Source organism: Neltuma alba, unplaced genomic scaffold (genome assembly GCF_004799145.2).
Source record: "Neltuma alba isolate B1F8T4 unplaced genomic scaffold, ASM479914v2 tig00000619_pilon, whole genome shotgun sequence".
Taxonomy (NCBI): Eukaryota; Viridiplantae; Streptophyta; class Magnoliopsida; order Fabales; family Fabaceae; genus Neltuma; species Neltuma alba.
In genome coordinates, this window is record NW_021632117.1 from 144,166 (window position 1) to 199,087 (window position 54,922).

Genomic DNA, 54,922 nt, shown 5'->3' on the forward strand with positions numbered 1-54,922 from the left:
CCTAAAGAGTAGAGAGGTGCCTGGTTTGCAATGAGTGGAAGATAAGCCAAAATGAATCATGGGTGATGGCGAGAAGAAGATAAAAAAAATGAAGAATAGACATGGTCCATGGTGGAAGGTGACGGACAAGCACCCACGAGCCGAAAATAGAAGAGAAAAGTGTGAAAATGGTGGTGGGTTGTTGGAATGGAGTCATCGGACCATTAGGAAGAGAGCATAAAAGCAAACAGATACCAAATTTGGGAAGGAGAATGGATCATATTAGGAATTTATAACAAAATACTTGACAGTTTTTGTAACATCCCAGATTTTAGGCCTAAAAGTACCAGAATTAGTCTGAAATGGGCAGACGACCAGACTTGTTTTAGCAGGAGTTCCAGAAGTTTCCTAGAAGGGTGAGAGAATTCCTAAGGACTAAATCGTAAAATAAGAGTTTTCTAGAACCACGAGATAGGTAATTTAGAGACTTCGATAAAGTTTAAGGGTTTAAGCATGGGAATTAGAGATGATTAAGGCTAAAAGTTGTGTTGTGTCACACCAGCAAAATTTAACCCTGACAATAAGTATGAAAAATCTAGTCAAGGGCCAATATGAAAAGTAGATTGGCTAATGAAACCAGGCATGACATAAAATCCAGATGGGGTCCAGACTAATATTTTTGAAATTATCAATCTAGAAAGGGCAAAATGAAAAAATTTGAGAAAAATTCTAAAATTTTCTGAAAAATGATAAAAAGGTAAATTAGAGGTTTTGGAACCTTAATTGAGGTCCTGGAGGTAGAAAGGACATGAAAATAACTTATTACATAACCTCCTGAAAACAGAGATTTTTTGGAAAAAATAATAGAAATTTAGCAGAAATAATTATTTTAAATATGTAGAGGCCTCAATAATTCTAGATTAAATATGAGAAAATTATTTAAGAATTTATTTGAGTTTATAAAATTATTTTTAGCCCTTGAAAGTATAGGAATTAATTTTAGAATATTTACTAATGAAATCTTATCGGTAAAGCCTGATTTCAGAGAAAATTCAAAATAAATAGTTAGAGGTTGAAATAAATTCTAAAAATTTTCATGAAACTTTCCTATATTAAAAGGAAGTTTTTGATAGATAGAAATAAATTTTTGGAGGCCCAAAACTATTTTTGAAAATAGTAACTGAAATAGTGAGTTTTGGTTAGAAATTGATAATTGTGATTAGGCCACACTTCTTCTCCTTTTTCTAATTAGTTTTAGGCTTTATTTTGGGCTAAGGCTAAGAAATCTCAAAAATTTTGTGTAGCCATGGTCCATTATGTAAAGAGAGCTTAAGCCCAATTTAAGCCTAAAAATCCAAAAGAAAAATCAAGAAGGGACACTTAGCATAAGCTAAAATTTAGGAGTTAAGCAAAGGGACACATGGCCCCTTAGGGGGCAAAAAATGAGGCCATTTGGAGGGGGTTAAGGTTAGATTATGAGCTCTATAAATACCCATCCTACTATACATAATTCGGCCAAAAATAGGAAAAAGAGGGAAAATTCTATCCAACTAAAATTTCACTCTCAAACAGCACCTAAAACCTTCCAAATCAAAGGAAAATAATCAAACTTCAAGCAAGGATCCACTAAGGTGTGTCTAAGCTTGATTTTGGTTAGATTTAAGAGTTGTTTTGATGGAAATTTGATGACAAAACCTAAGCTATCATGCTACCAATTTTTGGTCAGTTCAAGAATGGTTTAGGGAATGATAGAAACCATAAATATGAGCTTGAAATAGCATGTTTAATTGATATTTGGATTGAATTTTGGAAGAAAACCAAAGTTAGGATTTTTAGGAGGTAATTCGGTCACTATGAGTTCTTGAGGTTAAAAGTTGTTTCAATGTGATTTGATGATTCTAACAGTGTTTATATGTAAGGAAATACCAAGTAAAAGTGTTTAAAATCATTGAAATCAAAAGTGAAAATTTTGGAATCCAAGGCCCTATTATTCGGCTAAATTAGTTTGAAAGGGAAGGAGTGTGATTTTGTTAAATTTGATTTGATATTTGGATTTGACATGAAAAATTGTGAAGTAATGGCCCAAGAGATTGATTGAAACAAAGAGGAAATAATTATGTCAAAAATCAAGGAAAAGCGGGTTTAATTGAGCTTAATGTTGAGCATTAGTGTTTATGCTTATATTACTGGTAATTTAGAATGTGTTTATACTTGAATTGATAGGCATTGTGCAAGAAAACAAAGAGCAGCATCAATTTTCTAAGGAGACCGAATTGCATAGTTAATCAAGAGGTAGCTTTGAACTCATAATTTGAATACTTTCTTGCTTGTTTAAATGTGTATGTGTTATTTGAATTATGTTGCCATGATGTGATTAAGCAACGCATGTGATTATGTGTGAAATGCTAAGTCCAATATGCCTTGGCATTATGTTATGTGGAATGATTTATGGCTTGATATGTGGCTCTCTTTCCATGGCAATGAAAGCTTGTAAAAGCTTGTATATGTTTATGCTACTTTCATGACAACATGTCACATTTTTACATAGCATAATTAACATGATAATTATGATTCATTGCTACTGAAATTTCTATGAAACATCATTCATTTATGTTCAATTATCCACCAACTAAGGGTTGGACTAAGCAAGGCTAAAAGAAAGGAGATCATCTTGGGAGATAATGAAGTTTAATGCCTATTGGAGTTATGTTTTGTAATTATTATGAATTGTTATGAACTATAGTGAATTATGTTGGATATTTGTATTAATGACCAAAGAGTGATATGCATGTGAATATTTGATCATAGGATCATGTTTGAATCTGTGATATGTGTATGGGATGATCCTAAGAAATTAAAAGAGAAGAAAAACTAAGAAATTGCGTGAAAAATGGATAAATAACCCTAAAAATACCTTAAAATGGCACCAATGAAATTCTGTGTAATTGGTTGAGCTTTGGGGTGAAATTTGGGATGCTTATAGATTATATTTTTGGCTTTCAAACAAGTAGTATTTCATCAAATTTGGAGTTTTGTGAAAAAAAGTTATACTTATCCAAATTTAGGCATAAATTTAAAAAAACTAAAAAAATGACCATATGAACAATACCATTTTGCATGAATTGTAGGATTAATTGGTGAAGTTTGGATACCAGTGAGTATTTTTTCTCTAAAGATCATATTAAGAGCTTTAAATAGAAATTGAAATCACCTCATTTTAATTTTTTTTTTAGAATTAGTTATGATTTTTCAAAATTTATCCTTAGTTAGGGTTATAATGAATAGTGACCCGAATTTATGAAATTTTAAAGTTCAAATTTTTCTAACTTGAGGCTATAACAAATGATTCCAAATGGTTTCAGTTGGGATAAAATTGGTCCAAAAGTAATGTGTGACATTTTTATATCAAAGCAAAGATTTTGAACTGTTGTTTGATGTACTGGACTGCTGATTTACTGTATGTTTAAGTTTGAATTGTGTGATATACGCGCGCGCGCGTGTGTGTGTGGATTATGTATTATGAAATGATTTAAGTATAAGAATAGAAATGGCATATTGTGAGGACAACAACTCAGGGGGTACAATTAACTAGAGAATGCTAGGAGAGAACTTCCCTGACCGGTAGTTCTTAAGGTGGTTAGTGCCAGAGGAGGACCCTACAACTCCTCCCAACTATTACGACAGGCTCAAGGACAGGGTGAAGCCTAGCATTGCCTCCAACAAGATAGGAGAAGGAGAGCTACAAGATGATACTTAGAGTGCAGTAGGACCTAGACCTAACCCTGATAAGGCAGGTCCTAGTGGGGTTAAGGCTTGACCCAGAAATGAAGCAGGTCCCCGTAATATCAAGGCAAAGGATCTACCAATCAAGAAAAGGCCACTGTTAGTTAAGAAGGAATTTAAGAGCTATGATGATCTATTCAAGGAACTGATAGAGCTAGGGAGACATATTGACAGGTTGCAGAACTAGTATGTCATGATTTATCTAAACTACTTCTACTATGTTAGACTGCTGCATAACAAGGTAGCTAAAGAGCCTAGAACACAAATGAGACCTTATAGGGATAGGCACTAATAGACTCACTACCCAGAACATGGACATGGCAGATTGAGGTCCAGAGGATTTGTGACAGTCCATATCTCTGTACCTTCGACCAACTACTGGACGACTTGGAGATTTTTGTTGTCTCTATATTTCCTTTTTCTTTTATGCCTTGATTGGATGATTGCATATTATGTGGTTATGACTGCTTGACTATAACTGTTGTGCTAACTATAACTAAACTATTGTAAATAGTTGAGTTAATATATAAAGTATCTTTTACATATCAATAATGATCCTGTTCCTTTTGTAGTTAAAGAAGATAAAGACAAATGGTAAGAACAAGATGTGGAGCTCACACAGGAGAAGCATCCACTAGACCCCATGCTAACCCTATTAAAGCATAATGAATAGGATATAGGAACAATAGTGGACCATGCAAGAGATACAAGCTTCACAAGTCTGCCAGGAATAGGAACGGGATGCTGTAGTAGCAACAGTAGTAGCACAGTTGCAACAACTCAGGCTAGGAGTAGCTGGGGTAGCCCAGTCCAACAACCTTGGCAACCTCAGGCAGGGATTGTTGAGTAGGCACAACCCACTGTAGAGCCTGATAGTATGCAGCAATGAATTGTGCATTTTGGTAAGTACCATCCCCTATCTTTTGAGGAAACTTTCAATGTACAAGTGGCTAAGGATTGGATAACTCAGCTTGAGAAGATTTTTAAAATCCTCAAATGCTCAACAAAGAGGAATCCCCAGATGGCCATATATAAGCTAGAGGGGTAAGTAGATTAATGATGAAGGAACACAGAGTTAGTCTTCTAGGCCAATGAATCTCCCGTCACCTGGGAGGTGTTTAAAGAATAGTTCTTTTTAAAATTATTTTTCTTGATCTGTGAGGGATGAAAAAGAAGCTGAATATGAATCGTTTAACAAGTACTTGGCTAGATACATTAAGCTGTCCTACTATTCTACATACCTCTAGCACATAAACGATGAGTGCTGGTTCACAGAGAAGATGATTAGGGGGCTGAGACCCGAGCTAAGAAAAAAGGGAGCCCCAACACAGCTTAAGGTGTTCAATAAGGTAGTGAAAGTCTGTCAGATCACAGAGAGCAGCTGAAATCACCATGAATTGGCTAGGGTAACCCTGAGAGTCGAGAAGCCTATAGTAAGGTCGGGTTAGGAAGGAACTTCCTATGGCAACAATAAGAAGCAAAGAAGGCCTAATTTCTTCGGGAGGCCTAGACAAGGAGGAGGAGCAAGGCGAGAAGGATTTGATAATGCTCACCGAGGAAAGGAATATGAAATCTATGGTAAGAATCACAGAGACCAGCTGTGTATAATGGGTCAAAACATGTGCTTCAGATGTGAAAAACTAGGACACTTTATCAAAGAGTATCCGCAAGGTATAGATAGTTCGAGGCCCCAGGCTCAGGTGTTCGCCCTCACTAAAGAAGAGGCAATTAAGTCACCTGAGATAATACAAGATATGATTAGTGTGATTGATTACCTTGTGCATGCATTATTTGATTCTGTTGCCAATCACTCCTTCATAACATATGATTGTGCTAGGCGCATAAGCGTCACTGTTGACATTTCTATATGATCTTTATGTTTCCATTCCTATTAGTGTTAAGGTTTTAACTTCCAATGCTTGTTTGAATTGTATTGTCCATTATGTTCATTGTTGCACTATATTAGACCTTATATGCATGCCTTTCTGTGATATTGATGTTATCCTTGGCTTGAACTCGTTATCCTTGCATAACATGCTCCTTGACTATAAGAATAAAATGTTAATCCTTCCTACCCAAGAGCCGACTCCTTGCACAAAAGAAAAGTTGAACTTGATTACGAAAGCTCAGGCGAGTAGATATTTGAGACAAGGTTACCAAGTGTATATAGTGTTTTTCTCTATGAAAACAAAAGTTAAAGAAGGGATTGTAGAAATTAAGGTCGTATGTGATTTTTTGGAAGTCTTTCCCACAGAGATTAGTGGATTACCACCAGAAAGAGAAGTGGAGTTTGCCATTGATCTAGTACTGAGAGCAGGACCAATCTCTGAAGCCCTGTATCGAATGGCTCCAAATGAAATGGTAGAGCTAAAGAAGTAGCTAGAAGAGTTACTAGAGAAGGGTTTTATTCGACCTAGTGTATCTCTATGGGGCACATTGGTATTGTTCATGAAAAAGAAGGATGTCTAATGATGCCTCTGTCGTTAAAGCACTCAATTAAACTAGATCCTAATTAATTTGTAGTTTAGGATCAACCTAGTTCATTACTTCCAAGGAGCAAGTTATGGGTTTCTCTAAGTAAAAATTTAGGTGATGAGAAATGCAATAAAATGAGCCAAAACTAAAATGTAAAATTCCAATCTTAATTGCAAGATGCAAATGTCCTAAAAATCTAAATAAAAATTAAAGTAAACTAAATGAATGCAAATGTAATTTGGGGGGGGTTTAGAAGGAAAACTTAAAGTGATAAGTAAAAAAAAAATTAACTAGAAAGCAAAGAAAATTAACAAGTAAAGGTAAGAGGTTTCTCTTCAGGTATGGTGGAGGGAACAACTTAGGATTCACATGGATTTAACTTTCATAATCTAAATCATCAATTAATTAGACCAAAAGGAAGTGATAAGAGAGTGAAATTAATAAGTTTAATTACCTAATTGAAACAAAAGGTGCCCTCAACTTCTAAAACCCTTAAACTATTAGAAAACTCATAATGATATAAGGTTGGTTAATTAAACTCATTAAAACCAATGAAAATAATTCAAATTAATTTTGGAAATTATGTTTAAAATTATCCAATCAAACAACTAGATAATTTACCAACTCAATTAAACAATCAAGAGGTAAAATAATCCAAATTTGCAATTCAAACTACATTGATAATTAAACCCATGATGAAAACTCAATTAATAATGCAAAGATTCATAAACATAAATTCTAGCAAGTGTCTCAACACAAATAGAATCCAAATATCAATCCAATCCAAAAATAAAAATGATAATCTAGAACTAAATTGTCTCACAAAAATACAAATCAAAATTATTTTAAACTAAATTTCAATTCCTTGAATTAAAAAGATGGATGGAATATCACTCCCTTGCAGTCTTCATGTGCTAGCCCAAGGCTCAAGCCTTCTCCATGCTCCTCCCAAGTTGCCTCCCAAACAAGCTCAAGCTGCCATGAAAATCATCTTCCCTCTAAGCTCTCTTGTCCAGATTATGCCAATTGAAGGAAAATTGATGAAAGGTGAAATGCTAATAGAATTGTCGCAGGTAGGTGGAAACAATATAATAATGGAATTGTAGAGAGTATGTGGTGAATGAAAAAAAAAAACAGAAAACAACTGGCTATGGTGGTATATGTTGGAATCATGAGGTAGAGCTTTTGTTGGCAAAAGGGAGCTTTTATAAGAAAGGTGGCAGCTAGCACATTTAATAAGAGGAGAGGGGATTTTTTTGGATACAAAACTCAAGCCCATTAGTAATTAATCAACCCATTTGATATTAGCCATTAGATTATGCTTAAATTCCAAGAAATAATCTTATACCATTGGATTTCTTATATGCTTTTTCTTGACCTACAAGAATTTAAGTGCACCCATTAATGTAGATTATATCCAAATATAATATAATCTATATCAAAATTAAATATTAGATATGCATAAAAATTAGGCAAGAAATTGTAAAACTTTCTAAAAATAATCTTTCTAAAAATATGAGACTTGTTTCCAAAGAAATAGGAAAAATTAATTCCAAGCTGAAAATAGGAAATCACATAATATTGATATTTGCAATCCAAAATCTCAATTTTTATGGGAAATCCAAAATCAACCAATTAATCCAATAATGCATAAAAATCCATTTAAGCTCAACATTATTATTTAAATCCCATATTAATGTAGGATAAAATGCATAAAAATTGGGCTTTATCAATGGCAATTTGTGATTATACATAGATTACAGAGAGTTGAATAAAGTGACAATCAAGAACAAATACCCGTCACCTTGGATTGATGATTTACTAGATCAACTAGATGGTGCCACCATGTTTTCTAAAATTGATCTAACATCAGGCTATCACCAACTGAGAATTAAAGGGGAAGATATATCAAAAACTGTTTTCTGAACTCGTTATAGACACTATGACTTTTTAGTGATGCCTTTTGGGTTGACAAATGCGCTTGCAATTTTCATGGATTATATGAATAGAATTTTTCGGCCATACTTGGATCAGTTTGTCATAGTCTTTATTGATGATATCCTTGTTAGTGGCAGTCTCACCCAAGAGGGGGTGAATTGGGTGAGTTATAAAAATTTATGAAATTAAAACAAAGAACTATCGGAAACAGAGAGTGTGAGTTTATAACGATTTCACCATAGAGAGGAAGACACAAGATTTATACTGGTTCGGTCTCAACCACTTGACCTACGTCCAATCCTCAGAACACCTCTGAGTATTTCACTATGTTCAAGATTGATCGGGCTCTTGGCTCCTCAGTACAGTAATTGAAGCTCTCAATCACTCCCCCTTACTTCCCGTAAGGTTACAGCCCCACTCAAGAGTCCATACCCTTGAGTATCACACAAACGTGATTAATGAGTAGTAAATGAACTCTCTTACAGAGTGAATAAATGATAATCACTGACGCTCAGGGTTATGAAAGAACAGAGTATTAAATGCAACAGTAAAAATCAACAGAGGGTAGCTCGCGTATTCAATCTGTTCATTGATGCTTCTTCGCGCCTTTTATAGTTGAGGTCATTTAGTAATCGTTAGACAGAAGAGCTTCTAGCCGTTGTAAGTGCGGTTGCGTGTTTTTCCAATTGAAACGGTTTCCGCTATTAATGCTTCTGACAAGGTAGGTTACAGAATATTTGGACAACCGTTAGAGTGCCGTTGGGATTTTCTTCGTAATCTGTAAAAGTACATTAATTCAATAAGTTTATTCTTCGTAGAATAAGATCAAGAGTAGATTCAACCAACTGATAATCGAATATTCATAGCTTATGATTAGAATCAATCAGTTGTCAGATGCACTGGGTAGTAACTGAACGTGCTTGATCGAAGTGTTATTTGATTATTACTTGATCGATTAGGTTATTTATTATTCTGAGTGAATACTTTGAACCAGAAAACTAAGATTATTGATCAAGTTATGGATCATTAGTTTATCGATTAGATGATCGATAAAGGGAAATAATGATATCATATTATGATGCATAGACAATAAAGATCAAGGTTGCTTTTGATTTTGACACTCTTTAAATAGTGAAACAAGACACTCATGAAGGCTGAGAAAAGCTCGAAAGAAATATATGATAAATTTTGAGAAACATCGAGACTTAAGATTTAAACTGAAATCACCTCATGGTCGAACAAGTAATCGAACACTTGTTGATCGATCAGGTTATCGATAAATAGAGTGTTATAGAAATGACTTTTGAAACACTGATTATCGAACACTTTATCGATAAATGGATGATAGATAACCTTATCGATAAACAGTAGACAAAAGTATATTTTGTGAAAACACAGACTATGTAAGTTGATCGAATCGATGATTGATAAAGGGTTGATCAATAATGTTATCAATAAAGAGGTCTTTTCTTGTAAAACAAAAGAGCTGATTTATCGATCAAGTTATATGAAAACAATGTAAACATGAAGGGTGGTTATCGATAAGATTATCGATAATCTAATTATTGATCCGGTGATCGAAGAGCCATGATGTGACAAAGATATGTTGAGTATCGATCATGTGATCGATAATGTTCTTATTGATCAGGTGATCGATAAGCCACTGAAATAAATTCCTGCACGAAGAGTTATAAGGCAATGTTCGACCATATTATCGATAATATGATCGATAAATGGCAATAAAAACAAAACATAGAATGAGTAAAGTACATTACCATTTATCTGTCTTCTCATCGATAATCGGTTTATCGATCATGTGATCGATAAACACCTATTAATTTTGTATTTCCGATTATCAATCAAGTGATTGATAATTTATCCTAGATTTTCATAAGCAACTAAGAATGATCGATCAACACATTATCTAACATGTTATCAATCAAAGTGTCTGCTGAGTTTGCTTAATTAGACAGAGTTATTATCTATCAGCTTATTGATAAAACCTTGATCGATCAACATGCTGAATCACAAATTACTCACTTTGTTATCATCAAAACCTTAAACCTAACATTCTCCCCCTTTTTGATGATGACAAAACATAGGTAAGAAATATTAATCAAATAACATCAGAAATAGTAAAATTAAGCAATAGATAGATCGAAGTAAAATCAACTGTCAAAATACATCAGTAAAACATAGTAAACTTAGAGCACATAGCTAAACATCAATAAAAACACATCAGAGTAAAAGTAAAAAGAGACTCTAAGCATCAGAATTTTTCTCCCCTTTTTTGTCAGCATCAGGTGGGGAAGAAGAAGGAGTAGAAACAGGTGGAATGGACAGGGGAATAGGAAGAGGGGGAAGGTGAGAAAGTGGAGAGAGTGATGGAATATGAAGAGAGGGAACTCGCTAGGGGACAGTGATCAGGGCTAAAGTAGGAGAGGGAGTGGGAGAGGTAGATAGTACAAATGGAGAAGCGGGTATAGTGGAGGTAGAAGGTCCAGGCTCATGGTGAGGAGGAGATGGGGGATGATGGAGTAAGTCCTCAAAGCTGAAGGTAATGTTGGGGGCAAAGAAGTTATTGTAGAGAGAGGCTACCATTCCTTTGAGCTCTCGAATTTCTCTCTCAACATAATCAAATCTTTGAGAAACCTTCTTTTCCAAAACCATCATTGCTTGTCTGTGAAGATCTAGGATTTTAGAAATGCCCTCAACTTTCTATCTGAGACTTCCCCATATTCTCGAGCAGTGACATAAACTCTCTTCTCAAACTCTTGAAGCTCGACCTGAAACATCTCCCTGAGAGATATCTCCATGAATGAGGGTCTAGGGGCATGAGAAGGAGCTGCAGTGGATTCGGCCTCATCTTGAGTCCTAGAGGTGCTGACAACTGGTTGCTTCCCCTTGTCTTTTGGAGGTACCTTCTGAGATGGTCTGAAAGGTAGAGGAATCCTCATCTTGTGCAGCTATGTAATCCTAAAAGCAGGAACCTTGGTCTTGGACTCTCCAGGCTCAAAAGGGGCAATGTTGTTTGCCTGTAGGATGTATGTGGCCAACTGAGGATAGGGGATCGGTGTAGACTTGGATTTGTTGAGAACAAAATCCTTCATCTCATTATAGATCAAAGCCCCTATATTAATCCTTTCTCCACTGATTATCCGGGCCAGTAACAAGTAATCATCTTGAGTTAAGTGTGAGAAGCTCCCGGATTTGTTGATCATACTTCTTGAATAGATATAGTGGATTATTCTATAATAATCACACTGTTTAGGTGGGAAATTTAGCTCACCGGGGTACTCATCACTTTGCATCAAAATCTTATAAGCCTTAATTTCATTCATATCTCCCCCTCTCACCGAATCTTGAAATCCCAGCAACTCATTAATCTTATCAGCAATAAGGTGGAAGGTTCTACCTCTAAGTTTGACCCTTAAATAGTCAATTACCAGATTGTCCTGCTCATCATATTCTTTTACTGATTCCATGTTACAGTAGAACCTTTTAATCACTTCAGGACAAAATTCTCCACCAATTATCAGCCAGTTTGAATAATATTCTAGGGGATCACTCAAGTCCAAATTAATCTGAGTATTTTTCTTTAAGCTTTCTATATCCACAGAAACAACAGGGCAAAATCTCTGGTTTGCAAAATCAGCCTTAAACTTAGCCAAATTCACTTCCTTATCAAGGTTTCCAACTAGTAATTCAGAGAAATCCAAGGTACTGAAAACCGGACCAGTAACTGAACGGTCAAGGCAGTGTGTTAAGTGTTAGTGGGTCAGCTTGGAGTTGACCCGGAGTCAGATCGGTGAGGAATTAAAAAAATTAAAAAATAATTAAAATTCTTATCACACCATCCAAAAATTCAATATCAATTTAATACCTTAAATTACCAAAAAAATAATCATATATTTACAATATATTTTCAAGTTTTAACTTTTTTTACATAACAAAATAACATCACATTGTCATACTGCCATCCCATGTCACCAAAATACTAAATATTCATCCTAGAAAACTATCAAAATAGATATATATATATATATATATTGGTACCTATAATGATTCAATCACTAAACCAACTAATAATTATCCACACCAAAGTTATCATTAACTTCATTTAAATCCATAGGCATTGAGACACTAAGAGGAGGAGGAGAAGCTACAGAAGGACCAGCACAAGCACTTGGAGTAATATCATCATCATTCAAAGGTGGAGACTCAGGAATATGCATGTCTTCATCACCTATACATGACAATAATTAAATTGTTAATGGTTATGTGAAAAAAATAGTTATACACTTTTGTATAAAAATAAAACTATAACAAAAGAGATTATTAATTTATTACAAACCTTCATCATGCCTCTCAATCTCAAAAGTTGATGTAGTTGCAATGTCTTTCATTATTGGCAACTCTTTCAAAATTTATTTCATCTAGATTATTGTAACATTTGAACTTTTGAGCTTAGAAGTACCAAAAATAGCCTGAATTGGATAGGCTACTAGACCCTTTTTGAGCAGAAGTCCCAAAGATGAGAAAGGAAGTCAAAGCAGTTTTAGGAACTAAACTGCAAAGTAAAAGTTTTAAGGGGCTAAAGTGTAATCAAAGTTAGAGGCTCCAGTAAAGTCTCGAAGGCCCAGAGAGAGAAAAGAGACTAGATAAAGGCCAAAGGTTAAGCTAGAAGCCTCAAAGAGAGGATTATATGAATCTAAGTCCAAATAGGGACTAAATCGTAAATTCAGAAAGTTATGACCAACAGGGATAAAAATGGAAGAGTACACAGAGAATTCCAAGAAAATCCCAAAAAATGGAAAATAATATTCTAAGGCTCTTCTGTGAAGAGAAAAGACAAAAATACCCCTGAGGTAGCTTCAATGGAATTTATGAGGTTATTGAGGTAATTATTTAAAATAGCAAGATACCTCAAAAATGTATACAAAAATTAGGTTAAATGTTTGAAAGGTTGTACTAATTTATAAAATTAGTCTCGCAACCAAAAGGCCAGTGGAGTGGCGTTAATAAATTAAAGAGCCGGTTTTGCCGATAAAAGGGCATTTTGGTAAATGAATTTTTATGCAAGGTTTAAAGGAAGTGTTATGACCTAAGAAAATTCATAGATATTCTCTAGAATTAAAATGAATTTATGAAGCAGACAAAAGAATTTTCTGAGCTCTAAAAGGCCATAAAGGAAGCCAGAGAAACGTGGGCCAAGTAAATTCGGAGAAATTAAGTTTGATCCAACGGCTAGGATCTAATCTCCCATCTCCTCCACCACTTTTATGACATTTGGCATCTTCTAGAAGGATGAGGTAAGCATGATGCAAGAAGATGATGCAATGATGATGTAAAAGTCAACTTGAAGTTCCAAAATTACACTTATCCTTTCTATTAGCCACCAAGGGTATTTTGGTCCATTCAAGTCAAATTTTTGGCTATAAATAGGCACTCCCTCCCCTCACATTTTCAGCCAAGCAAGGAAACATAGGGAAAACTCTGCCGCTCTTACATCTAGAGAGAGAAAGAGCTATTTCTAGTGAGAGAAGGTCCACCTAAGTTCAAGCTTCAAGATCAAGGTATGTGGTGGCTATAGCATCTGATTTGATACCTATTTTGAATAAGTTACTGTTCATATCTGATTCTGAAATTTTTCATGCTTAAATTGCACTCTGTGAGCTTTAAATCCATGGGTAGAACACTTTATTTGGATATGTGTATGATTTATGGTGATTTTTCAAAGTTAGGGTTTGAAATCTGGAAACAGTGTTGAACCTTTGAAAGAGTGTTGAGTTCCATACAATTTCGGTATTGTTATGAATAGAATTGGTTCCTGAAACTATTTTTTGTGTAAATTTAACTTAATTAGCTTTCAGTGAGACTTGTAACCACTCAGTTTCTATTTTTCTAGAATTAATTATGAATTTTCAAAGTTGAGAAAAAATTCTGGGTTTTCTGCGTGAACAGTACCCGCGAAGCATAATTTCCAGATTTGATATTCTTGAATCTAGGGCCATCTAAAGTTGTCCTAATTGACAAGAAATGGATCATAAGGATGGGAAATGATGAGATTTATGTTAGAAAAGCTAGAAAGAAAACCCTAAGACTAAGAGAAAGGGTTGAGGTTCAAGAGAGATAGTCTTGAACTTTATATAATCTAGTGGTCCTAATGGATTGTATGATCATTATGGTTATATTTAGGACTTTTGAAACATCCAAGAGGATGTTTGGTGATGTTAACCGAATGCCCACATGGTTGGAAAGTCAAGGGAGTCAAAGGAAAAGCAAGAGGAAAGCTTGAGATGCAAGGTAGTGAACTTACCTATTGTCATTGCTTGATGTTGTATGCTTGTGTGTTGCCGTGTACATGTTATTGAATGTTATTGTGACATGTTTTAACTACTGTAATTGCTATTCATGATGAGTAGATTATGTCTCCATGGCCATGCATCAAGAAGTTAGCTTTGAGCATGCTAATATGTCACTAATTAACAAGAGAATAAACAAGTTACGTGTAGTATATTAGCATCCATCTAGCATGATCATGTGGTATTGTTTGCTACTGAGATTCCCCCAAATCTCACCCCTCCCTAACCAACCATATAGGTCAATCATCAATGGGCAATAATGGCATGAGAAGCAAGGAGAAGAAAGTGGAGAATTATTAATGTCAATGAATGATATTATTATTCATTGTGTAATTCTCTTATTATGTAATTTATGTTATGGATGCATATGATGCCATGTAATTAATTATAATTCATGTATAGAAATGTATGAGCATGAATGGGAAAGAGTAAGCCCATGTCATGTATGCCAACGAAATAAAAAGAATTTAAGTAAAAGAGATGCTAAGAGATAAAACGTATGTCCTAGAGTAGTGAGTTTGTAGCTCTAGTTTGACCTATCAAATGAATAAATTAAATCACGATATTTGGAAGACTTATAGTACACATCCCAAGATTTAAAATGAGAGATAGATCATCTCAATTGGATGTGTACACAAGGAGATACGAATTTCCAAAGTTGAAGCACAGAATCTGGAAGTTTCAGATTTTTGAAATGAATAGTAATATCTATTGATTTAACTGTACGAATTGGGCAAGGAAAAGTCCAATTGGATATTTTTCCCTTAAATATCATCAAAATATCTTTCAATAGAATTTTAGATCACCTCAATACGATTTGTATGGAACTAGTTATGAATTTTTAAAGTTGGACCTGTAATCTGAAAATTTAACAGTGAATAGTAACCCGAGTAATTATGTTAAAAATTTAAATCCACGGGCTTGTGCCATGATTTTCTTGAACCGTAATGCTTACTAATGTGCACTCTGAGGGGTTAAAGGTAAGATGTTTCAATTATCAAATTCAGGAGTTGCATCTTCAACCATCCAAAAATCAACTTTATCAATCGATTCATAATCAATAGGATCATAATTTGTCTTCTTCTTGTTCAATAGATTCCTTCAATGACAAAATGTAAGAAAATCAACATTAATGAATTCTATATTCAATAAAAGCAAATAAGCAATATTCAATAAAAACATTCATAAATCAAAATTTTTAATATTACCTATATTTTAATCTCAGATTGTAGTTTGTAAAAACCAAATCATTTAACCTTTCATGTTCCAATCTATTTCTTCTTTTGTTATGAATCCGCTCAAATAAGCTCCAGTTCATCTCGCATCTAGAAGAAGAAGATGTTTGACTAAGAATACGTATTGCAACTTGTTGCAATTCCGGAATTGAACTCCCATAAAATGACCACCACTGATCTGCATAATAGAATAAATGATATTTAGTTATATTCATATATTTGATATTAAATATGTATTAATATGTGCTATTAAACATGATATAAATATACTTACGAGGATCTAGTTTTTGAGCTGCTTTTTCACATGAAAATCTATCAAAAGAATCCTTACGATCATGGTTAGATAAACACTTGCTGCATCATTGTACAAAAATCAAGATTTTCATTTGAGAAAGACTCAAAGACATCAATCAAATCTTTTTGCAATTTGTTCTTTTTTATGAAAGTTGGATTATACAAAAATGTAGGATTCTACATATAAGCTGCGGCATGAAGTTCTTGCTTCAAATGCTTGTCCCATCGAGCTTGAATAATGTTAGTGTAAGGCTTGTATAGCTCCTTATTCCTTTGAAAGATGTCCTTGATTCCATTTTTAGCCCTTTGCATCCCTTCATAGACATAAGGCAACGAGGGTTTTTCATCCGAATCAACTATCCTCAAAAGTCTCATAAGTGGAGACGCAATCTTCACAACTTGGTAACATTCATTCCAGAATCGATTGTCTAATACAATTGCACTGAAAGTTCTTCCAACTCAGTTCTTGCCAATTTGTGATCCACAAAATGTTTATCAATAGCCAACGCTCGCAAATCATGCTTGTGCAAATATATGCTATGCAAGGTAATGAATGTAGTTGCAAACCTTGTTGCACCAGGGCAAACAATTTCCTTCCAACCCGGTCTTTTCCTTAGCCATGACAAGAAGATTGTATGATTATATGCAAATATAGTGATTTTAGATGCCTTTGTTGCAAGATTTGACACATGAGGCATAGAAGCAATATCTCTCAAGACAAGATTCAAGTAATGAGCTGCACAAGATGACCAATAACTAGTTTTATATTTCTCTTTAATCAGTTTACCACATGCCACATAGTTAGCAGCATTGTCAGTCACCACATGAACTAGATTTTCAGGACCAACCCACTCAATAACTTCACAAAATAATGAGAGTAAAGTTTTAGCATCCTTAACTACATTTGAAGCATCAATTGATTTCACAAATACCATACCATGTATGGAATAGACTAAGAAATTAATCAAAATTCTTTGTCTAACATTAGTCGAACCATCAGCCATGAGTGTACAACCATTTTCTTTCCATTTTGCACGATGACTCTCAATCAGTAACTGACATTCCTTCTTCCAATCTTTCAACAAGTTAACTTTAAAATCATAAGCATTAGGGGCTTTAAAACCAGGCCTAATTGCAGGAATAGCATCAACAACTTTTTGAAAAAGAGGACAATCCAATGCATTAAATGGAATGCAATTAAGAATAACCCATTGAGCAATAACCATCTTGGCATTATATTGTGCTTCTTTAGTTGACAATACACTCTTGAGGCTTGGTTGGGAACCATAAGATGTCCTAGGAGCAAAATAATTATCAACCCTCCCAGCTTCAAGAGCTTTTCTCTTGTTGCCACTACTTTCAATGCCTATTCTAAGTGGAGGTGAATCAACCAGCTCCTCAATTTCCCTAGTTTCAGTGTCATCTTTTACATGTTTAACAAGTTTTTTCTTTGACCCTTCTACCAAAGATTCTTTCATTCTAGCACGTACATCATGAGAAACTTTTTTACAAGAACAAACTTGACCAGAGACACCAGCTAAATGTTTTTCATTCTATTTATCCCACCTCCTCTATAACTTGATTCACAAAATAGACAGGTAAAGACATTTACTTTCCCTTCTTTCTTAAGGGAAACATATGCCCATGCAGGATCAGTTTTACCAGGTCCAAATGAGGGTGCAGTGCTGTTCGGATTATTGGTGGCACCGGAAGTGGGGTTCGGATTCTCATTTCTGGGATTATTGTTGACAGAACCAGAACCAGAACCAGACGTAGAATTCAAATTCTCATTTCTTTCGGTATTTGTGTAACATCCTAAGTTTTATCAGGCTTTAATAGCCGCTTCTTGGTTGATTTTGAGGATAGATTAGTGATTTAATGTTGATCTTGGTGTTCAGGTTGGAGTTGAGGTATGTTGGAGGAATAGGTGAATAGACCCCTCTCAGGCTTTGTTCACCGCGGTGAAGTTTTACTTCGCCGCGGAAAACCGGGAGTTCTAAGGGGGATTGTCTTTCGGGCAGGTTTGGCTGCGGTGAAGTTTTTCAAGTGAGTGAGGTTTCCCTCTCGGGAAGGTTTCACCAGGGCGAAGGTAGGGGTATGCCGCGGCGAAGGTTTTCTGGGCGAGCGAGAGTTTCCTCCCAGGAAGCTTTCACCGCGGCGAAGTTAGGTTTTCAGGTGAGTAATCCCTCTCGGGATTAGTTCGCCGTGGCGAAGTTCTGGGTTCATCGCGGCGAAAGGTGCTAAATCTATATAGTCGCGAGAGGGTCTGTTGGTGCGAAAATTAGAAAATCTGAAGGAAGAGAGAGAGGCTCTGCTAGGGTTTCGGTGTTGTGGCTTAGGAAAGGTATTTCTAAGGATCCATTACCTCAAGTAAGTGATTTTAACCTCTAATCTTCTTTCTTTATTGGAATTTCTGAGGATTTATGGTGAAACCCTAGAGTTTTCTAGGTTGTTATGGAATTGAGGTTTTTGACCAATTGTTTTGAGTTTAATTGATTGCTTTAGGTTAGTCTAAGTATTTAATCGGCGTAGTTTTCTTGGATTTAAAGAACTTTGAATTTTTGAAGCTAGGGTTTATGGAAATGGGAGGTTTGTGATTGAGGATGATAATGTAGAGATTGATTTTGAGTTTTGTGAATTGGGTTACGTTAAGGAGGGTTAAATTGGATGTTTAATCAGTTTAGAATGTTGTTAGGACTTCTATTGTTCAAATGGGATGATTGGGTGTTGAATTCCTATAGTAGGTCCTTGAGGTTATGAATTTTAATTGATGTTTGGAAAGGAATTAAGGTTTTAATGGATTTTCTTGACCTTGGAGTGTTGCCTTGATGGTTATACCCTTTTTAGTTGGGTAGAGTTGTGGTTGGAGCTAGGAATTTTGTGTCCCCAAGTGTTGTTTTGGCCACATTATTAGTTGAAAGCTAATACATGTTGGTTGTGTGCTTGTGTAGACCGATTGTGAGCCTTGTTGGTGGACGGGGCCGTGTTGTGGTTTGTTATTCCTTGCTCAGGCGAGAGGTAACCACTTTCCAATCCTTTGTACATGCTTTTGTGGTACTGTGAGTGGATTTATGCTTTGTGCTTCGAGTAGCAACTATGTTCAAAGTGTATGTTGTATATTGAAAAGGAAAACCGTCTTGTGGGGTTTAAATTGATATTGATTGAATTTGTAACCTGTGAAAGATAGGCCACTGAAAGAAGTTAATTGTGAAATGATTATTTACTCTTTGATTATGGTTTGAGCATGATGCATGAATTGGGAATTGGTGAGAGTTTTGATTGTTACTACCACGTGGTAAGGCCTCCATTAATGCATGATAGTTGGCTCTTTACGTCCCCCATAGTGAGGGATAGGCCTTTTATGGCCCCTTACATCCCCCATGGTGAGGGATAGGCCGACTTCGGCTCTTGAAAATCCCCCAAAGTGAGGGATATGGTTGATGGGATTGCATCATTGCACTTACATTACTTGTTGTGGCTATCATTTATAATATTACTTGTGAACTGCCCCACTTGACACCTCACGAGCACCTATTTAGTAGTACCTTGAATTGGAAAGATTGGTTACTGGGACGTTGTCTCACCCCGTGGTTTACAATGTTTTCAGGTGAAGGTTCCGGGCGTGTGCCATCGGGAAGAGACGCAGAGGCTTGAGCTTGGTTAGCTTTAGGCCTCTAGCCCTTGTATATGTATGGCTAGTATATATTGCCACATTTAGGATCCCTTTTAAAATATTTTGATTACCCGGCCTTGTTGTAAACTAGAGAGAATGTTATCTCCTTATTTTGGTTGGTCGGAGGCCATTTATAGTGTCTTATGAAACTCTGATTTATTTTGTTGGAAACCATTTGGATGGGCTGATGTGATGTATGTTGTTACCCGGGCCGAAGGCTCGGAGGCCCAGTAGATGTTAATGAATGATTTTTAGTTGCATGCAACGAAGTTTGGGTTTGACCCGAATTTGAAAGTCAATTTCTAAAAATATGCAAATTTCTTTCTACTATAGTAGTTCATTTTAATAGCTTTCCTTTTCTACCATAGTAGTGATTTTATGACGAGTTTATAATGTTTTGGGGTAAAGGGTTTTACAATTTGTATAATCCATGATCAATAATCAGCCCAAATAATCTAACAAAAACTACAAATTAGGGATGAAATAATAAAACAGAGCCAGAGCAAAGCCAGAGCAAATTAATAATCCGAGCCTTCTTCACTTTCCACATTTGGCTGTTTTACCCGTGCCATTTCTTAGGAACTGACAGAATTCAGAGAGAATAATCGGTTGAAAGTAAGTGTTTTGAGGTTGGTGGTAGTCGAAAGGTGGCAGAGTGGGATTCGAGTGGATGGGTGATCAGAAATTTAATGGAATAGTGATTTTTGGACCGTTGCTAGAAACAGGGGAGCGGTTTTGATCGAGTTAGGGTTTGATAACTGACGGGGGTTTTCGAAACTTTCAACATTATAAAGTTTAAAATTATCGATCATGTTATTGATCATCGGATGATCGATCATGTGTTCGATAAATATGAAGAACACTGAAGGCAATTATCGATCACGTTATCGAACAATCAATTATCGAACATGTTATCGATAAAGTTAGTAGAGGAAACGTGTACTTGGTCTTTTTATCAATCATTTGATCGATAATCCATTTATCGATCAGCTTATCGATTAATGCTTACCAAAATTTGAGTATATGTCACAAAAGACTTGCCGCTCTTGATCGATGTTCTGATTGATAATCCATTTATCGATCATCTTATCAATAATCATCGTTCTGAATCTCTCCATTTTCCACACATGCTGTATTTATCGATCAGGTGATCGATAAATTACTTCTATGTAGCTTCATGATTATCAATCTCTTGTTCGATCATTCCATACTTTGTTTACCTCTGTTTTTCTTTGACAAAACAGAGCTTCCTGCAAAACAAATTTCATTCCCAATTCTCTTCGAAAGAAGTAGAACTTCTGTTGATCTAGAGGCTTCTTGAAGATGTCGGCTATTTGATATTCAGTGGGGATGAATTCTACCTTCACATCTTTCTTTTGAACATGATCTCGAATGAAATGATGTCGAACATCGATATGCTTAGTTCGGGCATGATGGACTGGATTCTTGGATAGACTTATCATACTCGTGTTATCACATAGGATTGGAATCTCTTGTAAGTTGATTCCTAGATCCTGTAGTTGTTGCTTTAACCATAGAATTTGAGCATAACAACTTGTAGTGGCCACATATTTTGATTCTGTTGAGGAGATTGCCACAGTATTCTGCTTTTTGCTTGACCACGAGACAAGGCATCCTTCAAAAAATTGACATTGTCCACTGGTGCTTTTTCTATCTTTCTTATATCCTTCATGATCTGCATCTGAGTATCCCATTAGGTATTCTGCTCCCTTCTTTGGATACCAGATTCCCAGATTTTGACTTCCGACAAGGTATCTGAGAATTCTCTTGACGGCTTCTTCGTGTGACTCTTTTGGAGCTGATTGATATCTTGTGCACATTCCCACACTGAATTGCATATCTGGTTTACTAGTCGTGAGATATAGTAATGAACCAATCATTCCTCTATATCTGGTCAGATTCATGTCCTTGCCGTTTTCGTTTGCGTCTAGCGAGATGGTTGAGCTCATCGGAGTTTTTACACTTTTGGCATTTTCTAATCCATATTTCTTTAGCAACTCCTTCAGATACTTCGTCTGGGATATAAATATGCCATTTTTCTTTTGCTTAATTTGTAATCCCAGAAAGAAATTCAACTCTCCCATCATTGACATTTCGAATTCTCCCTGCATTAGCTTAGCAAACTCTTGATAAAGATCTTCATTAGTAGCTATGAAAATAATATCATCCACATAAATTTGAACAATCAAAAGATCTTTCCTACTTCTTTTAATGAATAGAGTAGCATCTACTTTGCCTCTTTCAAATCTTTTTTCTATCAGAAAATTGCTAAGACGTTCATACCAAGCTCTGGGAGCTTGTTTTAAACCATACAAAGCCTTTTTCAGTTTATAAATGTGATCAGGAAAGTTTGAATCTTCAAAACCAGGAGGTTGCTCGATAAAAACTTCTTCTAAAATATATCCGTTCAAAAAGGAACTTTTAACATCCATTTGATATAGTTTGAAATCTTTAATACAAGCAAAGGCTAAGAGTACCCGTATGGCCTCCAATCTAGCTACTGGAGCATAAGTTTCTTCATAATCGATCCCTTCTTCTAGATTATATCCTTTAGCCACCAATCTGGCTTTGTTTCTGACGATTTGTGCAGACTCATCGAGCTTATTTTTGAATACCCATTTGGTGCCTATGACTGGATGATCATTAGGTCTGGGTACTAGTTCCCAAACTTGGTTTCTCTTGAATTGGTTAAGCTCTTCCTGCATTGCGACTATCCAGAATTTGTCGGATGGGGCCTCGTCAACATTGGTAGGTTCAATGTGGGATATGAACGCTAAGAAGCGCACTTCATTGAACACTTGTCTTCGGGTTTTGACCCCTTTATTGACTTTACCAATGACTTGTTCCAGTGGATGGTCTCGGTTATGTCTCCAAGCCTTAGGCTGCTCTAAATTTTCTTGTGAAGAAGATTCATTTAAATCATTTTTGTTTTCTAAAAGTTCTTCTGAAGGTAATTTGTTTGAAGACCTGTTTAAATCCAATTTTTGAAAATTTTGAACGATCTCGGCATCATCATCTAGAGGTTTTGAAATCGGTTCAGTTTCAGTAAACACAACATGAATTGATTCTTCAATTGTAAAAGTAGGTTTGTTGAAAACCCTATAAGCTTTACTACGATTAGAGTAACCAAGAAATAAACCTTCATCAGCTTTAGGATCAAATTTACCCAGATTCTCTTTGTTGTTGTGAATGTAGCATTTACTTCCGAAGATCCTTAAATGAGCTAGGTTAGGCTTTCTTCCTTTGTATAGCTCATACAGTGTTTTCCTGAGAAGCGTTTTGATGTAGGCTCTATTGGAGATGTAGCAAGCCGTGCTATTGCTTCTGCCTAGAATACTTGTGAAATTCCTTTCTCTTTCAACATTGCCCTTGCCATTTCTGTGAGCACTCTGTTTTTCCGTTCGACGACACCGTTTTGTTGAGGAGTTCTTGGTGCTGAAAAATTGTGCTCAATTCCATGCTCGTCACAGTAGTCTGCAAATTCGTTGTTTTCAAATTGGACCTTTTTGGCAAAAACAATAAATGCATTAAACGTTTCATCTTTAGAGGAAAGAAACAAAGTCCAAGTAAATCTTGAATAGTCATCAACTATCACAAGAGTGTACAGATTTCCACCGAAACTTTTCACTCTTGATGGACCAACCAAATCCATATGAAGCATTTGGAGTGGCCTTTCGGTTGAGACTATCTTCTTTGATTTAAATAAAGACTTTGTTTGTTTACCTTTTTGACAGGCATCACAAATAATATCATGTTCATATTGAATCTTCGGTAAACCAACAACCAAATCCCTTTTAGTTAATTTTGAAAGTTGATTCATGTTAACATGTGCAAGACGTTTATGCCAAATCCAACCTTCCTCCTTTTTACTAATAAAATAGTTTTCAGAAGATTTAGAGTCAATTTGAAGTGTATAACAGTTACCGTCCCTTGGAGCTCTCAGCTTTATATTCAACTCTTCTTTCTTCAATGGCAGATCATCTTTACTTATTACTAAGCATTCTTCGGAATCAAATATCACCCAATTGTTTTTGTCGGTACTCTGACTGACGCTAAGTAGATTATGGCACAGACCTTCCACGTAGTATACATCTTTAACTTTCATTCCTTGGTTACTTCCTATTTCTCCGATTCCAGCAATTCTTCCGGATTGATTGCCACCAAAACTTACTTTGCCTCCGTATTTTGGTTTGAGTGATGTGAACTTCTCAGTATCACCCGTCATGTGTCTAGAGCATCCACTGTCGATGTACCATTTGTTTGTTCTAGATTCTTTGAGGCATACCCGCAAAATACACAATTATGTTTTAGGTACCCATACCTTCTTGGGTCTTTTTTGGTTAGTATGAGTTGTCCTAGGCACATAAGTACCTTTGGGCACCCATTTTAATGTCTCGTAAGTTCCTTTCTTCTTGTGATAACATGAAGAGGTTGTATGACCTTTACGGTTGCAATAAGAGCAAAGTGCAAATGGATTAGAGGAATGAATGGTGTTTCTAAAGAATGTAAGATACGATCGACCACTACTCTTTTTCCTTCCTTTTGACTTATCCTGAACAGGATCATATCCTATTCCGGTTTTATCCATCGAGCATCGTTGAGCTCCCAAAATCACTTTGAGCATCTCACTACCCTTAGTGAATTTTTCTAAGGTTTTTGTGAGATCCTCGGCCTTCTTTCTGTTCTTTTCAAATTCCATGCATCCTGGATGTGAGACTACGTTGTCTTAAGGTTTTGTTTGCTGTTCTTCCAGAAACTTTATTCTTTTCTTGGAGCCTACCAACTCTTTTGCAATTCTTACTAATTCCAAATGTAATGCATTGTATTCAGACTGTAATTCATCATAAGAGGGTTTAGAAGTAATTACCTCGTCTGTCTCTGAGTCTTCGTCTTCCTGAACCACGAGACAGATGTTGGCAGTTTCTTCATCATCACTTTCTTCTTCTTCTTCTGAAGAGCTGTCACCCTAGATTGATGTGACAAAGGCTTTCTTCTTTCTAAATCTTTCTTTCTTCTTTTCTTTGTCTTTCATCTTGGATAGTTAGGGACACTCTGCTTTGATGTGTCCTGGTTTCTTGCATTCGAAGCAGATGATCGGTTCTTTTGACTCATTCTGAGATGTCGAAATTCTGTGTTTTGACTGGAACTTTCTTCCAGCTCTGCTCTTGTAGAATTTCTTGAATCTTCTGATGATAAGACCCATTTCATCATCATCCAGGTCTTCTTCGTTGTCATCTTCGCTCTTGAGTTTTAAGAGTGATACTTTTACAGTTCTTCTCGTTCATCTCCTTTTTGTATCTTTGCTTGCTCTCGTATTCTGCAAGACTTCTAAATAATGCTGCAACAGAGCCAATTGATTCTCCTTTTGTTTCTTTAATTGCTGTTACCTTCGGCTCCCATTCTTTTGTGAGACCACTTAAGATTTTTCTCACTTGGTCCTCCTGACTATACTTCTTTCCGAGTGCCGTGAGATGATTTATGAGATGCAAGAATCTGACTTCCATATCTCGGACACACTCTCCATTCTTCATTCTGAATAGCTCAAACTCTGTAGTGAGAGTATTGATTCTACTTTGTTTTACACCGGTGGTCCCTTCATGGGCTATCTCCAGCGCTTCTCACATTTCCTTCGCGGTTTCTAGACTGGAAACTCGGAAGTATTCTCATTGGCTCAATGCACAGGTAAGAATATTGATGGCTTTGTCATTTAGGGTCACCAACTTTCTGTCTTCTTCATCGAACTCACTCGGACTCTTGCGTACTTGTTGTCCGTCTATGGTCTTCATAGGGACATAGTTACCATGCTCTATCATGTCCCATAGTCCATACTCGGTTGCCTTGATAAAGATTTTCATCCTCATCATCCAGAAGGTATAATTTTCACCATTGAAGCCTGGCAGTTTGGACGTTGAGCACCCTTCAGGCAGCACACTGTCTCCGAATCCTGCCGTGGGATCTCTCTTCGAACTGTTAAGTCTTTGCTAAAGAGACCTACTCTGATACCAAATGTTAGTGGCAATCTCACCCAAGAAGAGGGTGAATTGGGTGAGTTATAAAAATTTACGAAATTAAAACAAAGAACTATCAGAAACAGAGAGTGTGAGTTTAGAATGATTTCACCATAGAGAGGAAGACACAAGATTTATACTGGTTCGGTCTCAACCACTTGACCTACGTCCAGTCCTCAGAACACCTCTGAGTATTTCACTATGTTCTAAGATTGATCGGGCTCTTGGTGCCTCAGTACAGTAATTGAAGCTCTCAATCACTCCCCCTTACTTCCCATAAGGTTACAGCTAGAGCCGGAAAAACGGGCCGAGCCCGTTTAGGCCCTAAAATTATGAGAGCCGGGCTTGATATTTTTCCCTTCAAATGAGAAATAAGCCCTGGAGGGCCGAGGGCTTAAAAGGGCTGGCCCTTTTAAGTCCTTTTATAATTTTTTTTGTTTTTTAAATTTTTTTATATAATTCTAATATTATTAATTTTTTACATTGTTAATAATATTTCAAATATTTAGTTATTATTATCATTTTAAAATTAAATTTAGTGTTAAACAATAATTTATCCAATTAAATTTTAAAAAAATGGGTTAATTTGGACTTTAATAATGATTTCATTTATATTATATGCGTTGATATTTTTAAACTATATATATTTGATAATAGAGTATTGTTATACTTATATAACTTGTGATTCTATAATTTGAATTAGAAATTCATGAGTTTCAACAATAATGTTTCTCATATTAAAGTAAAATAATTGCTAGATTGTAAAATTTAAAAGTAAAATTCCTATAAAGAAGAAAAACTTGATATTTTTGTTACGAAAGAAAAGCATACTTATGAAGAAGAGTAATTAATTATAGTGATGATAAAGTTTCAAAAGATTAATGATAGTGTTTATTTATTGCACAATTGCACTATAGATAAAACTTTTGGATATTGTTATCTTGTTAATGAATGTTTTAGATGTTCTTGGATGTTGATGGATATTTATATATGATGATATTTTATATTTATGACTTAATTTTATTCATATTTATGTCTTTTTTTAATAATTTCATTGGTTTATTTTTATTTTTTATAAAAAATAGTATTTTTTCTTAAACGGGCCAAAAACCCGTGGGCCGACCTTGAACCCTATAGCTTAAGAGCCGGGCCTAGCAAATTGGGGTATTTTTGAAATTTTAGCCTTGGAGGGCCAGCCCTTTTAAGCCCGTTAGCCCTGAAGGGCCGGCCCTAATTCCCACCTCTAGTTACAGCCCCACTCAAGAGTCCACGCCCTTGAGTATCACACAAACGTGATTAATGAGTAGTAAATGAACTCTCTTACAGAGTGAATAAATGACAATAACTGACGTTCGGGGTTATGAAAGAACAGAGTATTGAATGCAACAGTAAAAATCAACAGAGGGTAGCTCGCGTATTCAATCTGTTCATTAATGCTTCTTCGTGCCTTTTATATAGTTGAGGTCGTTTAGTAACCGTTGGACGGAAAAGCTTCTAGCCGTTGTAAGTGCGGTTGTATGTTTTTCCAGTTACAACGGTTTTCGCTATTAATGCTTCTGACAAGGTAGGTTACAGACTACTTGGACAATCGTTGGAGTGCCGTTGGGATTTTCTTTGTAATCTGCAAAAATACATTAATTCAATAAGTTTATTCTTCGTAGAATAAGATCAAGAGTAGATTCAACCAACTGATAATCGAATATTCATAGCTTATGATTAGAATCAATCAGTTGTTAGATGCACTGGGTAGTAACTAAACGTGCTTGATCAAAGTGTTGTTCAATTATTACTTGATCGATCAAGTTATCAATTATTCTGAGTGAAAACTTTGAACCAGAAAACTAAGATTATCGATCAAGTTATGGATCATTAGTTTATCGATCAGATGATCGATAAAGGGAAATAATGATATCATACTATGATGCATAGACAATGAAGATCAAGGTTGCTTTTGATTTTGACACTCTTTAAATAGTGAAACAAGACACTTATGAAGGCTAAGAAAAGCTTGAAAGAAATATATGATAAATTTTGAGAAACATCGAGACTTAAGGTTTAAACTGGAATCGCCTCATGATCGAACAAGTGATCGAACACTTGTTGATCGATCAGGTTATCGATAAATAGAGTGTTATAGAAATGACTTTTGAAACACTGATTATCGAACACTTTATCGATAAATGGATGATGGATAACCTTATCGATAAACAGTAGACAAAAGTATATTTTGTGAAAACACAGACTATGTAAGTTGATCAAATAGATGATCGATAAAGGGTTGATCGATAATGTTATCAATAAAGAGGTCTTTTCTTGTAAAACAAAAGAGCTAATTTATTGATCAAGTTATGTGAAAACAACGTAAACATGAAGGGTGGTTATCAATAAGATTATCGATAATCTGATTATCGATCCGGTGATCGAAGAGCCATGATGTGACAAAGATATGTTGAGTATCGATTATGTGATCGATAATTCTTATCGATCAAGTGATCAATAAGCCACTGAAATAAATTCCTGCACGAAGAGTTATGAGGCAATGTTTGATCATATTATCGATAAATAGTTGATCGATAATGTGATCGATAAATGGCAATAAAAGCAAAACATAGAATGAGTAAAGTATATTACCATTTATCTGTCTTCTCATCGATAATCGGTTTATCGATCATGTGATTGATAAACACCTATTAATTTTGTATTTCCGATTATCAATCAAGTGATCGATAATTTATCCTAGATTTTCATAGGCAACTAAGAATGATCGATCAAATGATCGATCAACACATTATCTAACACGTTATCGATCAAAGTTTCTGCTGAGTTTACTTAATTAGACAGAGTTATTATCTATCAGCTTATCGATAAAACCTTGATCGATCAGATGATCGATCAACATGCTGAATCACAAATTACTCACTTTATTATCATCAAAACCTTAAACCTAACAATCCTAGTGTACTCAAAGTCACTAGAAGAGTATGAGCAACACCTATGGATCATTCTAAATGTCTTAAAGGAAAAGCAATTGTATGCCAAACTTAGTAAGTGTGAATTCTAATTGAACGAAGTGAGATTCTTGGGTCATGTGATTACCTAAGAAGGAGTAGTTGTAGACCTAAGTAAAGTTGAAGTGGTACTGAATTGAGAACAACCTAAGATGGTGACAGAAGTTCGCAGCTTTCTGGGACTAGCAGGTTATTACAGAAGATTTATTCAAGACTTTTCTAAGATTGCCCTCCTACTGACCACGCTCACCAGGAAGAACTAATCATTCATGTGGGAACGAAAGTGTGAGGCTAGCTTTCAGGAGTTAAAGCAAGAGATGACCTCTACTCCTATGCTGATTATCTCTGATCCTACGCTACTGTATGTAGTGTACAAAGATGCTAGTAAGCAAGGATTAGGATGTGTGCTAATGTAGCAAGGACGAGTTGTCACTTACGCCACATAACAACTCAAAACTCATGAAGAGAATTACCCCATACACGACCTAGAGCTAGCAGTGATCGTGTATGCTTTGCAAATTTGGAGACATTACTTGTATGGAGCAACTATTAAGTTGTATTGTGGTCACAAAAGTCTCAAGTACCTGTAGGACCAAAAAGAATTGAATATGAGATAGAAGAGATGGATAGAGTTACTCAAAGACTACAACTACCAAATAAAGTATCACCCAGGGAAAGCTAATATAGTAGTTGACGCATTGAGCCAGAAGGTGGTGCAAATAGCATCTCTAATGACCAAAGAACAGAAACTCATTGAAGGCGTCAGGGATTGTTATTCCATCTATCACATAAAGTTAAAGATAGGAAAATTTGAAATGGTAAAAGCAGAGGCACAATTAATGAAAAAAATAGAAGAAGCTCAGAAGAAAGATTAGTTAGTAGACGTCTTCAGATCCAAAGTATTAAGGAATGAGACTCGAGATTTTGAGAGCTCCCCAAAAGGAATATTGAAGTATAAAGAAATAGTATACATTCCTTCTATAACTAACATTAAAGAACAATTCTAGAAGCCGTCAATTTTGCTCTGTAAACCAAGGAAAGCAAGAATAGCAAGAGTATAGGAACTAAGAACCGTAAGTCTTAGATATTATGTATTCAGGTAAGCTTAGTATGACATAAGAATGTGAAAGAAAATGAAATAAGCCCTCTAGAGACAGACTAAGAGAGGTCTAGATTATCATGGTACAAAAAGTACCTAATACCATGAGAATGAGAACACTGTTAAGTCACTAGTGTGAACAAATGTGCCTTAAGAATAGAAAAAATGCAGAAAGTAGAGATGAATTGTCAAAAAACTACATACTGATATGGTATATCTGCACAAGACCTAGGATTAAAACTTAATAATGATGGACAATAAAGAGTTAATGGCCAAAGTAAAGTATAAATGGAAACATTTTCCTAGGTTAACCTCTCAAAGAAGGGTATGAGAAGATGATTGGTCCTGAAATTCTGAGGACAAAATTTATTTTGAGAGGAGAAGAATTGTAACATCCCAGATTTTAGGTATAGAAGTACTAAAATTAGTTTGAAATGGGCAGGTTACCAGACCTTTTTTGGCAGGGGTTCTAGAAGTTCCCTAGAAGGGTGAGAGGATTCCTAGGGACTAAATCATACAGTAAGAGTTTTCAAGAACCACAAGATAGACAAGTTAGAGACTTCAATGAAGTCTCAAGTACTCAAGGATGGGAATTAGAGATGATTAAGGACCAAATGTTATCTTAGAAACCTTAGTGAGATGATTCCTAAGGTTAAACCCAAGCAATGACCTAATCGTAAATTCATAAAGTTTCGGGCTGCAAAGGGTAGTAATAGAAAGTGTACCCGAAAATTCTAGAAAAATTCCAAAAAATTCTAGAAAAAATGGGAAATGAGGTTTTGAGGCCTGTATGGGGTTAAAAATGAAGAAAATACTCGTGAAGTAAATTGATAAAATTCCTAGGGTTTTGGCTAATTATGAATATTAGCCAAAATTGAATTATTTAAAATATCAGGAGAACTCAAATAATTGGAGAAAAATAGGAAATAATACCTGAGGAATTATTATAGGTTTTAAAAATGATTTTGTCTCTAGAAAGTAAAAAGGTTGGCTTTAATATAACTTAAAGCCTAATTATGCATTATCTGGGAAAAACCAAAATAAACTGTCTAGAGGTTGACTCTTGACTCAAGAAAAATTAGAGAAATTTCCCGTGATGAAAATGTGGTATTGGCACCCAAAGACAAATGGTTAAGAATAATATTACAATACATGAGCTTCTTCTATTAGGTGAAGGATGAAAATAGAAGGCTCAAGAAAAACTATATCAGGGTTTACTATCCGTATTTATAGTTGAGAATAATATTATAATGCATGAACTTCTCTCACTGGGTAAAAGATGAGAATATGAAGCTCTAGAAGAGTTATATCATGGTTTATTATCACTATTGATAACCAAAAGTTTATCAATGACTGAGAATAATATTACAATAAACTTGAAGTTTATATCTGTACTGTTTGACATGACAGGTTAGATCATCTCAAATCATAATAATGTATAATGTTATGAAAAATATGTATTGACATTTATATGTTGCTTGTTCTTAAAAGAATTAAATAAGAGAACATCACTAGTTGTGCTTGAAATCGGATCCTTTCACACACACACACATATAATATATCAAGTTCATATATATGGGCCCATTTAGATACCATGTGGATCAAATTAATACCTTATGAATAAGAGATGCATTTATAAAATAGTCATGTAGGTATTTATGATCAACTTGCAATTTGAGATTTGCAAATATGTTCAAATATTAGGGGTCTTTACTAGTGTCCTGTCCCCATCCCAGTCATTTTAGGATAAGACAGTCTCGTCCTGAAAATTTTCGGCATGGGACAAAAGCGAGATGAGACAAAAATGTCTCAAGATGAGATAGGACAGGGGACAAGGGTGCCTCATCCCGATTATGTCCCGATATATTATCTTTTTTAATTTTTTAATTTATTTTACTTTATTATTAGTATAATAATTTTATAAATTTTATAATTATGTTGTCCACAATTTAAGTTTTTTTTATAGGTCACATGATGTTTTTTAGGGGATATCTTAAGTTTATATAGTTTCTGTCTTTCAAAAAGAAACATTTTTCTTTGTTAATTTTCTATTATTAACAACTTTTAGCCAATTTTTATCTATTTTCTTTATATAATTTTTATCATGAGTTTTTATGCTCTAAATACATTTATTTTTGAAAAAAAATTCAAAAAAGGTTAATAAAAATAAACAAGATGTCTTGGTCCTATCCCGGTTATGTGCCATCTTGAAGGGGATGAGACACCATTGGGGCGGTACATGGGACGGGGTGGTCTCGGTCCCATCCTATCCTATAAACACCTCTACAAATAATTACATTAACTGGATAAGTCTCAAATTATGTAACCATATGATTCCCACTGAAATAACTAGTGATTATTCCTCAAATTGTTAATGATTATATGCTTAGCAAAAGCCTCCATAAGTAGCTAGATCAAAGTTTATGAGAACAACTTAAAATTCTCATCTTAGTGTTGGGATAATTGATTTTATATATTTTGCACATAAGTACATCAAGCTAACAATGTATTGTGACTTTTTTCATCTTACAATGTGTAATATCTATTATTCCACCACACTAATACGTATATATGGATATTAAAAGAAGGAAAAATTAATCTTTTAGACCTTTAACTTTTAACTCAATTATAACTCAGTCCCTCAACTCTTGACTCGTATGTAACTCAGTCCCTCATCTCTTTATTATTTAATATTATTATCCTTTTTATCTCTTGACTCATCCTACCTGTCAAAAACAATTAATATAACTGTAAAAGTTAGCACCAGGCGGATCAAAATAGCTTCTATCAGCTTCTCCAATTTGATTCTCACCCGATATGACTGTTATTGTCGGGGATGGATATTCGAGTGGTGATGAAGGAAAAGAGAGCACAAGGCATAATGGAGACTCACTCCTCTACTGATGAGAAAGACCCAGGCCTCGCCACCTTGCTCCTCAGAAGTGTGGTACGAAGAAGCAGCTTCAACACATGGCTTCTCATGATATAAGTTATCATATCCAGTTTAATTCCAACACTTTCAATCTGCTGCTTACTATTATGAAAAACCATCGTCCTAGCATGCATCCCATTTTCCCAGTACCAACCAATGTTCACCATAGCACTTCAAGGATATATATTTGAGTCCGATGATGAGGGTAGCAAATGCCTCCTCGAAAATGTGAATCACCTTGCCATGGGATGATAAGAAAAAAATGCAAAAGGCTTTTGGAAAGTGTCGAGAGAAAGAGAGAAAAAAGAAAGAAAGATAACCAGTATCTGCATTAGTGCCTTCTATTATTAACCATTTTCTATCACATCGAGCTTGACTGAAAAATTTGGCTATTACAAAACAAGTGCACTCAGAAATGAATATCATATAACACAATCATCATCAATTTTATTTTTCTTTCAAATAATATGAGTAACTTGTAATACTAATATGTAATCTTTTTTATGGACTTAAAAGGGAGGAAATAATGAATCTATATCCTTATCATCGGACTCAAATCTATACCATCAATCTGAGAAACACGGCAGTGAGGTTTGAGTCTTTCTCATCGGTAGAGGAGTGAGTATCCTCTTATGCTTTGTGCTCTCTCTGTTCTATCATCATCTCGCTCGAATATCCATTGTCGACAATGGCACTCAGATTGGGAGGAGAAAATCAAATGGGAGAAGCTGATGGAAACCATTTTGACCCACCTAGTGCTGACTTGTATAGTTATATTAATTGTTTTTGACAGCTAGGATGAGTCAGGAGATAAAAAGGATAATAATATTAAATAATTAAGAGATGAGGGACTGAGTTATATGCGAGTTAAAAGTTAAGGGACTAAGTCGCACCGAGTCATAGTCAAGAGACTGAGTTATAATTGAGTTAAAAGTTAAAGGTATGAAAGATTAATTTTTCCTTAAAAGAAAGTTTAGATCAACATTGGATAAAATCCTATTTCTTCTTGTTTGTCTCTAAATGAAACAAAAAATATTTCTAAAGGAAATTTATGGATTTAAAAGACTTATATTGCATGATTACTTGATTGTCATTTGACAAATGTTTCCCAAAATGAGGAAAAGAAAATATATAAAATGAGTAGTAGGAAAAGAGAATATATCAAATGCATTTTTACTATTAAACTTAGATCCTTAGATATAGTAGCATGAATCACAAGTTCATAACATATTGTATTCATAAATTATTGCTAAATATCTACCAAAGGTAATTATTGACCTAAATGAGAATTGTTAATATCATATTCTAGCTAGTTCCTATTCTTATAAATGAAAATAAGGTATGCCAGAAGCATGAGAGAATGATCGATTTTAAAAGAAAAGAAGCAAATAATCGAGATGATCATAGAGACGAGGATTGCAAAAGAGGCTAAGATTTGACCTTGAAGAGGCTCAAACACTTGAAAGCAAAAAAGAGATCTTGATATGTTATGTCATAAAAGAAATAGGGACTGAAAAGGAATAAAATTGTTAACAATAATTTTGGTGATGATATCATGTAATCAAATGAAAATCTTATATTTCAAATCTGTCATAAGATACAAACAGAAAGATAGTTGGCCAATAGAAAAGAAAAATGCAACATGCAACATTATAATAAGGATTTGTGTATTTCTAGCCTAACCACTTGAAATGTGATGTTAGTATTGCATAAATTGGTGTTTGGACAAAAAAAAACAGAGAGAAATGCAGTCTTGTGTTGGATTAAACTTTTATGTGTCTTATCAATCTGGCAGTTTGATAATGTATGAAAATTTTTCATATGATTCTAGGGAATATATTAACTCACTATTATTGAAATTATATATGAATCTCACAAGGATTCAAATCCTCATGTGAATTCAAAATGATCTATTACATGGATAGACTTGGATCAAAATATATAAAAACCCTTGAAGGATTCAAGTTTCAAGAAGCATATAATTATATTCTCAAGAGCATTACTCAATTATGTAACAATATTCTAGGTTAATGTAATATGTGGTTCTTCAAGATTACTTTCATTTTAATTTTGGTCCCTCAAGTTTTAAACCATAAGTTTTAGTCTCTCAAGAGGTGAAAAGGTGTAAGTTTTATAAAATTATAGGGACTAAGGTTTTAGACAAAAAAAAAATTAAGAGACCAAAACCTATAATTTGAAATTTAAGAGGACTAAAACCGAAATTAGGGTAAAATTAAAGAACCAAAAATTGTATTAATCCAAATTTTCCATGTATGAAAAGATCTAGAAATAAGTTTATTATTAGTTCTATTTATGTTTATGATATAAATAGTATTGACACTCATGAAAATTTTATAAAAGCTGTGAATTGCTTAAAGAAAGAACTTGAAATGAAAGACTTAGGAAGAACAAAAGGTTGCCTTGGATTACAAATTTTATATTTCTATTGGAATTTGTATGATGAAACTTATACAAAAAAGGTCTTAAAGCATTCTTATATGGATAAGTTACATTCATTATGTGCTTTGATAATTGTAAGATCTTTAAAGGTGGATTAATGATCCACTTAACCTTGAAAAGGTGATGAACAAATACTTAGTCTAGAAGTATACCATATCTTAGTATCGTTGGAGTACTTATATGTCTAGCTATCTACGCACACACAACTGGACATATCATTTACTAATTAGCATAGTATAATTCTTCACCAATACAATGATGTTGGAATGAAGTTAAGTATATTATTCATTACTTTAAGGATACTATGGAGCTGATGTTATTTTATTTGAATGTACCAAAGACTAATCTTATTAGCTATGTAGTAAAGGATTCTTGTTTGATCCTCATATCAAGAGATTACAATATGATTCACATGTTGGTAGACCACAAAAGAACTATTTGTCTCGTGATTTTCAAAATATTGTAAAATTATTATATGTTATATTTGTTTCAATACAATATTGTTAAGGCTTAATAATCATATTAGACTTTGCATACTCGAAGATGTTAACTAATGTTGCTAAGGGAGGGAGTTGATGCATGCTTACTCCTTTTCTCTTGCACCTATAGTTTTGTCCCGCAAGGTTTTCCTAATAAAGTTTTTAATGATGCAATACTAAATAGTGTATCTATGAATGATGTACTATTTTTCTTCTGGAATGTTTTTATGTCACGATTTTTTCTAGTTGAAAATTTTTAATAAGGCTCATTCATATAATGGACATGTAAGGGGAAGTGTTATGAATATAATAATATTTGTGTGGATGTCCATATCTTTGCTATTATCTCCAATGTATTACATATTATGTCACAATAATATCATATTATTATGTAATCAATAGATCTATTAATATTGTGAAGTTGTGCCTAATTACCTATAAATAGAGGCCGTGTATTATCTATTTAATATTTTAAATAGAATGAGAACTCTTCCTTGTTTCTCTCTAATTCTCTACTCTTTTTCTCTACTTTTTTTTTTAGTTTTATAACACATATTTTTGAAGATATAATAGTTAGAAATAAGTTTATAGATTTTGCAAATTGTAAAGAAACGTTACTGTGAAAAAGTGCATTTCAACAGCTATATTATAAAGGGAAAATTACTGTAGAGTCCCACGGAAAAGAATTTACTACTAGAAGGTCCCATGAAATCCCCAAATTCCTCATAAGTCCCCAGGGACCTTTGGGTAAATAATTTGAGTTGTGATATTACGTACTTGCCCTCAGTCATTGATAAAGGAAAGAAAAGAGGGAGAGACACTGATTGGCTTCATTTAGTGCGATTGTTTGTTATGCATGCACAAGGAAGAGAAGCTTCTGAAAGAAAGAAGGGAGTTATGCGCTGGTACTCCATTGCAGGCAAGCGACATTATTTCTTCATCTTCTTGGTACGTCTCATCATTAACAACATTTCTCTTCTTCTGTACACAACCAGTGTCAAGTTTAATGTTGGTCTGAAAAGTTGATTGTGTGTTGATATGTGGGTATTAAAGATGTGATTCAACTCACTAGAAATATTAAGGGAGGCTCATTTTAGTCATATGTGGTTTTAATCATGTTAGGTGTGGTTTTACTATGTGTGGCTAGGGTTAGAAAGCAATGCTCTGTTTTTCGGTGAATGAGGCTCTGTTTTTCGGTCACTAATGCTGTGTTGCTGATGAAGATGAGTGGAAAATGACAGATATTTATTATTGTAACCCCTCAAATGTGATGGTTAAATGTGTTGTTAATGGGTACATCGAAGGTTGTTAACATAACTGTATGACTTGTTATTAACAACCAGTCGCAGCTTTAATGCTGGTCTGAAAAGTTGATTGGGTGTTTATACGTGGGTATTAAGCATGTGATTCAACTCTCTAGAAATATCAAGGGAGGCTCATTTTAGTCATATATGGTTTTAATCATGTTAGGTGTGGTTTTACTATGTGTGGCTATGGTTAGAAAGCAATGCTCTATTTTTCGGTGAATGATGCTCTGTTTTTCGGGCAATGATGCTGTGTTGCTGATGGAAATGAGTGGAAAATAACAGATATTTATTATTGTAACCCCTCAAATGCGATGGTTAAATGTGTTGTTAATGGGTACATCGAAGGTTGTTAACATAACTGTATGACTTGTTATTAACAAGTGATTGTGGCAGGTTGATATCAAGGATGGCAACTTCCAGTGCAAAGCAATTGTTTTGCTACCTCCATATAGGAGGATAATTTATTAATGGTGTAGAAGGTGAAACGCAGTATGTTGGAGGTGGTGTGAGAACAAGAATGATAAAGGAAGGGACATCATATGGAGAATTTAGAACAATGGTGGCATCAATTGTGGGAAAAGAAAGTAATGGAATGGTTATGAAATTCACAGTAACCTTTGATAAGTGTACATTTGTGGACCTTGTAGATGATGAAGGAGTAGAACATTTGATTAACTTCAATGGCGACAGTGGTCATGCATATATAGGAGAAAATGGAGATCAAAATTCACAACTAACAAGGGATGTTGTAATAGAAGAGCAACATGTGTAAGTTGTGTTATTTAAATTTCAAAGTAATATTAGCTATTGTCAACTGTTGTGCATAAGTTGTTATTATAGTGATCGAAGGTTGTCATTAACGACCCCTTGACCTGTTCTGTTATGTAGGATGGAAGACTTGTTCGAAGGTTCAGATACATTGTCCATGTCTCCACCTAATGTGGTTAGTGAAGACCCACTATTGTTGCCATGTGGTTTAGAAATGATACCAACCCCAATTCCGGAAATGAATTCAACAAAGTGGAAGGGTTTGGTTATCGGAGAAGGACAGATTTTTCCTAATGCAGTGGCTCTTAGGCAAGCACTGTATAGGTACAGTATTGCTGTGAAGTTTTCATACAAGTTTGTGAAGAACAATCAACAAAAGATCACTGTGAAGTGTATGGCGGAGGGATGCCCGTGGTATATGGGTGCATACTCAATGGGACAAAGACAAGATTCTGAGTTGTTAATAATTAGAACCTTAAGAAGTGAGCATGTGCATTATGCACAGGACAACTTGGTTGTATCTCACTCTAGAGGGTCAAACTTAACATCATCAATCATGATAGATTCTTTGAGGTGTAATATAGACAAGAATGCTAATGAAATTAGAAGAGATCTGTATAGAGAATATGGGGTGCGATTGAATTATAGTCAAGCATACAGGGGTAGAGAAAGAGCATTGAGGGAAATACATGGTCGTGCACAGGATTCATACATGGTGATTCCCTGGATTTGTGAAAGGCTCATTGAAACTGATCCAAACACAAGTGCTTGATGGGAAGGGTTGGATAGTAACAGATTTTAGAGGGTGTTCATTGCTTATGGATGCTCAATTAATGGATTTTTAGAAGGGTGTCGACATATACTTTATATAGATGGCTGTCATCTAAGTGGTCCTTACAGGGGGACATTGATTTCAGCTAATGCATATGATGCAAACAATGAACTATTTCCATTAGCATATGCTATAGTTAGTGGGGAGACATATGATGATTGGGCTTGGTTTCTCCAAAACGTCAAAGACATCATAAGATCAGTGGAGACAACGATAGTTTCATATCGAAATAATGTCATTATAGGTACTGTGCGAACAATATTTGGTGGCAAGAGACATGCTTTTTGTTATAGGCATGTGAAAGAAAATTTTAGTGCACATTATTTAAAAATTAACCGAGGCAGGGGATGAGTTTCAGGTACTTCAAAGGACGTTGCATTGAAAATGCTGGATGGAATCGCCTATGCAAGGATTGAGGATGAATATGTTGCTGCAATGGGGAAACTTAGATCATTCTGTCCACAATTAGCTGATTAGGTTGACACTCAAGGAGATGTAGATCGGTGGGCTTTAAGCAAATTCCCGTTTAAACAATAGGATAACATCACCACTAATGTTGCGGAGTCGTTTAATGCCTGGATTTTGAAGGAGAGGAAGCACAATGTGTCAGTTCTCATACATGAGCATATGGAGAAATTAGCCAAGAAGATGGTTGCAAACAAAATGGCAATGGAAAATTGGACAAATGGCGTTGGGCCAAATATTGAGTCCAAGTTGCAAGAAAAAGTAGCAAGAGCGGAGAATATGCATACTGTATATTATGGAGATAACCGAGTTCAAGTTGATACTACATCTCCTACTGGAATAATTTGCGTCACTGTTGATCTCACAGCTCAGAAATACACTTGTTTAGCATGGCAAATGAGCGGAGTACCTTGTGCTCATGCCTGTGCAGCGATAAAGCTACTTCATGGTAGTGTTTATGAATTTGTAGATGATTGCTATAAGCTGTCAGCTCAAGAGAAGATATATGCAAGTAGTATGAGGCCAATTGCGACACATGATTGTCCTCGTCCCGAAGCTCTCACCGTTACGCAGATGATGACGGGAACATTTTTACAGCCACTAATCACTAAAAGACCCTCAGGGAGGCCAAAGAAAAGAAGGATTGAATCTCAATTTCAAAGTAAAAAACTTTACCACTGTGGAAGATGCCATGAGCCAGGCCACACTGTGAAGACTTGCCAGAACCCCAATCCAAGTTGAGCTTTGCTGGTGGCTTGTTGATATTTCGTTTTGTGAATGCTTGTGACAGCATTTTTTTTGTAAATGTCATAACCTACACCTCAAGTTGTCCGTCATTATCCACACATGCAACACGTATGCTTTTTTGAATAGGTTGTAAATTTGGTGTAGTTATGTTGTACATATATATATCAAGTGGTAAATGACACCTAGTTGTAATCTGATATAACATCATTTCTGTATTTTTGATGTACTGGTGAATAGGTTGTAATGGACTTGTTATCAGACGCCATGCAGGTTGTCATTAGCAGTCTCAATTATGTTACTGATATAAAGTGACAATTTCTCCTACTTCCAGTGTTCAGTGATTTCTTAAGACATTCGAGCTGTGTTAAAGTCATAATATGATATGATTTGGTTAGAATTAGATCTCATGTGGAGGTTGTGGTATCCCCAGCGTCAGTTGTCAGGGGCAATGTGAAGGTTGTTAACCAATTCTGTTCGGGTTGTCAACAATCCCTGTTGAGGTTGTAAATGAATTGCTGCAATAAAAATCTGCTGTAATATGATTTGGTTCTTTTAAAGCTGTTAATGACTTTAAAATGCTCCCAATTTTTGCTATTAAGGTCGTTATATGTGCTCATAATATAATTAAGTTAACAGCTGTGTTATACCCCGAGTGAGTTGTCAGGCGCACTGCCAATGTTGTTAATCATTTTTGTTACGGTTGTGAACAACCCCTGTTGAGGTTGTAAACAGATGTGGCAGAGAGGACTCTGATATATGCCTATCATGTCACCATGGTTACCATTTGTTTATCCAGTCTTATTCAGTCTGCATTTGTGGCCATGATGAAAACACATGAATGCCTTTACAAAAACTTGATAACCAGTAAAGGATATCAAAACACATTAACATATCTTAACATCCAGGATTCATACATGCTCAAAGAAAAGAATAAAATGTGAACTTGACGTTCAGATGTCACTATGCTGTCAAATAAATAAATGTAAATACAATATATGCTTGTCATTTATTTCTTCCTCTTGCTTTGGGGGTTTCCTCGCAGCAAAGACAGCACTTCATCGCCATGCAGGTTGTTCCGATGAGTCACGAGCCACCACAAGCATCCAACCTTCAAGTCATGGATTTCTTCAGGGGAGTACTTAGGCATTGTGTAGCCGTCGTCACCATACTCAGTGCCGTCCCATGTTTGTAACCAGCTCAACACATGAACCCCACAAGAGTCCCTACAAAGGAAAAACAAGTACTTTAGTGAATGAACATTAGCTCCCAAAAGTTGAGACACAAGTACTTGTTGTGCTGAAAAATAACTCACGTGTCAGATTGCACATGAACTTTTGCCCATGTGACTTCCTCGTCAATCTTGTCCTCCTCCGCAAACAGTGATGGCTTCAGCACACGAAGCACTTGGCAGAAACAATCTCTCTGCAAAAAGGGACAAACAAAAGAAACAAGTTTGACAGTTGTGAATGACAAGTTATCAGGAAGCATTAACAACCTTCGCTGTAGCCAATGACAAGTAATCAGCAGGCATTAACAACCAGGACAGTTAAGCAGACAAGCAACCATAACGCATTAACAAGTTATAGAATGAATGTAAAGTTGTGCATACAATCCCTCTCGCCATGAATTGCTTAGGATCTATCTGTCCTCTCTTTTTCCCTTGCTTCCTTTGTGGTTTCTTCCCTGTTTTCATTGCTTCTTCTTCCTCTCTTTGTAATCTCAACATCGTCAAATTGTCCACCAACGAGTCAAGGGCATAGAAACGCATGGTTCTTACATCCATCACGTAACAGAACCAATGGTAATTGAAAAGGGTGGGGCCAAATATGAAGTCACAGTCTCCAATGTTATATCCTATGTGCTCCGGTAAGATTTCATGTTCATGTTTTTCCAGGCTCCACCTAAGAGGATTAGCGGCCATTGTTTGCATTAACTCAGATGAAAAAATGTGCCTACTGACACGACCGTGGTTCTCTTTTTCATCTCCCACCAAGGTTCTCGCCACCATAGACATGAACTATATCACACATACAAACAGTTAGTCATGATCATAATGACATTCGCAGTTCTCTATCTATATAAACAACTGTCTTACCCTGTCGTTCATCCATTTCCTGTTTTAGGCAGCAAAGCTCAGCACGTGTCAAGAAGTACCCATACATCTCTACAATGTACCTGCAGCAAAAGGAACAATGAGCACAAGGGTTGTATGTGTAAAATTGTTGTCAGTCAGTTGTCCCAATTACAATCAGTCCCAACACTTACTTGGCACCTTCATCTTGATCACATCTTCTCGTGCACATCTGGAATAATTCCTCTTTCTCGTCAGCTTTTCTCTTGCCACGGCCTTTTTTCACCTCCTCTAACCAGGGAGATTTGATTGCACGGCTTCTCACCCGTGTTGATCTTCTTACATCCATTTGCCCTTGTGCTTGCTGGTCCATTTCATCCTTTCCCTCCATTTCATCGCCTACACCCTTATCCTCTTCTGCTGCTGCATCACTAGACTTGTCTTGTGTTTTTTCTTCTCCATCATCCTCTGATCCAGAGTGACTCCCTTCTCCTTTCTCCTCAGGTTGAGATTGACTCTCTTCTTCACGCGAAGCACTTTTGCCCTCTTCTTTATCATCTCCTTCTGGTTCACTCTGTTGTTCCTCTTGTGACAGAATTGAATCTTTTGGGGTTCCTTTACCTTCTTCACCGGTTTCTTCATCTTCAGTTGCCTTCTCTTTGTCATCTTCGCTACTTACTGCTTCCACCACATCTTCCTTGTCAATCTCATCCGTCAACCTCAACTGCAAGGAAACCAACTCTTCTCCAATTGTCGACACCAACCCTTCAACCATGGTCATCAACTTTCATACGTTCTCTTGATTTCCTGCAAAACAACAGTAATGAAAGTTATCATTACTCCAAATTCTACATAGCACCAAAATAAGCTTCACATGATTTACTTACAGGGTGGGTTAGCTTTATTCCTGTGTTGGATGCACTTGTTGAAGCCCCACCGACACTCGGAACGCCATGCAGTATGCCTCTGTCGCTATTCTTTTCTGATTTCACTCTTGCCTTCACTTTTTCCTCATCCCAATAAGTAATGGCATTTTCATTTTTTGCCGCCTTTTCTTTTCCGAGAGGAAAGTGTTGTAGGCAATAAATCTGCATGTGAAGTTAATGATAACTTAGATATACAACAACAACAACAAACAGGCCACTGACAACATAAACAGCGAAAAATCACAACCTACACACTGCCCAATCACCACCTACACATAAGCGTATCACAACCTACATTTACGCTATTCACATTCACAACATGTACAGCAGCCAGTGACAACCCATAGTCAACCGAATGACAACACGAACAAACTGCAATTACAACCTATACATAACCAGGTGACAAACCAACACAGCCCAATGACAACCTGCACACAGGGCAATAACAACCTCCACGCCAGCCAGTCACAACATATCCATAACCAATTCACAGCGTACATTTCTCCAACTGACGACATAGAGTAGTAAATAACAACATACACAGTGACCAATCACCACCTACACATAAGCGTATCACAACCTACATTTGCGCTATTCACAACATGTACAGCAGCCAGTGACAACCCATACTCACCAGAATGACAACACGAACAGACTGAAATTACAACCTATACATAACCAGGTGACAAACCAACACAGCCCAATGACAACCTGCACACAGGACAATAACAACCTCCACACCATCCACTCACAACATATACATAACCAGTTCACAGCGTACATTTCCCCAACTGACGACATAGAGTAGTAAATAACAACATACACACTATCCAATCACAACCTACACATAATCCTGCCACAACATACATTTGCGCCATTCACAACATGTACAGCATCCAGTGACAACCCATACTCACCAGAATGACAACACAAACAGACTGCAATTACAACCTATACATAACCAGGTGACAAACCAACACAGCCAAATGACAACCTGCACACAGGACAATAACAACCTCCACACCATCCACTCACAACATATACATAACCAGTTCACAGCATACATTTCCCCAACTGACGACATAGAGTAGTAAATAACAACATACACACTGTCCAATCACAACCTACACATAAGTCTGTCACAACATACATTTGCGCCATTCACAACATGTACAGCATCCAGTGACAACCTATACTCACCAGAATGACAACACGAACAGACTGCAATTACAACCTATACATAACCAGGTGACAAACCAACACATCCTAATGACAACCTACACACAGGACAATAACAACCTCCACACCAGCCAGTCACAACATATCCATAACCAGTTCACAGCGTACATTTCTCCAACTGACGACATAGAGTAGTAAATAACAACATACACAGTGACCAATCACCACCTACATATAAGCATATCACAACCTACATTTGCGCTATTCACAACATGTACAGCAGCCAGTGACAACCCATACTCACCAGAATGACAACACGAACAGACTGCAATTACAACCTATACATAACCAGGTGATAAACCAACACAGCCCAATGACAACCTGCGCACAGGTCAATAACAACCTTCACACCATCCACTCACAACATATACATAACCAGTTCACAGCGTACATTTCCCCAACTGGACGACATAGAGTAGTAAATAACAACATACACACTGTCCAATCACAACCTACACATAAGCCTGTCACAACATACATTTGCGCCATTCACAACATGTACAGCATCCAGTGACAACCTATACTCACCCGAATGACAACACAAACAGACTACAATTACAACCTATACATAACCAGGTGACAAACCAACACAGGCCATTGACCTGAGTAGCAGCCACTAACAACCCATGCTAAACCAAATGACAACATGCACATCATACAGTCACAACCTACACATCAGCTAATCACAACCTACATTAATGTCATTCACAATATGCACAGCAACCAATGACAACCCACGATAAACCGAATGACAACACGAACAGAAGACAATTACAACCTATACATAACCAGGTGACAAACCAACACAGTCCATTAACAACCTGCACACAGTACAATAACAACCTTGACACCAGCAAATCACAACCTATACATAAGCAATTGACAGCGTACATTTCTCCAATTGACAACAGAGTAGTAAATAACAACATACAGAGCAACCAATCACAACCTACACAGCACATTGACAATAAACTAACATCAAAGTAAATGAATCATACCCACACTTACCATTAAGAAGTACATGCAACCTCCCACATTTTTCGTCCCATCAGCTTTTCCTTTCTTCTTTCCTTTCTTGAACTCTGCAATTGAGTTGCAGAATTCTTTCAAAACTAAGCTGCTCCAATCATAGTGTCCTAAACTATCCTTTGTCACCACCATGACTTTCAACACTTTATCACTCACCCATACACTAGAGCCAGGACACAAGAGGACTCCTAGTGCATACATAACAAAAAGGAATTCAAACTTTTCTTCCTCTTTTCCCTCAATCAACCATGTTCCTATTGTTTTGTATGGCACTTTCCCGTAGTCACTCCTTAATTTCTTGAACGTTTCATCTTCATTCTCCACGTTTATTTTAATATCTTCCCCTTAAATGGTAGACCTATCAATTCATTTACATCTTCGGGCCCCACTAAATGCATCTTCACTCGAATTGAAATTTGCCTACTTACAGGGTCAAACACACGGATCAATTCACCACAAAAATCTCTATAGATCTGTGAGCAGCATATGTCAACCAATTTATCAAAACCAATTCTTTTCAGTCTTTCCATCTTATCTTTACTTTTCTTTAATTGCTTGCAGACTTCCATAAATTGTCTCGGAGCATAGCGTGTGTGAAAGGGAACAATATAATTCTTCCCTTTTGGTGGGACTCTCATTTCTTTAGCCCTTTCACCATATTGTTCTTTCTCCTCTTCTGTTAAGTTCCCCCAAGCCTTTTTCACAGAGTTAGTGCCCTCTTCAAAAGACTTAAACTTCTTCTTGTTCTGCTCATAAAACTCTTCAGTGAATAATATGTATCCGAGGAAATTCCTAGCCCTTTGTCCATCTTTGCTCTTACTCTTTTTAGTCATTTTGTTCGATTGCAAAAAGGAAAAAAAATACTGTCATCAACATATATTTTAAAATAGTAAGTATCTTCAACACCACCAAATTATTTACTAATCAACAAAATCAAAATATATCCCTTTGGATGACAGAAAGCAATGAACGGCAGTAAATAATATGGATCACAAATCAATCCACCAGAATGAATTTCCATTCATTGGTTATAGTATAGAGCCAATAAGTGCTATATCCAACAAGCAATTCCCTTTCTAACCTTATGGCCAAATTAACATTCCACCATGGAGCCCACCATAAAAAGCCAAACAAAACCTTTATTATTTTATTGCCGAACAAATCAATTACATAAAGTTCTCCCTTTTAATTCAGCAATATTAACAATAACTGATTGCTGCATTTAAAAAGCTCTACCAAATCAAATTTTTGACAATTTTAACCAGTGTTCTTCAAACTGATCTCTAATATAACTTAGTACCAACCAGCCCCAACTTTTGCCCCTAACTTTGATTCGCATGTCAGATCATTGTAATATCAACATACTTCACATTTCTAATATCAGAGTGAAAATACAAGTCACGGTTATCACTGGTTCCATATATAAACACACGAAACAACCGAACATTCCAAACCACTTCAGGTCATCAAGCAGCTTTTACGAACAATCAACAATTCAAATGTTCAAACATTCCAAACCAAACATTTTTCAAAATATAACCAAGAAGCTTGAAATTGTCAAATATTCTAACCGAGAGAGACTACTTGTCTGGAGATTGAGGCATTAGTAGAGAGACCACCAGACTGTACCAGAGAGTTCACGGTGTCAGAGCAGACGGCAACCGAGTGCGGACCAGAGAGGGATGGAGTGCTGAGCAGAGTCGGCCAGACCGTGCTGGAGATTGAAATCGTTCAATGCGTCGGAGAAGAGGGCGACGGAGGGCGGACGAGAGACCGACGGTGTGCAGACCCGAGACCGATGGACCGCGCAGGGGATTGAAGGCGTCGGACCACAGAGTGACCGAATGCAGAGCACCGACCGACAATGTACCAACCAGAAACTAACAGACCTCGCCGGAGATTGAAGCTGTCGGAGCACACAAGGATAAAGCACCAACGACACGGCGGCGGAGTGTGAGCGGGCGACGGAGTGTGAGCGGGCGGCCGATTTTGCGAAGATGAAAACCGAAACGATTTTGAGTGTGCTTCGGTTACTTTCTCTAATCAAAAGGGCAAGAAAGTAATTGCAAGTTTCAAATTTTTTGCTATAAGGTCCCTTGGGACCTCATATACATTTTCTGATTTCATGGGACCTCATATACATTTTCTGATTTCATGGGACCTTCTGGTGGTAAATTCTCTTCTGTGGGACTCTACAGTAATTTTCCCTATTATAAAAGCATGTCAAAAGGCTCATTAACCATTAAATATGGTTAAGGCATTATATTTAATGTAAAATTAAAATTTTGGGTCGTTAAAAATCTCGTGTTAAAATTAAGTGTCCAGACTAATATATTAAGCGAAGAAGAAATGAAAGTAATCTTTTGAAAATCAAACTTATTAACATCTTTTGTAAGGTGGTTAAAGCGCTCAACATTTTTTTAAAGGCGTTGGACGTGAACTTCCGTGTAGTGTGGTTGACTTGTAAACTACAACATAAGTTTAAAGACGAGTTTTCCGAGAAACTCATTAACACATTAGGCAATTTACATTTAAACATGTTAATTGACAAACGCAATTTATATTTAAAAATATCCCCATTAAATACATGTAATTAATAGTTTTAAAAAAAATATGATATTATAAAAAAATTGAGTTTGGTGTTTAAAATCAAAACAAATCTTTTGACTAATTGTTGCGTTTAGTATGCATAAAAGTATATTGTCACATCCCAAAAATTTTCACCTAGTTTTAGAGAATCAAAAATTAGGATGAGGGTCAATATAAGAACTAAACGAGAAGACAAAACAATTTTTAATGTGAAACCCCAATAAGGTCTGGGCTAGCATTTTCATCACAATCAGTCTAGGAAGGGCAAAACAAGAAAATTTGAGAAAAATTCAAAAAAATCCCCAAAAAAAAAAGAGAAAAGGGTAAATTAGAGGTTATGGAAACTCAATTGAGACCTGAAAGGTGAAATTACAGTGAAAGCAAATTATTACAGAATTTCCCGTAAACGGAGGTTTTTTGGAAAAATATTGAGAAATCGAAGAAAAATAATTATTTTAAGTAATTGGAGGCCTCAATAAATTTGGAAGAAAGATGGATAAATCATATAAATATTTATTTGAATTTATAAACTTGATTCTAGGCCTTGAAAGCTCAGGAATTTATTTTCCCTCAGATTTACCGATAAAGGCCTAATCGGAGAAAATTCAAAATAAATACCTAGAGGTGGCAAAAAATTCTGAAAATTTTTAGATCATATTCTCATATTAAAAGGTGAATTATCAAGGAGAGAAATGAATTTTTGGAGGTCTGAAAAAATTATGAAATATTACTAGTGAATAATAACTGATAAAGTTTCCAATTTGTTTGAAATAGTGACTTGGTTTGTGAGTCATATTTTTAGACTAGCCCAAACCATTTGTGGAACCCACATTGAGTCCAATAAGGGCCCAATTTCGTGCAGCTTCTAGGTCTCACTATTTTTATTAAATAAAATGTGAAATTAAGGGATATTTTTGTGGAAAAATTTAGAGAAAAGCCACTTGTTCAAATCTAATCATTTCCAACACTTGATGACTACCACATACACCCCTTGAGGTGTCTATTTTTGGCCAAATTAGGAGGGAGAGGGCCACATGGATTTCTTCTATAAATAGCCCCTTAGAAAATACAAATAAATGTTGGAAAAATTGGAAAAAGAAGGGGAAACTCTGTCACTGTAGCTCCAGCCCTGTGTCTTCAAAATTCTTGAGTGTTTTAGGCAAGGAATCATCTAACTTACACCAAGGAAGCATTAAGGTATGTCTAAGGATCATTATCCTTGAGTTTTACATCGATTGGATTAGGATTTTGGCTTGGAAAATTAGGGGAAAATGCTGTAAATTTTGGCCCAACCATGTGATGCTTAGGGAAGGATAGAAACCTTAGTAATCAAGTGGAATAAGGAAGATTAAGTGGTGTATGGATTGATTTTTGGATGAAATCAAAGTTAGGGTTTAAGGGAAGGAATTTTGGTCAGCACTGTTCATGCAGGAGCTGATTGTTTTGGCCTAATTTGATGATTCCAATAGCTTTAACACATGTTTTTGTGTAGGGATATATGATTGGGAAGTGTTTAAAATCATTGGAATCAAAAATAGAATTTTTGGAAATCTATAACCCCCTATTCAGCCAAGGTAAATTCATGGAGGAGGAGTGTGAATTTCAAAAATCTGATTGTACCATTGGATTCCTCATGAAAAACTATGTAGGACTGAGTCATGAAGTTATTGATTCTAAAAGAGGAATCACTTGGTTAAAAATCAAAGAGGAAGGAGGGAATGATCGAGTTAAAGTTTAAGAATTGTGTTTAAGTTGTTTAGAGATTAATGTAGCATATGTTTATACTTCGTTTAATAGGCATTGTGAGGAGGAACCAATAGAAAGCTTTGTTCTTGAAGTAACCAATTGGACAAGTATTAAAAAGGTAGCTTTGAATTATAATTTGATTGTTAATCTTGCTTGTTTAATGTGATTTGTTGTTTGCTTGGATGGAGAAACTTGTGTTGTGGCACGGATTGGTTGAATAACCTTGGTTTATGCTTTGGCCTAACATTGAATTATGCCAGTGTGGAAGTGTTGATGTTCCTCTTTTAGCATGACATTAAGCATGTTTTTATGTGGCTTAATTGTGTCTTGAGATGTGATAACATGTCATATTGTAACTTGCTTGATTTGCATGATAATTGTAATTCAAATGCTACTGAGATTTCATGAAAATCTCATTCCTCTTATGTTAAATTATGTCTCAAATTGGAAATGATTCATCCGATTGTAAGGGTAAGGAAATGGTTTTGGGATGAAGGAGCAATAGGGACTTTATGATATTTTGAAAAGTTATGTAATGTTTTAATGAGTTTTACGTCACATTATAATGGATTATGAATGATAATGTGATGTAAATTATGTTTATATGACATGCCCTATGTAACATCGGTTATCTCCAACCTGTTACTAACCTTTTTAAACTCCAAATTTAATAACACTAACCATGGTAGAAAAGAATCTTATTATAATATTTGAAAAGGCTACCATGGTTATAAAAAGAAATTTGATTCGCCAAGAATGTTAATCATGATAGAAAAGACCTGAACTAATTATTCAAAATGTCTATCATGATTATAAGATTTTACTAAGCAAATTATATGAATACCGTAACTAATAATATTTCACAATAACTGGGCCTTGGGCTTTGCAAAGCCCAGCACATCACAATTCATCTCTAAGCCCATAACATGATATTTTCAGAATAAAATTTGTCCAAACCAACAGTAGTCAACTACTTTCAAAAGTTATTGTGGGTTCACAGCTTACAGACCTAAGCAACCCAGCAACAAAAGTAACTAAGACCATAAGTCTCGATTAAATCAGAGTATGCAAAAAGAGCTATATGTGGCAATATACAATACTCATCACATGACTAAAAGGAGGCTATACAAGATAAACTTGATAGCTAAGCCTTCGCTGCCTTCCCTGACGGACCAGCCCTAGAGCTATTATCTGAAAATGTTAAACCACGGGGTGAGACAAAAGCCTCAGTAACCAACAATCCTACTCATTAAGCATACAAGTAAGTGCTTAGGAGGTGTCAAGTGGAACAGTTACTAAAATCATAACATTAACAATTGTCACATGGTTATATATATATACATATACATATCAAAATGCAATATCTCACTCTCAATTCCACCTTATTTCCTCACACCTTATTTCCTCTGACTGAACCCATGGGCTAGTACTGTCCCATGTGACTGGTAGTTCAACATAATAAGCTCACTGATCAGGTGATGTGAATAGGCCAAAATCCACAGAGCACAAGATCAGACCATGGGTTCCCCCTCTAGTCCACTAGCGGGGTGTCATACACCCTACAACACATGATAGGGCCAAAGGATCAACCAGTGTACATCTGGCGTCCTCCCACCTTATTACCTCTATAATATGTACAAAAATCCACCCCCTTATTCTCCCTATAACATGTCTCCCACCAATCAACGTTCACCGTCCCCTCTCGTATTTATACTCATGAGAATAGTCATTTACTAATAACATAATAACTTTCACATTTACCAAAATCGAGATTTCGAAATTTCAATAATCAACATCAATTCTCAAACCATTTCTCAATAAATTCTTGTTCCACATGACAAATTTATAAATTCATAATTTCATACTATTTTTCAATAACATAAAGTATCTCAAGGCAATTTCAACAATGATGCCTTTCATTGTTCAAATAATAATTCAATGGCATTTCATGAGTCTCATATAATTCGAAATCACTCACAAACATCATACAAGCATACATAACAAGTGGAAAGTGGTTACCTTTCACCAAGGCTATAAAAAGAATTACTACAAAGTCAACCCCGTGCTCAAACCAACAATCCAATAATCAATCTACACCATTAATATAACCACAAATTAATATAAGCTAATTAATTAAGCTTATATATATTAGTTAAATTCCTAATTTAATTTAATTATCATTCTAAATTCTCACAACTCTTATAATCCAAAATTAAGTACTTTAGAACTAATTGGTAATTTTCTAACAAGCCAAATTATTTATTTACATCCCTCAACTTATTTACTTTAATAAAAGAATTTTCTAAAATTTCTAAATATGAAATTAGTATATTCTAAATTCTAAAAATCACATTTAAAATTTAAGCCTCAAAACCGGACCATCAAAAATTCAATAATGTCTCAAATATTTATATATATAAATAATCAAACCAAGATTTTAATGGCATATATATGTTTTTTTTCATAAATAAGAAATTTTAACTACAATAATTATTTTAAAACCTCTAGTCACTCAATAAATAAAACTAAACCGATTAAAATTTTAAGAATATATCAAACAACCCAAATAAATTATTTAACTTAATTTTAATCGATATAAATATGATATATATCATAAATAACATATTTTTTTAATTAAAAATTAATTTTTAAATACCAAAATCAATAAATAGACAAATCTAAACCGGTAGAAATGATCTACTATAACAGATCTACAATACTGTGATTAACACTCATCAAAACTAAATACTTGCTCCAAACTCTATACCAAAAATTTTCTCTAAGCAACACAAAATTACTATCATTAGGTAGATTTGACTGAGTAGAAAAATTTTTATGAAAGAAGTTTTGTAATTAGAAATAGTTTTACTTACCAAAACCATCTGAAACGATGAAGAAAGAAGGGAGAAAGACGAGTGACGCCGCGAGCAGAACGAAGAATGAACGCGGAGAGAGAGAAGGAGAAGAGGAAAAAAATGTTGGGAGAAAGTAAAAAGAAGTCACTCGGGGTAAACTAAAGTTAAAGACCCAAAATAAAACGGAGAAAATAACAATTGGGAACCCTCTTTTTTTTTTTAATATTTAAATTCGTGGAGTAAAATTTAAGATATTACACCCTAATATTGGAAATTTGAATGGTATGATGCTAAAATGATGTGGGTAAAGAAAAAAGAGAAAAGAATTAAAGGAAATAGAATTAGGGGATAAAAACTCCCTAAAAGAGGCTAAACTTGTGGCACATAAAATAATGAGCAATTGTTAGAATTTGGACATAAATTTTACAAGCTTATAGATCTCATTTTTATCTTTAAATCAAATGGTAAACCATCAAATTTGGAGTTTTGTGCTAAAAGTTATGCCCTTCCAAAATTGGGCAAAAGTACTAAAAATTTGAAAATTGATCATATAAATATTGCATCTTGTCAATTTTTCTAGTACTGTTCTAGAAGGAATTAGTCCAATGAATATTTTTTTCTCTATAGAACTCTTAGCAAGCTTCGTGTGAAAATTAGAACCATCTCATTTTGATTTTTCTAAAATTAGTTATGAATTTTTAAAATTGGTCCATTTTCGGATGAACAGTGTATGGACAGAATTAAAGGTAAAATTTTAGAGTTGAAATTTTTCATCCGGAAACACTACGAAACACGTTATAATGGTTCCAACTGACGTATAATGGGTTATAAAGATAGGTGTGACATATATCAAATAAGTGATTTTTACAATATTACAAACTAATCTGCAATGTGATGATGATTACCATCAATATGTTTGGTTTGTTATTAATAAGATGTGTGAAATTATTTTTTATATTCAATTGGAATTATAAAAGGTCTAAAATGCCCCTCAGACAAGAGAAGATTGCCCATCCCCAATTGTCTTCTTCCTCAACCAAAACACCACTGTCAATGCAAAATGCAAACAAGAATTAGCAAGTTAAACAAAAAATCTTGAACAAACCCTGGGCAACAAAGTTACATAGTAACAAATTGAAAGGGAAGTAATCCATAAATCAAGTTTTTAATGTGGGTTCAAATTGTATATGGGGAAAAAAAATCTAAACCACAGAAATGCAAAAAATCTCAAGCTTGTCATCGCGTATACAAATCTAGACACCAGCAGAAAATAGATGCAGGGGGAAGGAAGTTCGTAGAAAACAGATCTGAGAAGGTGATTCACAACTTCAAACAATGATGGCGAAGGATGGAGATGACGGTGCTAATAGAATGAGGAAGGCAAAGGAGAAGGAGATGACAAGGCAGGGAGAAAGGGAGGAGACAATAAGACACAAATTTGACTGGAGGGTAAGTAAGACTTTTTAAAACATGTAATGAGTGGTAATAGGGATTCATGGCAGGATATGAATGGAAATTACCATATTTTTCATCGTAATAATTATCATGGTAAATCCTATTGCCAGATTAAAGAGTAACCAATATACTTCTTTTTTTTTTTGTAATGCTAAATTACCATTGCAGGCTTGGAATGGAGTTGAATCTGGCGTCCTCTAAGGCTTTGTATGGTTTAAGAGGAGGAGAGTATGACATTAATATTATCTTATTTAGTTTAAAGGGAGCGAAAAAATAATTATATATAGACAAATATACTTTTATGAAAATGAATAATTATATAATTATCAATATTTCACATATACAAAGTCATGTCTTTTTTTTAACAATACAAAAATATATTTTGTTAACAAAAACAATACAAAAATATGTATATTCTTTTTTTTTTTACCAAAGGAAAATTCCATTAAATAGAAACTAAATACAGACTTGATAACCAGACTCAGAAAGATCAAACAACGCACAAACCAACAAACTACAAGGAACACCAAGAACGGAAAAACAGCTAGGACCACACCAACCGAAGCCTAACCTTATGGATTGAGATTGGGAAGACCAAGCTTTCATTCCACCATGATCAACTAAAAAAGCAATAGAGGGTGGCTGTCCAAAGACTTGCTCCATCGAGCCCACCCCCTTTGATGCCATTGCTGCCAAACTATATGCAGCTACAAAGACACCTTCTAAAAAAATATATCTAATGATTATGATTGTATAACACAATTATATATATCATTAAAAAAATAGGTTACGTCGCCAAACCTTGAAAATGGTTCAAGGAAAATAACAAAGACACACTTTGGGTCATATAATAAACTGAGTGGCATCTAAGAGAAAAGTAAAAATTGTCATTTTCCATATAATAAACTTATGCGAATTGAAAACAACTAGATTCACCAAAGGCACTTTCAATTCTTTTCGGTCATTTTGCCTTTTAAAAATAATTCCCTAATCATATTCTTAATATATGAGAATCGCAGCCTCACAAAAGTATGAAAAAGTATCATACAAAAATGAATTATAAAATTAGGGACATTCATTGATGGGACAAGACTGAAACAACCCCGTCCTACTCCTGTCCCGATAATCAGGACAAAACGGACTT

The 54,922-nt window shown here is 35.4% G+C and overlaps 2 protein-coding genes and 1 long non-coding RNA gene across 3 annotated transcripts; 1 reads left to right on the top strand and 2 right to left on the bottom strand.

Annotated features, from left to right (window-relative positions):
* Positions 1–16,497: 16,497 nt before the first annotated feature.
* Positions 16,498–17,547, bottom strand: LOC114742194 (uncharacterized). The gene has a single exon (XM_028930472.1). It carries the CDS (start codon positions 17,545–17,547, stop codon positions 16,498–16,500), a length of 1,050 nt encoding a protein of 349 aa, XP_028786305.1.
* Positions 17,548–38,030: 20,483 nt separating this feature from the next.
* LOC114742121 (uncharacterized) lies at positions 38,031–38,615 on the top strand. The gene is made up of 2 exons (XM_028930388.1): positions 38,031–38,148; positions 38,239–38,615. Exons 1-2 carry the CDS (start codon positions 38,039–38,041, stop codon positions 38,594–38,596), a joined length of 468 nt encoding a protein of 155 aa, XP_028786221.1. The 5' UTR covers positions 38,031–38,038; the 3' UTR covers positions 38,597–38,615.
* Positions 38,616–41,076: 2,461 nt separating this feature from the next.
* Positions 41,077–41,530, bottom strand: LOC114742133 (uncharacterized). The gene is made up of 3 exons (XR_003739837.1): positions 41,478–41,530; positions 41,181–41,290; positions 41,077–41,091 (listed from the first exon to the last, which is right to left on the bottom strand). It is a non-coding gene; the product is annotated as an uncharacterized LOC114742133 (long non-coding RNA).
* Positions 41,531–54,922: the final 13,392 nt, after the last annotated feature.

Excerpts from the sequence above, each read along its gene's own strand:
- LOC114742121 (XM_028930388.1), top strand. The coding sequence starts at position 38,039 with ATGATACCAACCCCAATTCCGGAAATGAATTCAACAAAGTGGAAGGGT. Across the intron at positions 38,149-38,238 it reads CTTAGGCAAGCACTGTATAG|GTATATGGGTGCATACTCAA; the intron begins GTACAGTATTGC and ends GGGATGCCCGTG.
- LOC114742194 (XM_028930472.1), bottom strand. The coding sequence starts at position 17,547 with ATGAAAGAATCTTTGGTAGAAGGGTCAAAGAAAAAACTTGTTAAACAT.